The sequence below is a fragment of the Hetaerina americana genome, unplaced genomic scaffold (genome assembly GCF_022747635.1).
Source record: "Hetaerina americana unplaced genomic scaffold, ioHetAmer1.1.p SCAF_4, whole genome shotgun sequence".
In the NCBI taxonomy this organism is placed as follows: domain Eukaryota; kingdom Metazoa; phylum Arthropoda; class Insecta; order Odonata; family Calopterygidae; genus Hetaerina; species Hetaerina americana.
Window position 1 is genome coordinate 29,447,902 of NW_027286985.1, and position 72,089 is coordinate 29,519,990.

Here is a 72,089-nt window from a genome sequence, read left to right on the forward strand (position 1 = left end):
ATTGCTTTGGAGCAAATGTTCTTTTATGAATGAGGAATAATTCCTGAAAAAGTGAAGTACGAGTAATATAGATTTGAGTGTGGTAGTAGAGGAATTTGTACGATAAATCAGATTTTAAACTAAATTTACCAAATAGTTATTGTGTTACTCGATCCATGATTGCCTTTTAGGAATCATATAACGAGTGGATTGGGTCGAGTATGTGCGTGGCAGGTCCGAGAAAAGAAATTTCTATTGTAATTTTCAGACATTTTAATTCTAGTAGGAGGTACTCCGACAACAACTAAGGTAGGGTGCTAACAATGTTTCGAATCAGCAACAGATATAGTAATATATTTCTAAATGATGTCGAATTATTTTAACGCAGCTCTTCTAGGTGATTGTACAACACAATTAGATAAAAACAAAAACCTAAATGGTCACTCGTCTGATTACTTGTCTGTACGCATGCTGGATTACTTGCAGTGAGAGATGTTTAGTCTCTTTTGTTTGGAATAAAAACAGGTATTACTTATACTTTGTAATTAGAATTATAACTTTGCGATGAGTCATTTATTTACTTCTGGAGTTTAATGATAATGCAATTGCATCTTCCTGACTGAGAATCATCTAAAATCAAACTTGGTGTGACTCCTAGATATTACAGGCTGCGAGGCATCTGGTTGCCACCTGAGCTATGAAAATAACTCAGGTGGCACCTACTAAATGTCAATACTAATAATACTTCTAAATGGCAATACTAATAGATAAACTAAATATCAATTACTAAATGAAGACAGAAATTTCGTCCCTAAGAAATGAAATTTTGAAAAAGGAGCCCTTCAACACAATAAAACTCTCTACAGGGAATCAAGAAAAAAACTTAAGTGAAATGATGAATTTTAGTAAACATGTTTGCATGAAAATACCCTCTAAAGTTAAGCATTAAACTTAAGCTAAGCTCACTTTCACTAACTCAGATTCAATTCAATCGTTAGATTCTAACTACATTTGTATTTATAGTCTGCACAAAAAATAAACTATTTCACTGACCTTTAGATAAATGAACTGGCTGCTTGGATAGCTTGGAATCATACTAGTGCCTTTCTATTTATAAACTTCCTTTTTTAACCTAATATGACACTGGAACGAGGTGGCAATGAATGAGATGAATTACACGATATTCTTTAAAGTATTAAATCGAAACTCTTTTTCAGATTTGATTTGGAAGAAAAATTTTTCTTAGGTGCATATTTTATTTAGTTTATAATTTTCTCACAAGTATTTTCTTTGTATTACTTACTCTACCACTCATTATTGAACTATAATTGATGAAAACACGATACTTAATCAATTCTTTCGCTACATGAAAGTCTTCATTTAATAAATTCATTCATGTATACATCTAAAACCTCAAAGCGTTACTAGTCGAGACACCAAGAGCTTATCTTCAAATTGCTTATTCATATTTCAGTACATTTTGTAAAAAAAAGTATTTAAGTACCCGCAAATGTTGGCTAATATAAAACAGGTATAACCATATAAATCAGTCATATCAATTCCATTGATATATTAAAATTAAAACTATTAGCTCTATATCAAGATAAAAAACGATAAGAACGTGGAAATAAGATAACAATAAAAACAATAAAAAAACTTTTTTCCTGAGAGATTTAAAAAAGTAAAAAAAAAATGATTACTGTAGACCCGTGGCAACAGTGTTCTCAAGTTGTCATCGATACTCGGATCCGTGTCTCACAATGTCACGTGGGGAGCATGGATGTGATTATGTGAACGCGGAGATGCGAAGAGGGCAGAGTCACCATGAGAAAGCAAACTCTTTTGTGCAGGCGAGACAATGGGATGAATGAGACGCATTAAAAATGCGCGGCAGTCGGGACATGAAGACAACGAGTGATTGCAACCGCGAGCGCCTGACGGAAGGAACGCGCGACTAGCGCTATGCTGCTCGCCGCGAATTGCTTCTCGCCTTTTCTGTGGCAGATAATTTTTGTGGAAATTTTTCTTGAACAGTTATTTTCCGGTTAAGTGAAAATCGTTACAATTATTTTGATCCATCAAACGTTCCCAGTTAAATTACATTGAATGTTTAAGCGATAAGTTAAACTTGTCGGAAACCCCTTTCATGTTCACTTCAGGACGTGTTCTCAGATCCAGAGTCTCTTTCCCAATAAAAATTAGTCCAAATCCATTTCTTCTACTAACAGATTCCGTACACTTCTGTTTGAATGAGCTAAATTTTACATGGCTGGTCCCATCAAAAAGGTAAATAATGATTCCAGCTGGCGAATAAAAATATATGTGGGAATCATAATGCGATTTTTATATTGATATTTTATTTCTGCATTTCGATTAAAAGATTCTTAGTTGCACATTTTGTCGTTTTATTGTGATTAAATTGTAAAGTTGTATTAATTATTTTTTTAGAAAATTTATGAAGAATGAATTTGAATTAAAGCGAGGCTTCAAACATTTTTACAATTTAAGAACGAGATCTCAACATACGGTTCGACCACACCATCCTATCAAATGAAATTTTACAGATATAAAGTTCAATAGTTAAAAATTATAGTAATATCCCTTCGTCTCAAAGATCAAGATTCTATTACATGTCCACCTGATTTATTCCAAGTAATCGTATAAATTCATTGCTGAAGACATTTGACAAAATTAAATTTTTATCTCTCCTTACTAAATTAGATTTTTGGTTTGGATTGTGATCATACTTCAGTTATATTTAATATCTTCTGTATTTTCGCTTTCCTCATGGCAACTCATAGACTGCACCACTGTTCAGAATCACAGGAACAAGCTTATATAGTATTTATCAAAACTAATGATTCTCGCACAAAAGTCACGAAGAGTATTTTCATGAAATGACTGTTCACATGTTTAGCATAATATTGCTGCCTCTTATGATATTCTAGCTCAATAAATTTATGCACCAATTCTAGTAAGACTAATATTTTTCTAATTGTTTTAAAATAATTTGAAATTAGTCTTCTTTAAATTTATTTCACCTCATCAACTTAAGTTCCTTAAGCATAGCTTTCCAATTAGTTTTGCAGTTTTTCAACAATTACGAGAAAGCAGTAGAAAGCATACGCATACGTAGAAAGCATACGCATGATTCTATTGTATGCATGATAACTTGTTTATTTCTAGTGTAAAATCACTCTTGGGCGTAAAAATTGACCTTTCGATATCTTGAATGTAATTAAAATCGTTGTTGAATTTTAGTTCAGTAATAAGACTTAATTTTAGCGATATATGCGTAAGAAATCATTCATAAGGAAGTATATTAGTTTAAATGTAAACATTTTAAGCAGCCTATGGCCTAGGGTTGATTTACATTAAAAATAAATGATAAATGTATAGATTGAAAATATTAATGACATTGAAAGTGAATTGTAAACCTTTTCGTTTAAAAATTGCTGATTTTGTGGGTGATGTATTAAAAATGAAGTTGTATAAATTTTTGCCATGACGTGAACATGATAAATATTTGAGTTCAAACATTCCTAAGAAACACCCTAGTCACTACTTTGACCTATCAGTTAAATCGCGACACCTTACTAGGAGACTATGATTTAGTCTCTGCTCATATGGAGAAATGGAGGCATGACAACTTGTGGGGGAACTAAAAGTATTGCTGGATGTGAATTAACACGGAGACTCAATCCATTGGCGCGTGTCGCAGTGAGGAGGGGGGTGGTGCAAGGGAACGTCTTGACGGGGCGATGGGAAGGGGGGCAAAGGAATCCATCGATTCGGAGGTCGACAACGGCCTACACAAAAACGTGTGACCACTTCATTATTTCCTTTTTCGGATAAACCCACTCTTTACTCTCTCTCTCTCTCCGTCTTTCCATCACTTTATTCTCTCTCCCACCGTATCATGACCCCCGCCACCCAAGACCCACCCCCCCGTACACCCCACTCTCGCTTTCCTATCCACAGCCCCGTCGTCCCCTCTCAACCCCCCCATCCCCGACCGCCTCCCCCCGTCGTTTTGGAAAACCCTTCAAACCCCCCCACCCCACCACCGGCACCAGGGTGTAAACCTTCTACTTCTTTCCCCAACCCCTTTTCTCACCCCCGCCATTCCCACGAGCACACCCTTCCCCCCCGTCCATCCTCCCTCTCTTTCCATTCCCTCAGCCCACCTTTCCCCAGCCCAAAAAAAATGGGTGCGCTATCGCGACACAAATCTTAACAACGTACCTCGATATCTCGGATCGTCTCCAGCGAAACGGTGGCGATGGTGCGTCCCGTGGCGCGGAGTCCTTTGAGGAAGGCGTCCGGGAGAGGCCGAAGTGGGAAGGGATGTCTCAAAGACACAGGAGGATTCAGCAGTTGGACGCGCCTTCTTCTTCTTACCCCTCCTCTCTTACTCTTCTTTTCCTCGGGGAGGTATGACGGTGGAGTTTGGGGGGAAAAGTATAAGTTCCTTGATTAGCCCCGAGGAGGGGCCCTGGAGATGAGGAGGTTTTTCGCGGGAGTGGATTCGCGGAGGGTATCTGAGGAGACGGTGTGTTCCCTGAGGATCTGTGGTGACACTTAACTCGCGGATTTATTTACTTCTTTCCCCCTTGTCATGGAGGGGTTCAGACACATCACCCTTTGCTCAGATCTCGGCAGTATTTTCCTCGGGGCATGCGAGTGATCGAAGCTCTCGCTTCTCTCCTGAGAGTGGTGGAAGTCACGCCCACGGCTTCATAGCGACTGGTGGTGGTGGGGGAAGTGGGATGGATTTGGAAAGTACTCGTTTTATCTTTCACCGTCGAAATTCACTGGTGTGTCAGTCAATTCTCCTCGTGGGATCCATATGCTTCAAGTGTAGTGTGTGGGAGGGTAAGGGGAGTGGCTTCGAAAAGGAGACACAAAAGACACTCGCAGTCACGCGCTCAGTTCTCTCTTTGCCCTCCGTCACGGGGCACGACGAGGGTGGAGAGTAGGAGTGGGGAATCGTCCCCCAGGCTCTTGCTCTGTCTCAGGTACCGTTTCACTCACCTAGCCACTCCCTCTTCCTCTTGGAGCAATTGGAGTCGTTTTTTTACACCCCCGGAGGAACGAGGGATGACGAGCGGGGCTTCGAGACCGTCCGAGTGCCGCCCGACTACGCCCGCGGCGGCCGATGTCGGAGGCGGCGGGACGACGGGAACCCTAACCACACGACCAGAACGCGGGACCTGGCCGACGAAGCCGCTCCGCCTCGCTCCCGCGCCTCCTGACCCCTCCTCTTGCCCCACTCGCGCACACACAAACACAAACCCACGAACCTTTCTCTCTCTCTCTCTCCTCCGTTAGCGGTTGGTGCCGCTCCCGGCTCCGCCGATCCCCTGCGCCTCTTCCTTTCTCCCGTGCTGGGTGCAGTAGAGATACGCACCGCTTCCACGAAAGCCGCCCGGCCCAAGACCGGTTGGTCCACTGCTTTTTCCACCCTTCGCACGGAGAGGCACGCGCTGCTACTGTTCACCAACACCCACGATAAACCGCCGTCCGCTCCTTTCTTTTCGTCCCTCCTCCTTTCCCTCTCTCTCTCTCTCGTTGCTTTTGACACTTTCTTCCTCCTTTCTTCACAGACTTCGTCTCCCGCGAAGGTCTCGTCCGTTCCGTTCTCTCCCTTTCTCCTTCCTTTCCCCACTTCTCTCCTTCTCTCTCTCTCTCCCCCGTTCTTCCTTCCGCAGCCGCGTCCGGGATAGATTTGATCGCCCCCCCCCAGAGAAGGGAATTAAAACCGGCCCCGGTCTCCTACTATCCTCCTCCACCTCCTCATCCCCCTACCCCTCCTCCGCCCTGCACCTCTTGGAGCGCGCCGCTGGAGGTGGTCGGGAAGGGAGGGGCGGGTAGAGAAGGGGGGGGGGGAGGGAGAGGACGGGCGTCGTGGGATGGGGGAGTGTGTGGAGGAGGAAGTGGGTGGGAGGGGAGAGGGTGAGTCGTGTGGCGTATTGGGCGGGGTGGGCGTCGCGTGTGTAGGTGGGATGTGTGCGAGTGTGGGTGAGGTGGGGTGAATAAGTGGCCTGTAACGTGTGCTGCTCGGGGATGGACGTGGAGGCTTTCGGGAGCGGGGCCGTGTGTGTTTGTCTGTGTGTGTGCGAGAATATAACGATGTGGGAGAGGTCGGAAACAAAGAGTGGAGAAGAAAGCAGGGCGAGGAGGAATATGCGTGAGCAAGGAGAGTGTGTGATCCTCGCTAAAGGATCGTCGACTGTTATCACTTCGTTTTAGTAGTCCCCTTTCGGAAGTGCGTGGACAATGTGATACCGTGTCCTGGTCCAGTATCGACAGACGTGATGAGGGCAATAATAAAGTTAAAATGGTTTTGATAGTAATAAAATGTGAGGGAGGGTAATTCTGACGAGGAAGACTCGATGATATCTTGAAGATCAGGAGGCAACCAGTTCAGAGCGGTTTGGCGATGGAAATTCCCTTTTTTCGACTTGGCGTTTTCCGTCGGTTCATAGGAGTAGGCGTTAATACGTAAACTTGTATAATATTATTACTCGGTAGCCTTCCAGTACGAGGGGGTAGATGCACTTAGGGACTATCACGTAGTGTGGGTGAGAGAACAGGGGGTCACACGCGTGTATATTTTCGACTTTGTTTTCTATCCTAATGGTGGTCGGGTTCCCAACGGGCTCTGTGCCGAAGAGAGGGAATGGAATAGAAAAGGGGTTTTCGGTGGGTGAGCCTTCGTTCGAGGTTGCTGCTGCGTGGGTCTCGTGCCACACCGCGTGCCGGACGGTATGGAGGTCGAGGGTGAGTTTCGAGGTGAGGCCCGCCAGGAGTCACCCCGCGTTCGGAGGTTCGGCTGATCGTTCGGCGGAAATCGCTGGCCAAGTGGTTCATTCCTCTCTCGCCCACGCTCCCCGATTCCCTTCTTCCCCCTCCCGCCGTTCCTCTCCTCCACCCCACTCAGCCCCGACTACGCACCCCACCCCCCCTCCGCCAAGGTCCTCCGATTGGGCAGGGAGCGTGCCATACGAGCCCGCCCCGTATCTCTCTCTCTCTCTCCCATTTCCAGGACCCCCTCCCTTCCTTCTCCGGAACCCTTCCCTCTCCCCTCCAACTCCTCCCTTCTTCCTCCGGCGCGCCTCCCCACGTGCTCACGGTGCTCCTCACGCGGTGCTGGAGGGGCGGGGGGCATTCGAGTTCGCCCCCGCCTCAAAACCTCCCTCTTCATTCCAGCGTGCACCTTGCGGATCCGAGACCTCTTCCCTCCCCCGCGAAGAGACTGTGGGACGTCTTCTGTTCACCACTCCCTTCCCTCCCTCCGCCCTCGCCACTTCCTCGGAAGATGCTCAGAAAATTATTTAGACACCCATTTCTCTTTCGGCTCGTATTCTCACTCGTTTGCTCATTGATATTGTACCGTTCCGTGTGGTTTTTGTAGGAATTAGGAATTTAAAAGGAAGGAAAACAACTGAAGTAAGATAGGAATTGGAGAGGTTTTGATAAAAAAGAATATATCCAGGAGATTACATTGATTTGTGTCGATAGAGATCCAATGATCAAGCCCTAAATAACAGTCGTCCATTTAATATGAACTGATATATCTATACCATATCATGATCATGCGTTACGTACGCTAGGATTCATTTGGATCGGGTCCACGAAGCCCACCTATCAATATCTTCTTCATTCCTTTATAATTTCCAGTGTAGGTCACCTTCAGTAATTTTACTTACACCAGTTGAGCCACATGCTGTGAACTACTTGTAGAGATGGTGGTGTTTTTTTTTTAACTTTTTATTTTCATCTGCGCACGTGCTAATCTCTACATGTGCTAACTACGGACAATTGTGTTCGTCTATTACCTCAAATGCCCCGAAGCGCTGAACTATCAAAATTTCACGCCAAGATAAATTTTCAGGTAAAAAAATGCTTCACACGAATTAATGGAGGATATTGCTAGCTCCGTCTTGGGAGGGCTAGACCGCTAATCTTCTAAGCAGCAAACATAGCGGTCTAGATCATATGTCTTATCCATCCGAAGAGTTAATTGTAACTTTAGGTCTAGTCTATGAGGGCACTAAATCCATATTCGAGGAGAAATTCGAATCAGTAGCCGGTTTACTCAGCAAACACGTTGCCCAGCCTGCTAAACGGCAAGTTGACTTCACTTCAAACCATTTTATTTAGCGAAATTTTTTCCACCATTATAACCGAACGGCCGAGTTTCCGACTTCGAATGCAGAGCAATGTACGCCGTCCTAAAGAGCGATGTACGTACAATGTTCTGCATTCTACCGTACATTTCGGCAAGTATTTGACGTTTCTCAAATCGGTATCCTTGTACATGATGTAAATTAAAATTAATTTTTTATATAATTTTTCCGCGGCCATTAATTTTTACTAATTCCTTTAACGAATTAACTCGTTTTCGTCCTTAATCGATATCCACCCTCGTCGATGTATATTGATCTCATCAATCAATTAAAACTTGTCATTTTTAATTGAATAATTGGGTTTTTATCTCTTTAAATCACACCAGAATGTCTCTTGATTTTTATTGTTATTGCCCACGTGTAAGGCATTATTAAATTTTTGACGTTTTTTTCATGCATCAGAGGGAATATTGCGTTTTTTTTAACGTCGCAGTTTCGGAGTTTTATTCAATGGTTCCCAAGTTCTCATCTGTGGCGCGCATCGCCCGTGCCAAGAATTGAGATTCGGGTAATTGCGCAGCGCTTGTTTGCCCAAAACTAATTGAATTGTATACTTAAAAGAGCTTATAACTGCCTGAATCATGCCAAATTTCCCAACGAGCTTCTTTTCATCTTCCTTAGCAGCCATTATGCAGTGTCCTCTGGCCCCAGTAAATTTTTCGACTTTAAAAAAATCTTCGTTCCAATCCATTTATATGTGTTTAGTAATCGTTAAGGATTAGTCAATGGAGACATTAGTGTCCTATTATTGGATATCGACAGGAATAAGACGATCGGGAATTACATGGTTTTTCCAAAAGATAGTAATAGAACAGCAAAACCCCTCGTGAATTTAAGGTAGATATCAAATTATACTATAATCGCATTCGCTCTTGTAGAAACTAAACACGATTATTACGAAAGGATGAAGCAAATTTTGCAGTGAGGTGTATTCCTAGATTAAATATTGGTAAAAAACTAACGGTTACGAGTGTTAGTAAATCGTAGACAAGTTAAATGTCGGTTTAAAAAAAATCTTCTCCGTATTTAGGTTTATTTTAATGATTACTGTTCTCGGTTATGAATTAACAATTGCTAAACTTTGATTCGAATAAAATTGTTCGTTTCGGACTTTTGACATTACTTTATATCACTTTGTTATTATCAATTCCTGCGAGTTTGCAAAATAAACAGGGGGTCCCATGCTCTGATTAAGTAAAAAAAATACGCTACTTACTAAGAATTTGCAAGTGTTGTGAATTATATTTATAGTTATTAATCCATTATGTAATATTTTAAGAATTGACGAATAGATTATATCAACATAGATATTATGAAAATCATACTCAATCAATATTTGAATCCGTAAAAAAAGTACTGAAAGTTCTGGAAAGTCGTCATGACATGTGAACTTCATTTGAAAGAGTGGCTAACATCGTATCAGGATTTTTAACATTCATAGGGGGAAACTTGAGTTCCATGGTCAATGAGTAGTTATTTAAGAACTCGTAACCTGGCGTAGAGAGACCGAAGGGTGGAGAGTAAATAATTACGTGTCGATCGTGGATTGAGAATTTACAGAAGAAGTGGGAGGGGAAGCTAAGGAAGGATTCCCGAATCAAAAGTGATACTTTGAAAGAGTAGAGGCACAAAAGTTTTTTTTTCCACCCCGAGCCTGGATAAAATGAGTAAGGGGGCTGGAAAGGGGGAGACTCCATCGAGAAGGCTTTTTATATTGTTGCAGTGGACAGGTGGTCCCAGGGCGCAGACGCGGCTTTCGGCAAATGCGCGTAACAATCGCCTGTTGGCTCACCCTAACCACCCACGCCCCCAATACCCGGGCATTGTCATCGCAACCGGCCCTTTAAAAAATGCTGGAGTGGGCATTTAACGTGGGACGTGCCAAGTGAGATTTAACTCTTGTCAAGTACTGCCATGAGCGGTCAAGTAGCCATCGAGGGAAGCCGTCAATCGACCTATTGTCATTCTCTTGTATTCAACTCGATGACGGCTGAGCATACCTCGTGGTTGAGCCCCGGTTCAGATCAATAGAAGGTGCTGTCGATTGTTTTACTCCACTGTTGCTTAAAAATCTAATACCATGGTAAACAATAGGGTGAAAAATTCGAGTGTGCGCGTACAAGATTCGATTATGGTGGTTTCGCGATTCGAAATTGAAATAAAATGCAGACATTTAGAAATGTAGGTATACATGCACTTGCTTTGTTCTTTAGAAGCAAAATCGTGAGTATCCCCTGCGAGGGTTATCAGTCGAGCTCCTTTAATCTGCCTAACGTAACATCTGCCGAGTGCCAGATGCCAACTTACCCCGAAAAGGGTATTTAGACCACTTTCAGTAACTAAAACACCCTGAAGAACGTCGACCATTGCGGCCCTCTCCAGACAAAGATATATAGTATTTCAATGTATTCCTTCTACAATCCCATGTGTAGCCCACTTGGCTCTCAATAGGGGAAAACAAACAAATAATTCGGTTTATTTCAGTTACATGAGACAATGTATAACATCGTATGTTCGAGAGAAGTAATGTATATTTTCGAAATAGTTGGGCCTAACTCATGAATTTTAATAAATAGTACTTCCGGAGGTAAGGAATCCTCTACAATTTTGCCTCTTGTAGTTATTTTCATTCTAAGTCAACCCTAGTGTCTTTCTACAATTTGTATCGCTTTTTGATTAGTTCACTTCAACTTTTACGGCCGTAGTTATTTAGGAAAAGGCGAAAGGATAAAAGAAATCGAACAAATGCTATTCGGAGCCCATCGTGATTTGACTTTTCATGGAAATAATTAACGGTCACTTGAATGGAATCAGTTATTGGCTTGGACGTTTTCAGTTCCATGCAAATTGTTTTAAGCAAGGTTTATTCAAATTTATTAAAACATTTTATATAATATATTACAACGGTCGTGCTGTCAAAACGTCAAAACTACACATGTGACTTTCTTTGTGTTTCTATGTTTTAAAAATCTGCATGTGTTTATACTATATATGTATATATATAAACACAGATGTATATATGTACATATATATGTATATATATGCATATATATGTATATATATATATGTATATATATGCATATATATGTATATATATGTACATGTATGTATATATATATACTCATATATACAGAAACAGAGATATATATATATATATATATATATATATATATATATATATATATATATATATATATATATATATATATATGTATATATATATAACGATTGTACGGAAAAACTCACACGAGCGGCACAATAATGGGCTGACACAATATAACACAAATAGAATAGAATAGCAACATTTAAAAGGACACTCACACGGTAAATTGTTCAAGCTTTCGGCCCTCTCAGAGGCCTTCTTCAAGAGAGTCTCTTGAAGTAAGTTTGATTTTCTTTTTGCATATTTCTGTGTTTGTGATCGCTAGTGGTAACTTGGGGTGCGAGACTTTTACAGTCTCGAATGCAAAATCTCTCACATGGTCAATTTAAAAAAAATTAATTAGTGTTGAATAGGGAAATTATCATCAAAAATAATAGTTTATGCAATTAATTATTTCGAGGAAAGATCACTAATAGCTAAAAATGATGGTCCTACAAATTTACTTCAAATAATAGGAATTCGGAGACAGGATTTGACTTTACTTATGAAAAATGTTTTTTTTATAAAGCAATCAAAACTGCTCCAATTTCATTAGTTTTATAGTGATAAGAGTCCAATTTCGGCTCAATGTCCTTATCTTTTAGTGTTTATATGCTGTCTTACCTTCACGTCTTTCAACATGTGCTTTATGTATTTATTCGTTCTTCTTGTTCTATAATCGAAAATGCATTAATTTCATATTACATAATTAGCATATCAGCATAAAATGGACAATTAGTTAAAGACAAATCAATAAAAATATAATGAATGAAATGATAAATGCAAGTGTAATACACTTGTATAGTATGTAATATACTTTTATGTTATCCTAATTATACTCTTTTCTGGGAATTTTTCAAACAAGAATTAAAAATTGTCTGCCGATGCCTGTCTACCTGGGGTGCCTACCCTCCCCTATGAAGCAAGGAGCTATCTACATATCTTTCAATTACGAGTTGACCGTCTTAAAATCTCTAATTTTACCCGCGTTCTCCTGACACGGATTAAAGATGGGAAAAAACGAAACGATTGGGATCTTGTGTGGCGATGTCACCTCTGTTCATACGTATGTAGTAGGTATGGTTTACTCGATAGATAAAACCAGCTAAATCGATGTTACTGTTAAAATGCCCGGCTTGAAAGTGAATTCAGTTCCGGTCTTAGATACCCAGGAAACCTTTGTCTTCAACCCGAGGGATCTTGCAGCAATCAATCATTGGGTCCCCACAATAAAATACCTGTGTGTCAGTATAACATACGACTTATCATGGGCTTACCACATGTAAAACCTGCGGGGAAGCAAGTTTACAATTGGGATTCATGAGATGCGTTGTTGGCAGGAGTGAATATAAGGTCAAAAAATGTTGCTACTATGCTCTCGTGCAGCTCCATTTAGCACAGGTAAATACGAGTAGTGTATGGAATCCGACGGAGAAAGACCTCAATCGGAAAATTGAGAAGGTTAAACACAGGGTAGCCCGTTTTGTGAAAAAATATTACGGCGAAACAAAAAACTTGACAGAAATGCTTCCGGAGTTGGGCTGGGAATCATTAAAACAAAGATGATCTAATTTTAGGTTGAACTTATTCATTTAATTTAGAGCCGTTTGTTTCAGCGCCGAGTTCTCGTAAATTATTCGCACTCCAACATACTTTGGGCATTTGGATCATCGATGGAAAATTCGAGAAATAGACGCCAGGACTAGTAGACTCAAGGCCTCCTTCTTCCCACGGACAATTAGGGATAGTAACCGGAAGGCTATAGATCCCACAAAAATCCTACTTGCCACCTGCAGCGTCTAGGGAATAATCATTTTTACTTATATGCATGCATTTTACAGTAATTTTGTTTTTTTGCACATTCCTTCCCACTTGACCACATGGAACTGACATGAAATCAACGTAGTGCATGCTGCAATATTTTCTATTATGTTTTGTTGTATTTTCAAGCTCTTCCTTCCATCCCTCGCCCTCTCCGTGGGGGTGATACCTCACACCTTTCGCTACCAACAACGTGGTGTCACACTTTCAAGCTATGACTTAGGAGGTTGCATGGCTATGAAGTAGAACTTCCCCCGTCTTGCTCTCCAGTTCTGCATTAACTCTCTTGGTATGGTCGTAGTCTTTGTATATTATTATCATTAATTTTTATTTTCTCCTTCTTTTGTGAACCAAAGAACCTTAACAGTGGATAAAATCAAACCTCGTTTTGGAACTAAATTCTACCGGCGTGTGTATAGGTTTGCACGTCTTTTCGGATTTTTTAATGACCTTATTTTTCTCTTTTTCTAACCATTTTAACACCGTTCCTCTCCATTATTATGCCTTACCCATTGCAGCCTAGTGTTTGTACCCCTGCCGCTCACCTTTTATATCTATCACTGGGTATTATGTGGATGTAGTTTAGTGCCCAACTCCACCGTTTGGGAACTACGTGAATAGCGAAGTCCCATGCCTTCTTCTTTCCTCCTTCCTTCTCTCCGCCTTTCCCCTAAGACACCCGAGAAGAAAAGACACACGTTTGAAATGTGGCGACGGTAATAAACTCAAATACGATTCTGCAGAAATAATGAAAACGCTGCATGTAATATGGTAGGAAAACGACCCTCCCCTCCTCAGACTATGTGGACAGGGCGAAAGAGGGAAGGGGAGAGGGGAACCGGAGTATGGAAGGAGAGAGAGAGAGAGAGATTAAGGGTGGCGGGCAGATTGAATAAGAGTAGGGGAGGAGGGAGTACTGTGGTTTTGGGATGCTTTGGTGGAGAAAGGGATGTGGATTGGGGGAGGGGGAAGGGGAGAGACGAGGGGAGGGCACAGGCGTGGCAAGGCGCGTCTGCCAACCCGAACGGGGTCCGGGCGGTCACGTGACCTTCGCCCACCCACCCGCCCACCCTCCCCCCCCAGGAACACGCGCGCGGGACATGCGCAATACGTCCTTCGTGATTCTTTTGTCGTGTTCCTCCCCCCCCCTCTCTCGCTCTCTCTCTCTCTATTTCGCATGGCTCATGCGATGGAGGGTAGGAGAATTGACTATTATTCCGAGGGAAGAAGATATCCCAGATGGGGGAAGGGATGTTTTGTGCGCGGAGCAGGAGTAGAGCTGTTGGTGGCATTCTGGTTAACTCGCATTGCGTTCGGGGGGTTTTCAGGGGGATTTGGGATGGGCACGTATGGGTGTTTTATTTTTACACACATATATACATGCGTATAAATAAATACAAAGGCTTCCCCTTTTTTCTTCGGAAATCCTCGCATGGAGGGCGGTGTTTTGATCCAGTCGAGTCAAAAAGGGTTTTCGAGGTGAATGACTTGGTTGGATTTGTTCGACCGGATGAGAGAATTTGTTTATTTTTCTCTCTCTGGAGTGTTTTAACCAGGAAACCTGCAGTATGGAGTGGTAGCCTATTTTGAATGATTCGCTTTTTGATACAATGCTTCATCTTCTCGCATCCCTATGTTAGCTTGCCCTTACGTACATTTTGTATGTTAAATATGTGCTAGAGGGAACAAAAAGACTAATAATATTTTTCTCATTCACAGCATTTCATAATATTCAGTTTTTTTTGCCATGATCTGCTTTGTATTGCACAAAAAATATCAATTTCTTATTTTAACCGAAGATTGCGTGTTATGAAAATGACTATCAGTCTATTTTTCCAAAGATCGTTATGATTTTTTACATATGGAAACGCTGCACATTTTCTTATCATTATAAATATATTACCTATGTAACATCAAAAAATATCCATATTTGCACAGAAAAAAAGGTCTATTTCGAGTTTTCGAAGGACCACCACACATCCGAAAAGTTGGTTTGAAGGTGATTATACTATTCTCTTTCCTTTCTCTATGCGTCTGGTGGTTTTCAGAGAAATCTGGTGCCCTGGAAAAATCACATGGCTAGGTTGAATATATGGGTGCCCAGAGGCTTTTACCGGGAAACGAACCTGAGCTCTCGCGGTTTCGTTTAGACCAGGACACTTTACTCACTCCGCGGAGTGATTAGTGCGTCTCTTCACTTGCGGCTACCTCCGCGAGGTAAAAATAAAAGTTATTATTAGGAATTGAATGATTTTAGGTAAATATTAGCTCGGTGAGTAAAATACTCGTATATATGTATCGCACCAATCAACAATAATTTCACTCGGCTATCTTGATGAACGTCATTCTTCCAATACAAAGGAGTTTTAGGCAGGTTTTCACCCCATCAGGTTTTACCTAAAATTCGTAAATAAATATCCTACCAATTTTCTCCCATTTCATTCTAATAACTCACAAAAAGAAGGAATCAATGGATTTTTGACCTCATGGGGTCAACAGAATTTTTTCGCATAGTTTTAATGATGTCGATAAGCTGACTGATTTCCAAATGCTGCTGTATATCTTAGCAGCATTCTTATGTCCCGAGATGTTCCGAGCGTGGGCTTCCAAAAATCGCGTTGGGAGTTTGAAAACTGCAAATCATTTTTAATTGTTTCTCTTTATTGATTTAAGAGCTATTTTGAAAAAAATATGCCTTAGCTTTTAAGGTAATAAGTTGGTGGCATATATATATATATATATATATATATATATATATATATATATATATAGCCTCACGTCAATACCGTGTTTACTTAGGGTTATACATAGCCACTTTTTTCTGGATTTTGTATTTCTAGAAACTAAACCATATGCTAGATGTAGGATACCAATTCTGGATTCCTGAGTTTAAAGGCAGGGTCCATACACTACGTCCAACCTCCCGTGGTTTTTTTCTTTATAAATATGAAAAAAACTTTTCTCATCCCCTAATATGGATGTTATTCCCTTATATTATTAAATATTGAATAAGTATATTAATAATGTTAATCATAACATTCCTTTTAAAATATTGATATTCCTTTCAAAGGTGAGATCATAGTGGTGCAAAATTAGTAATAAAATATTTTGGTTCTAGACTTATAAAAAGTTATCTATAAGCTTCATATTATTTTTACTCTACAAATTATTAGCTACAGACAGTCATACGTATTCGATTTGTTTTTCGATCAAATAGATACCACATAAATTGAACATAAGACGCTTTAAGCCCTGCGATCCTAGGCCACGTTTAAGTTATGGAAAATGCTTCTATTATATCATCAAAGCCATGAATCAATATGTTTTTATCCCAAAGCGTTAGCAACAAGGGAATTCATGGAAGATAAAAAACTCCCCTCAGATCGGGAAATCGGGATATCTTGCCGGGAGATTTTAGCTAATCCTACGCTCAGTAAAAATATCACCTATTAACTATGCCTGCCAGGCCATCACATAACCCGAATTCATATAAATACCTATTTAAATAAGATGAATGCAATATTACAGAACTTTACATTTACTGCCACTACGAATATTTCATATTTTTCCTCATGCAGCTCTTTACAGGTGCCTATCCTCTTTCACGTTCCTCCCAGACATTGTTATGGGCATATATCCAACAATACCTCTGTTACTCACTTTTTCTTGTATTTTTGTAATTCCCCCCCTTCAATCTATCATCCCCGTTCGTATTTACGTTTCAAATTAAATTTACTCTTCCTTTTTGTCTAAAGCACTTTTTCCAAACTTCCTCTCATTTTATCTAAACTCCTAAAGCATATGTACCTTCGATCAAGGGACCCTGGCTCTGTTGTCGAAGGGCCGTTGTACACTTCTTGCCTTTTCACCTGCGTCAGACTCACGAAGCTCAACATTTAGGTTTTTAATTAATCTTCACCACCTCTTAATTCAGTGACTCGGTCACCTAATCATTCTTTTTCGTGATCCAATTTATTACTTCAAGACTATTGTATTCTTTACCCCTCACGATTCACTCCCTACTGGAATAGTCAATTTGACTATGAAAATGATTCAAAGATATTGGGGTGTTTTCATTTTTTGAATTTGGAACCCCATAATATCTCAAGTATGAGGTGAAAATGTAGGGTACCGGAAATATTTATTGATGGAAAATTCCTTTCGAATTCATTAAGAATTCCGGTTGCTTAAATAGTCGGACGCCTAAGCCATGTTCTTTTGTTAACCAAGTAATCCAAGTCGAGTGCGACGGAATCGAAACACGGCGACCACCGCGAGAGGTGAAAATTCGCCCGGTGAATGCTTAGTAGAGGGTTCGGGGGGAGTGGGTGTGTGTGGGGGGGGGATACCTATTGGGGTGCGGGCGGGAGAGGAGGGGGAGGAAGGAAGTGCGGAAGGAAGGAGGAAAGGATAAGGAAGACGAGAGTAGGTGGAGGATGCAGGCGAGGAGGAGGTGGGGAGGGAAGTGGGGGGCGGGGGAGGACGGAAGGGGGTGAGGAGGGCGAAGGTGGTGAGAGCGATCCCGTGGGGTTCCGTGCGGGAGATTTGGGAAGAGGCACGCGGCGCGGCGTGGCGGGTTGGGGCGGGACCGGGAATTGGAGGAGATGATGGGAGGCTATCCTCCCCTCTCCCCCAGCCTCCTCGCTCCCCCCTCTACACTCCGCGGGGAAAAACGAGGGGATGGGTTCGGGGGAGGGGACGTGGAAAGGGATGAGGGATTCGGGGGAGGGGGTCGATTTAGTGAAGATGGCCGGGAATCACGCACGGCCACCGGGGGGTCGAATAAGGGTGCCCATGTCTCCCACGCGGCATTCTCGCTGTTGCTGTTTTCGGTGTGCCCGCTGTCGTATTAAGGCGAAGGAAAAACAAAATGCCTTCCTTCCTTCCCATCCGTTGTGGAAGTTTGATTGTGGGGGAGAGAAGTCGAGGGGAACGTAGCTTTGTTTTTTTTTATTGCTATCAGGAATTATGTCGCAGTCGCTTAGCTATCCATCTTAACCTTGCACATGCCCCCTGCTTTCACGAGAGAAAAGCTGATTCTAATACCCAGATCTACTATTCAATAACAGACATTGCTGGATATAATATGTCAGTGTTTCCTGAACGTATTTTTTTTTGTTTTCCTCTGTAGGCATTAGAATATAAGTTTGATTGTAGTTATTCTTCTCCGCCAATATATAAGGTCATGCATGCATAAAAACCGTCGGGATAAACCATAAAACAGTCACAGTGAAACTGCATTTTCTTGCATTTCTCCTTTAAAACTGAATATCAAAGGTGGCACTTTTTTTTTGGGATTTCTCTAGCATTATTACTTAAGATGTTGAAATTGTTGCGAAAAGGTTTTTTCTAAGACAAGAAAAAAGTCAATAGTCACAAATTTGAGATGAGCATACCCAACCCAACAGTCACTTACTCTTATTGATTCCAAATTGGACTGAATGATTATCGTAGATAATGTTTATTCGCAATTTTCTAGCTTGCACGTTATTGATAAAAACTTTGATATGGAGCCTAGCTATGTACGGTGCGGGAACGTGGTCATTGAAGCAGGTAGATAGACGTAGACAGGGGGCTTTTGAAATGTGGGTGTGGAGGAGAATGGAGAAGGTGAAATGGACAGAGAAGAAAACAAATGAGGAAATACTTCGTATGGTGGACGAAGAGAGGGGTTTGTTGGGAGAAATCCTGTGGAGGCAGGAAAAGTGGATGATGGGGGTGTTGACCGGCAGTGGGATGTTGAAGACTGTAATAGAGGGGAGAATATTAGACAAACGATGAAAGGGAAGGAACAGGATAGGGATGTTGGACGGGATGAAGGGAGGAAGAAAGTACTTAGAGATGAAGAGGGACCTGATGTAGATGTTTTGGTAGGATCACAAAATATTTATTTAGGAGCTTTGTCCATCCAAAAACCTACCTTAACCGGTAGAATACCTAATAATAGAACGAAAGGATTTTTGTAAGATCGTATACGCCGCGGTGGGTATAGTTTTGCATGTGGTTTTGTTCTTTTTACGGGTGGTGACCTAACACCCCTCGCCACACGCCCTTGCGGCGGCTTGCGGAATATTATGTGGATGTAGATAAATGTTGACGAAGGACAATGAGTTGCTAAGGATTAGACTAACCAGACTTGAGAAAGAGATAATATCTGCGATTACGTCCACGTTAGCAGACTTGTTACTTGTTAACAGGTAGCAGTTTTAGATTACCCACTTAAAATGGTTCGCAAAAAAAAGGTTTCCGATTCGGATATCATATAAAACATGTAAAAATACTTGCAAGGAATTTAAAAACAGCTCGCGAATAGTCTTGGAGAACTGCAAAAAGAATCTGGGATCTTTATGGGTTATAAATCTGGGGACTCATTTGTAGCGCCTCTCCAAACTATCCTTTAATCTGCCAATCTCTTCACTCACTGCTGGTGTATTCTAACACCTGCTCTTGAAATGAATCCTTACTCATCGCTAATTCTTCCCCTCTACGTGTTCTTCAATTAGGTTGTCCATTTAACTACTGTCGCGACTGAGTATGCCCTAGTAGTTTCCTTCTCTTCTTGTATGTGGCCTCCATAGTTTGGGGTAAGTGGAATTTTCGGGTTTATTATCTCTTTACCAATATTCCGAATAATTCACTATTAATACACTACATGGACGCACAATAGTTACCTCCAAATGAACTGACCTCGTTCCCTATGCCTATGCTGTTATCATTTGCCATTATCAGTTATATCTTCTGATAGAAAGCCTTTGTCAGTGCCGTTTCCTCTTTCTTCCCTGTTTCTTTCATTGCTAGCGATCTAGCAGGATTACTGTTACAGTTGTTCCAGCGTATCTGTCAACAGTTTATTCAGATGAATCCCATATCTCTTTTGATTTTAGATAATCACCTTTTGTATTCTTCTTTATCATGTGTTCTAAGTTTTCATCTCCTTCTCCATCAAAAGCCAGCATTCTCGTCAGGTCTTCTTTCATTATCTGCAAGTATGGCTATTTTGTCCACTAATCGCGGCATTGTAATTCTTTCTCTGAGCTGTGTACACAGCCATTAAACTATTTCTTGATCTCGACAATTGTCTTTTTAACATTCACATCAAACTAAACAGAGAAATATCATTGCCATCTTTAAGAAGTATAGGCTTCCCTAAACTATCTCTAAACCCATCTTGCTAGCATGAAAAATGATAGAATTTTTCCCATATCCAAACTTTTCCGTAGCACATTGACTTTAGTGTATGTCCCTTCCCGAATGTAATTTCAGTGAAATTTGCTTCTGTTAAACGTGAAATTTCCAGGAAAAAGTTACGCTTGAACGAAAACTATCAACGCATGCTATAAAAGACAACTATTAATCGGAGAGCCTATCTCGATTTACTGCGCTTTGTAATTTGAATTATTACATGGGCTATGCTAGATGAAAGTAATCCGTCGGTAAATAAATACGCAACTCAATCTTAAATATTGTATACTCCATATTAATTCGAAAGTAATACTCTTTACGGCTGGATATTGAATGCATTGCATGATTTGACAAGGAGTTATTACTAGGTTATTTTCTGAAAAATGGAATGAAAAGAGGGTAATAAAATACATACTACATAACACTGCAAATACAAATTGATTATTCAACTATTTTCGCTGCACTGCAACAATAAATCAGACTAAAGGTCAGTCCTGCAAATGCTACAGTACAGCGAAACTAGTTGAATAGTACATATATTTTACGATAGTTGTAACGCCAAGCCTACATCGCGCTACTTCCCTGCCATCATAATGAAAGTGCATAATGTCTCGCCATCAAATTTCCCTCAAGCTATACATTGAAAACTTGTATCCACTTCGTATATTATTCACCTAATATTGGAAAAATGGTTGAAGAAAAGTCGACTTTTAACTTTACTTAAAGGAAAAGTAAGAACTATAAACTTTAAGGCATTGCCACTCCATAAAGGATGGGATTACATTTATATTCACTTTGGGAATCAGCAAGAATGATGACTTGACGTCAGTATACATCGCATTATATTTAGGGTACGTTTCCAATAAATTTTAACTGTATATAAGTATCTAGATTTACTTCGGTGGTCGTCGCTGAGGTTAAAATAGTACCAGCAAGGAGTTGTGATGCTGATTCATGAAGATTCTTGGATTCCTTTGTGCACTTTCACTCGGGGAAACAAACGGGACCATTGTACAGCGGCTCTGGTCCGTTCTGTCACATTTTTTATGCTTGTCTTTTTTTATAACTCGCGAGTTCTTACACGTGGGGGAGGGGGTGAATATTCATGACCCCGTGTCCAGCCGCGCAAGTCCGGGTCGGTTGCAACGCAAGGGGTGAGGTGACATCTCACCCCAAATTTTTTTCGTCCCCTCATATCGGTGGGAAAGAGTTATCTCATTCGTGCGCCCACCAACCCTTGCTTCGCAGCAACGGCGCGACCCCCCTTTGTTTTCTAACCAGGGAGAGAGAGAGAGAGAACCTCTCACCAGTGGAAGCCATGAACAGGGGGTACAAGAGGAACAAAACGGAAAAACAAAAGCAACGGAGGGAGGCGTCGTCACACACAAACGAACGCGCGCGCTCCGTCGCTGGGGCCTACCTCGGCGAAAACAAAAGCGAGGAGCACCGCGCGACACGCGCGCGCGCGTGCGGTCGAAGCGAGAGGGCGCGCTCCGAGCGTTTATTTATGTATTCATTTAATTAGCAATTTGTGCTTCTTTTTTTTGCTCCCCCCCCTCCTCGGGGGTTTTTTCCTCGACGCGGTGAAACTTTCTCGGGGTAATAATTTAAAACCCTCCAAAAAAGATAACTAGCGTAAAGTATCCGCTCCCTTGAGCCTTTTATTCGTCTACTCTCCGCCTTGTCACGTTCTCCTTCCACTCGTCGACCGAAACGGTAAGGGGCGTGAGTCCGTGAAGAAAGGGGCTGGGTGGATGGACGTGGTGTCTGGTCAGTTGGTCATCGTCTGCCCGGGAAAACGTCCGGGGGACAATAACGCATTCGGGCGTTCTTTTCCCCGTTTTTTTGCCCCGTTTCGTTTTTCGCCTCTCTTCTCCCCGACGCTTTTCTTTCTCTTTACCCCTCCCGTCCTTCAATGGGTACCGTCCCCGGGGGCGTGGCTCGTCTCCCTCTCTCGGTCAAGCGGTGTCGGGGGGCAGGCGGGCTATGCTATGAGTGTACAGGGTGGTGGAGTGCGAGGAGTTAGCCCATGTGACGAGACGTCATTTCCCTGGCTTGAGAGGGCAAAGAGTGTGCGCGTAGGGCCAGAAAGAGAGAAGGGAAGAGGAAATAAAAACAGAAAAAAAGCAGGACTTTGATGCTTTCACACTTGCTTTTAAGGTGTTTTCCAATTCGTCAGCCGTCGAAGAAAGTCGCTAGGGTTTGAATGAAGCTGATGAAGGGCTTTTATCTAAATCATCAGAATATCAATGATCGATGCTGGCATTACCTTAAAGTCTGCTGTAAAACTGTGAGTATATTCTTCATGTGAAACCAAAGTTATATTACAAAATTGTGGGCATGCTAAATTTCGAGTAGGATGATGAGCTCGGTAAACGACTAGGATTGACCAGAAAACCAGGAAAGTGGGAGTGATGATAGTATTATGCATATGAATCGCAAAATTATGAATATCTAAAGAAAAAAATAATATGTTGTAAATGAAGCTTATATCTTGCAAAAGTAATTTAGGTGGTTGTAAAGCTATTTGAAATAATATTCAAAGACCGTATAAAATATTCCTCTAATCGGTGGACGATGATACAACATGGTATACGGAAACTCATGTATGAATATCCATTTTGTGGTAGTGAAACTTGTCTAGGTCTGCGAACAATATTTGTAAAAAAAAGCCTTGGAAAGAACATCTGGTCGTGGAATTCACTTTGACTAGAAAACTTTGGAAGTTTTATGTGGGTTGCACAATTCTTTTTGCTTCTTTTCTTCCGCACTATAAAGTACTGCTCTTGCTCAAAAGTACCTAACCCGGTTGCAGGCAAACTCGGCTGTTTCACAACGCCGATAAGTTAGGGAAAAGGTCTACGATTTCCCTAACTATCGCTTTATAGATTACAGATATTAACGGTTTCCTATATTACATTATTCTTTATTATTATTTGGAGCAATGTACCGACCAGAAAAGTGTTTTTGATTAACTCCTGAAAATTGCTACACAGTGTCGTGGCCGCTTAGGGAAAAAACAAGAGCTCTTTCCTAAGGCCTACCTAATATTGCACTCAACTTCCTAATAGTCTACGTTAAACTTAACTATTTTCGGTTCTAAATGATTTCTACATTCCTTTATGCAGTTCATCAACACTAATATTTCACTTATTCTGCCTGGCTTACTCAACGTTCTCCCTTCTGTGTCACAGTACAGTTACTTGTATTCAGAGTACATCGTCTATCTCTTGCAACCGCTTACCCTGCCTTCTTAGAATGTTTTCCAATAGTTTTCTCGCTCTCTTCTTTCTCACCATGGTTAGTGCTTCTTTGTTTGTTTCCTTTCGGTCCATTTGATGTTCTCCCCACTCACATCTCAAAAGCCTGCTATGCACGCTTTTCCTCTCTCCTCAACGGGCAAGTTTCTGAATTATACAGCTCTGCACTTCAATTAAATAATTTGACTAATTTATTCCCAATTTATTTACCTATTCATCAAAATTAAAACCAACCACATTATTTGGTATCCACTACCTTGCCCATTTTCGTCCAAAATACTTGCTGAAGAAATGATTTTTTTCTCTAATCTGTTTTATGCCATCCTCAACATTTAAGAATTTAATGGCTTTAGTTAGAAGTTGGTATTATTTGCAAAGATTTTTCACGTTTCAAGAGGGTGAAAATTTAATCGGAGAGCAAGGAAACTATTGAGCAGTGACGATCGCCGATGACTGGGCAGATGCTTTCCGAGGATTCGTTGGCAGCGTCAGGTGTGCTGGTTGAGCCCCCCGCCGACTTCGAAGTGGAACTGTTAGCAGCTGCCTCGGCATAACCTCAAAAGGATACTAATTGATTGGATTGATGAGGCATCAACGCTTTACTTTTGTGGTGAATTTTGCTCAGCTGAGAGAGGGGCAGAGGTTTTTACAGCGGGAGGGGGGGCACGGGACGTTAGTCACGCAATGGCTAATGAACTGTCATGTTCGACACCTAGTATTTTCATATTTTCATTGCCTTTTCGGGGTAAAATATATTTTCATGGAACCTTAATCTTCGTGAATAGGTTGTTTTATTTTTCAGTGAATTTTTATTCAGGCACTACGGTTTTTCTAACGGCTTACATCGCCGGCTTTAATTTTCTTGGATCAATTATGCCATATTCTGACACTTTTTTTGTCTATCAGGCATTGAGGGAGAAAGAGGTGAAAATAATGAAAACCATCAATTATATAATCGAATTATTCTTCCAAACTTATTCCTCGTATGTGCACACTTCATTTGCTAAATTTGAAATACCAAACCCCCTCCACAGTAGTAATGAAGAAATATGTTTGATCATTTCCGTTATCCCACGTGTTTCGGGTGAATGTGACTTTTCCGATCAATATGGCGGGCACGAAACGATTTAAGTGGACACTTTTTTTTCCTAAGTGTCGGCTCTCCGTGACGTCACACGCGGACTAATATGAATTGAAAAATAACAGAGACAATTTGCATACAAAAGGCATATGGTTTACGTGTTCCGCTCGTCTTAGACATAACGGCGGAGATGGGGGTGAGGATAGCGGCAATCGGCAGGAAATCTTTAAGTGCCTTATCTCGTTTGGGGGATCTCCCCACCGCTTTATGGTAAGTGGATGAAACAGATGAAGTAGAATGGTCGTTACGCGAGTGTGCCGGATAATGGAGGGAAGGACAGGAGAGGTAGATAACGGGGAGGGAGAGAGAGGGTGAAAGAGAGAGACGGAGAGAGAGACTCTGGGAACACACACTCAACAAACACACACACACAGGTGGGGGCGCGTGTGTGATTTGGATTTCCTTACGAAATTCGTCACGGCCCTCTAACTTATCGATAGTGCGGTCAAGTTTGGTCTCGTCTTCTCGTTTTTGCCTCGAGCAATAGTGCTGGGGAAAGCAGTGGAGAGAGGGGATAAGGGGTGAGAAGTGCTCCTCTCTTTAATGTAAATTAACCCTAGGAGGGGGATTGTTAACACCTGCTAGGCCGTGTGTCCCTCATTACTACCGCCACCGTCCCTTCCCCATCATCCGCCAGCAGTTTTTCCCCTCCGTGTCCGTCTATCGTTTTTTTTCCGCCGCTCGGAGTTAAAAATGGTGGAGTTTTATGGTTACCTTTTGCACACTTTGCTAGTACAACATTTTTATCGTCTGCACTCGGCCAGAAGAAATTTCTCCTTTCTCTTTCTTCTAAATCTGTGAAATTTGATGATTAGGATTTGAGATGGAGGATAGTGGTAAAGTAAAAAAAAAACGTTTTTTGGATTGATCGGGGTTTCGTACATAAATCACGGTCGGTTATCGCGAACAAATATGTGTACGGTTTATTATACATATAAGTATGTCTACCAACAATTAATAAAACTATTTTAAGTGCGTTGTTGTTGCACCACAAATATTATTTTTTAAATTAATATGTGACTTAGGTTCAGAGAATATTGTGTAGTGGTTTTTTATTTTACACTTTTATTAAATAGAATGGAGTGGAGTCTATTCTGAGGGATTAAGAAACGGTGACGAAATTAGAAATATGTCAAGAAAGACAAATTAAAGAATCTTAGTGGGTGAATACTTTTAAAACTGAATTGTGGAGTGAATGTTTAATATCAAAATTGGATTATTGTTTTTAATATTTTAATTTAAAGAATGCAACAATGAGAGAATCACTGAGACAATTTCAAATCGTTGGTCGGTCGTAAAAATTGTTTATACTCCACTCTACTGGCATTTTAGTGTGCTCATGAACTTTGATTACATGAAAATAAGCATTTCATGTGTTTTTATCAGGTGAATTCGTCATCTAGAAGAATTTTGAAGGAAGTAAGATCCTTAGACTCAACGGTCAATGAAGAGTTTAGTAGACCGACCGGATGGGTATAGCAAATAACGTACATATCTACGCCAATCGGTAGTGAAATCGAATCCTACCTCAGGAAAGTGTTTTGTAATTTTTATAGTATGGTTATCATTAAATTCGTTTATCAACTAATAGTTCGCTATACAGATTGAATGGAATGATGAAGATCATATAAAGTTTTACTAGCTGTCAAATTGATTTGTCAATGTTGGCCTTTCTCCTGGCCAAAAAGTACGGTCCTTTTGGTGTTGGTAGTTATTCATTTATCGAAGAAACTATGTAATAAACTTTACTATTCCAAAGAAACTGCGGGAGATGCCGCAACAGTAACTTTTAACGGAGTCATCCGCTAATGTTGCATTGAAACTTTACTATCTTGGTGGCGAAATTGTTGCATTGAAACTTTACTATCTTGGTGGCCTTCCAATATTTACTAAAATGCGATGATGTCCGAATATTTATCGAGTTGGGTGATATTTTTTAAGAGCACAGGGAGAGCAATGGAATGGACAACAACATTTTATCGAGAAGAATTGTTAACTAAGGGTTGGTAGCTAAAATATATTTTTATGTCATGCTGAGTATGACTGATTGTACTCACTTGATTATGACATTTAACTATATTTTAGTAGGTTGCAATCACTTCTCCATATAACTTACTTACTTTTATCTGCAACATATTTTCCCCTAAACTGCACTATTCCTTTGATACCCACCAAAAGTACGTCTGCTTGATTTCTCTTTCTTAGAGCGCAGAGGATCCGATAAAGCATCCACATATTTCTGCACATGAATCTAGTCACGAAGAATCGAGGGAATAAACGTGGTATTTAAAGGTTAACGAAGAGAATCACTCGCACGGCGGGAGTAACATTCATATTCGCCTTGGAGAAGGCAATTCTGAAAACATAAACGCTCCGAGAGTCCTCAATTTCATTTGCATAAGTGGTTCCCTTTCTTTCTAGCTCCATAACCTCTTCCCATGAGCCGCACTCTCTCCTGGCTCTCCGACCATATCAGACCTCTCCTCAATGTGGAGGTCACATTCAAGGGGGAAAAATCTCGGGAACCATTTGGCGCAACAAACGGAAAAAATACATGATCGCCCCAAAAATTTACATAACTATCCAGGCCAATCGTAATCACTCTTGGGGGGCGTTGGCGGTGAGTTGGGGAGAAGAAAATAAGTTTTTGGTGGATGGAGAATCATAAGAGAAGTGATCGGGTGATCAAAGAGTTGAGGACCAAAAGTTGGATTCCCAACTTGTAACTTCTTTGTTCGTCTCCTTGTTATTTCCATGATTCGTCTTCTTCCTGGAGCTCTTCGGGGTACAACATTAACTATTAATATAGTATTTTTAGGAAGGACCCAACTATTTAAAGTGCGGTTAAATGGTCAAGCTAGAGTGATTGTGCAGCTTCAGAGCAAAACTTAGCTAATATCAGTTAAAGAATTGAACAATTCTGATTTATTTTGCAATTTTGGACTTCTGTCGTTCTCCGTAACTCCCTGGGATATAAGCCATTCTAAACTTGACGTCAGGTTTCTCAAGATGCCAAATCACCAGAGTTTACGCGACACCGTTACCCAGAAACAAGATTTATTTTGCCTGTAAAACATACATGTACAGCAGTCGATTAGTTGTTTGTTTTAATTCTTTATTCAAGTCTAAAAGCTATAAATAATTACTTCATTTATTGTTGATACGCTTCCTCAAACAATATTCTAACTAATGCTATTATATGCATTGTATTTTCTCTTGATTTTTTAAATCTATGAGCGCTAGAGTTTCAGTTATAGTATATATGAAAACATGTAACACGTAATTAAATCAGTCTCGTAACCCAGGTAGAAATGATATAAATGCTGTGAGCGCGGATGAATAGTTCAGGCTCGTCATTGGCTCTAACTTAGAACAATGTTCTACTTGGCCCTTGCTATTCATATACCGCATGCTTTTATGTGCTGCAATTAGCCATTTTAAATTATATATATATATATATATAGTATATATATATATTTATATATATATATATATATTATATATATTATATATATATGCTATGGTCGCGGTAGTCCAGGGGGTAGAGCGTTGGACTGCTGACCGGAGGGTCCCGGGTTCGATTCCCGGGCTAGCTCTGGGCACCTGCAGCTCCACCCAAGCTATGTTATTTTTCGGGTACCAGGTCTTCCTGGAAAACCATAACCGGCACAAGGAAAGGAACTGGCCCCCCTACCCTGATGTGTGAATTTCACACGCCGTCGGGCTTAGTACTGGGTGATCTCTACCATCACCTACCAAACCGACCTTCGGGTTGATTACTGTGTTTATGGTTTTATATCCTGTATATATATATATATATATATATATATATATATATATATATATATATATATATATGACCGGAGGGTCCCGGGTATATATATAGGATATATATATATACAGGATAGATGGATATATACCTGTATATATCCATTTGAAATGTATGCGCTAATCCCTCCATCTATGTAATGTAGCATATAGAATAAAAATTTATTTAATATGTATTGAATAGAAAAAAACTCAATTCCATAGTAATTCTGTTTAATTTGATAAAATACTAACTTTGTGCAGATGGCGAACAATCTGAGAGGTTTTTGGAGCAATTAGAACTAAGTACAGGGAGTTTAGGGTGTAGAGTGTTCGAATGCTGACTGGCCTCCCGATGAATCTGAAAACTCTCAACTTGATCCAAACTGTGGGATTTTTCGGGTTCTAATCTGGATGAATCGGTATTCTGTCAACTTCATCCAGCCTATGGGCAATTTAGGGTACCAGAACTTTCTGGGAAACCGCAAGAGGAAGAAGGAAAGGGAAATTCCCCTTACACTGGTATGAGAATTTCATGTAGCGTTGTGGGTTTATACGAGGTGACCGCCACCTAAATTTCCTTTGGGGTAATTTTTAATATTTTTATATCAGAGTAATGCTAATCTTAGCTAATAAGTCTTATGAAGATGTAAGTTAGCGCCTAAATTTATCGTATTCTTTGAAAACAAGACTTTTTTAATTATTTCATCAAATGAAAGTGTTGAAAACGTATTATTACCCCCATCGTACTACGGTAGGCGGGATCATTACAATAAAATTAGAGAGATTAAGTGTAGAACAGAAAGATTGAAGAAATAATTTTTTCCACGAACGATAAGGGGGGTAGTCTTGTCCGACCGCGGTATGGGTCATATTCTGGTCGAAATTAGTCTGGTGTGTATTCACCCCCTGCCACATACCCTTATGGCGGCTTGCAGGGTATTAACATATCTAAATGACCTAAGAAATAACGTATTTTTCCACAGAATTTATATGGCATGGGGTAACGCGTTACCTGATGTTGCCGCATAATGGCGAATGGCTTTTTTGCGCTTAACTTGTTCACCCGCGCATATTGAATAAACCAGTTGGTCTTATCAGTCACGTCTCAACCGCTGGCCATATGGATTCCTAAGGTTTTTATCCATATCAGATTTGCCCCTTAATGAGTTCACTGTTAATTATTTCATATTTTCAAGATTCACTGCATAAGAGAAAGGAGATGCTCCAAATCGTTCTTTTTTTTTCCTCGTGTGGCATACGTACCATTAACAATGCTGGATCCGCATGTCTTCGTAAGTCAGTCTAATGTGCCCCGAAACTCCGTCATAACTTCCAATCCTAAATTACTCTAAGCACCTTCTCTTATCATCTGTTTATCCCGCGACCCTCCGCCACTTCCAAAAACGAGGGATTTCCCTCCCCTCCAAACATCATCAACGACCCCTTCTCTCAAATCCTCGGCCCTGGTCTCTAAAACGGGGACTTCCATGAATATTAAAATGGAAGGTCAGATTAATCGCCGCTGATAGGGTGAGCTATGGACGAGGTGGCTGGAAGGGAGGGCCAGGATCTCTTTGCAACTCTGTCTTTACTTCATAGGCCACGCGCTCAAAGCTCCTCAGCGCTCCCCGCCCGTGGTCAGATCGTTACCACTCCCGCTGCATGCCCGTTTTTTCGGTTTTTTCTCCACTTCCGGGGTCATTGCTAACCATGCGGGGAGGAATTAAATTATCCTGATTGTCAGAGTGATGCCTTAGGGGTAATTTAATCGTGTACCATCAACGTGAGCGAAGTTAAATTCACAATTCGTATTTTCGAATGGAAAGCCAGCATCCGTTTGGGGGCTGCGTGGATAATACTTTTATTAGGATTTTATATCTTGAGGAAAAGATGTTGAAAATCAAATAAAAATGTTTATTTCTATTCTTGGTGGAAGGTTTCTATTGCAAAATAAATTGCAAATTTGAAATTTTCCATGGCATACCTGATGACGTACTGACCGTAATAGATTCAACATGTAAAGATCATTGAAACTTTCATGTTTTAAGCCATGAAAATAACAGCTATTCAAAACCTCTGGAAAATTACAATACAAAATATTAAGTTTCATGTTTAAATTTACTTTAACAATGGTACTCTTTGTTTCTTTCATTGAGATTGCATTGGCTACATCTGTCACCAAAAACTGTGACACTCAACCTCCATACGATCCGTTTCTCCTTATTACGTTGAAACGCATTTGTCCTTTTCGATGGCAATCCGTTATTTGCTATACAAAAATTCAATTTTATTTAGGTATTTAATATTAACTTCGCTAGACAAGACATTAAATGCATGATTATGGAAAAATTTGACGATTGTCAAATTAAGTGAATGCAGGATGTTCGACAGTGTCCAGGGAATACGTTATTGAGTTGTGAAATGGGTTGAGCTTTGGGGCATGAATGACTTTCAATGCTAAGGGCACAAATTGAATTAATTGCCGCCCATAATAAGTGTAAAGCTACAATTATGAAGGCACTAACTGCGGTATTTTTCCATATATGTATTTCCATACACAGTTTCCTGAAATTTAACATAATTTGGTCAAATTCTCCAACCATAATTTTGGAATATGTGGCGTAGTTTTAAAATTTCTTTTTCAAGCAAGAGTATTTAATGTCTTTTTTTAATTTGTGATGGCCTCTTTATGGTTAACTGTTGATTATCTTGCATCGAAGGTCTACTACTCGCATTACTACTTGAAACGAATCTTCACTACCGTCCCAAAATAAAGAAGAAACTAATCGTTACATAAAATTACCCTTTTACTCTCAAGTAACGCGGGGGTCTTGAGAGAATATACTCTTAGAAGTCAACATTTAGATTAACACCAATAATTGTTACCCGAAAATTAACAACAAATTTATCCATTTACTCGGATATACGATTTTAATCTCAATAGGTAGGTGTTCATTTTTTATTAATAGGAAATATGTTTATTTCCAATAACTTACCCATTGTTTAATACGTAAACATTTATATATTTTTATGCAAATCTAAAATTTCGATAAATATATTTTTGGAGTAGTCTTTGTATGATCATGTCATACCAGCTCGCTGCCTCGCTACCTTTATTTCTAACCCTCTTTTTGAGTGCTGTTTATAAAAAGTTAATAAATGCTCTTGACAAAACGGTTTAGTCTCCAATATGATTGTGCTTAAGTGTGAATATGCTATTTACAGAAGAAATGGACACCCATACTTGCGTGACTGCTTAAGTGAAAAGAAAAATCCAAAAAGGAAGACATTTGTGGGACTCTTTAGGCATGAGTAGAAAAAAATACACAGAAGGCTGCCAGCGCGGTCTCGTAACTCGAAATTGTGCGACTATAGTAAGTGAGTTTAGATCATTTGCTCAATATTGATTTTAATCAATTTAAATAGCTAAAATTTCCATCAAAATCGGTGCTGAACAAACTTACGACTGTGGGTCTTCCTCCCTCTTTTTTTTAATTGATGAAATCGTAAGGTAGATCGTCTTTCAGTTGAAGCAGTTAAATGTGAATTTCTTACCTATTTTTTCATAATTTCAGGAGATATTTTATTAATCTTTTTTTAATCTTACAAATTACCTGTTTAAGGTATCATTCCTTGGAAGCATTCTTGTATCTCTCTCTATAGCTGGAATTCCACAATTTTTTCTGGAATTTATGTTCTTTCATAATACAAGTATGAGCAGCTACCTTGTCCTTTAACATTTTCATCTTTCTTCTGTCCTCCTTCTCTCACTATTTTTTTCGCATAACTTCTTTGATAGACTCTCAATCCGTTCATACAAGAATCTTCATCCTCTGATTGAGTAATTTCTTTATTACTCGTACTTTTCTCCCACCCTTAGTATCATCTATTACTTGCGTCGACAAAAATTTAAGTTCATTTCTCACGAAAATCTTGATGATCTGATCGATTCTTAACATGCATCGCCATCAAGTCTTGTGGCTGGGGTAGTCGGTCAACCAGCCTTTAGTGTAATTAGGGATATTGCTACTCTTTCATATAAGCATATAAGGTTTTTACATTAATATTCGGGTGATTCGTATTTTATTACGTGATTTTTTACACTATTGTGATCGCAAGATGAGTGAGGGACGATGGTAACTTGCATTGGTGTATTCAGCTGAGAATTTCCCTTAACTTTAGTCACCATGTGACATAATATTGGCGATTTGGGACATGAATCGCTTAGATTCCAAATCACGTAGAATTGTGTTTATACGGTACATGTTTGTATAAAAAGTATCGGGAAAAGTTTCAGAAATTAGATTTATTTTAAATCTTTCTACAATGCTTCAACATTCTTCCAATTAGATCCCTTGAGCGTCGACACACTTTTTCCAGAGTCTTTTTTCATGACTCTAAGCCTCCCTGGTAGGCGGATTCCGGAAGGTCCTTAAGGGTACGCGTGTAAGCTTCTTTGACGGCACTTATGGGCTCCATGGTGATGTTCTATGAGGAAGGATTTCACTTTTGGGAATCGGAAATAGTCTGCTTGTGTCAAGCCGGAACTGTAAAGTGGTTAGGGAATTGCGATGCCATTGCAGAAGGTCTTCGTAAGCTGATACTCGACTCTGCTCTTGGTCGTCCGTCTAGACCAAGCTCTTCAGGTAGTTGGTTACCTTGGAGCAGGTGTGGTTGGGTGTCTGGGTGGGTGAGTGAGGCTGACCTTTCACATTGTCAAATGTTCAGTGATAATGGTATGCACTGTCTTCTTATCAATACCATTACCGTCTGCGATCATGCGTACACTTAACCGACGGTCTGCATTCAGCACTTCACCCACATGCCGGGAAAAAATGGATACCAATACTTTTTATACAAACCTTGCATGTGTTTACATTTGAGTTGGTCGATCATGTTATTCTGATTCATTCAGTGGTGCCCATCCATGAATTACCAGTAATAAATTGGAACTTTGGTCAATTTGACCACACGATTAATTTATATTTGTTAAAATGTTTTTTAGCGATAAAGGCAGATTTTCTGCGAACATTTAAAATGAGATCTTTCCGGCCAGAGTGTGAAACGCTGGTTTATATGATTAGGTTTTGCCAACGTAACCCTAACTTGTCATTTCGGAAATTCTCGGATATTTGTTTGATGAAGCTCAGGTACTCGAAATACAACTACGCCTGTATTTCTAATGTGTTTCTTCCCAGTTACATTCGATATTATTTTCTCAAGTATTTTACTTGTCCCACTATACTTACTCTCGTATTTCCAATCCTCTAATTTGAATGGATTTGAATTCCCAGAAAGTCATCCCCTCGATATTGTTTCGGGTTCAGATAGAGACCCCGCCATATACACAAATCAGGAATATTATTAAGTTTGTTCTTAAATTAATTAAAAATAGCAATTTTCCACAAAAGTAAAGTTTGATGCGACCGGTTTCAATGTTACTACAGGTTTTGTGGAAAATTACTCTCTTTTCTTTGTTCGTCTCTTTTTATTTGAAAAACGTCTCTTTTTATTTGTTCTTAAAGTTTAGTTGACTCCGAGTCAAAATACTTGATCGAATGCCAACAGTTCTTTGGAAAATATCTGACTTTTATATGTTCTTCTTTTTGAGAATATATACCTTCTACAAATGCATTTGCAGTTTGCCCTTGTATTATAACACGCAGGTTAGCTTATAACATTAAAATTCTAGTCCACTCCCCTGTAGTTTCATTTAATCTCAAATAATATAATCGAATCTTGAGATATTATTTGTGGGAAACCCAAGTAGGTACTCTTTCCATATTTCACTCTTCAATTTGAATTCTACTCTTCTCATTCCGTTTTTTATTTAGCCATGAATTTTATTTCCCTAATTAATGTCCCACTACCAATAAGCCACTTCACGAGACAGTTTTTCATCTCCTGACATCATTCCTTCATTTATTCCTCCATGACTTCTTTTCATGCCATCACTAAAATGTAATTTCTAGTTATTGTTTAATGTCTATTTTTCGATTCAGCTCTTGATTTACTGTATTTTCCTCTCTCCTTTGGTATCAACACCATAATTTTTATAAATAGCACTAAAACAAAGGCATCCTCTAGATAATTCTTTTTCTCTGTAAGCATGCTTCCCGCCATTTTTAACTTCTGTTCCCTTATCATCATTTTTAACCTTATTGGTTTGATGAACTCTTTGAAGAGTTTTTTTTTGTGGTCGAGTTTCTTTAAATTTTTTTCCTTACAGAGCCTGTGGCTTTGAAACTGTAGCTGCAGTTCGCAAAGTCTTCTCTGCTCACTTCTCAAATTGATATTAAAATGTTCAGTCCTCAGTAGTCCTAAACTATCAAGTATAAAATACATCAAGTGCGAAGTATTCGTCACTTGACAGCATTTCAGTATTTAATTTTCAGTATTCAATTTCGGTGGGAATAGTTTAGCATGTATGTGTTGATTTTGCATGTGATTTGTTTACTTTTTACGGGTGGTGACCAAACACCCCCGCCACATGACCTTGCCACAGCTTGCGAGGTATTATGTAGGTGTAGATATCCATCGAAAAATGCCCCCCTGAAATATTATTGGTGTCCAATGCATGCAAAAATTGGCGATACGAATTTAAATTCGGAATGTATAGCGCGAAATAGCTCCATCATTCATGTTCTCAAACCGATATAAATAAAAGAATAGCACCAATATTACTGTTTATCAATATTATTATCTGGTGGTTTCCCTTTGCCTTAACCATACTATATCAGCTGTTGAAGTAATTTTTACCGCGCTTGAAATGAAGCGTTTTGCCTTTGAGGTCATCAACTTCAACCATAAGAGGGTCAAATATTGTCATCTTCTCATGTTATTGGTGAGATACATTTTCCACGTCACGAAATCGGCATTATATTCTGTTTAAATTTAAGGCCATTTAACTCAAAGATGGACCCCGAAACGTTTTGCATGCCGAAATTTCTCTTACACAAATGCTTTATTCATGAAATTTATTCGCTTATTTTGCATAAAAAACTATGATTTCGTGCGTGAATTGCTTATGTATTCATGCATTATTGTGTGATTTCGTGTTCTACTATTTGTGTTCCCAAAGTAAACTCTCTCTCTCAGCCGGGAGCATCTCATCGTCGAAAGAATCTGCGTGGAGGGATGATGGGGGGAAGGAAAGGGACAGGGATGGAGCACCTGAGCACCACTCTGATTCGTGGGAAGGGAGGAGAAAAAAGTTTCCCTCCACATCTTTACTTCCCTTGCCGAGGAGCAAACGAGGAAGTTCGGATCCCAGCGCTGGCTTTTGAAATCCAGCACCGGGGGATGGGGGAGGGAGATGTAAAGGAGGAGGGGATGAAGTCGAGATCTCCCCGACTTCCTTTTTATCTTATGTCCTTTCCTCCTCCTCCCCTCCAAATTCCCCGCCTCTTCTTCTATTTAGTTCCACACCCCACCCCTCCCTTCCCGACCATTCCGACTCCCTGTCCCTTTGTCACGAGTACATTGCTGCCAGGCCGAGCCCCTCTTCACCTCCCCCTGCCCACTTTACAGTTTTTCAAGAAAAATACCTACTCCTTCTCTTTCTAGTTTCGCATTAAATCCTCTTTTGTTTGCTCGCCTGCCTTCCCCTGCGTCGTGGACCGTTGGTGAAGGAGGAGGAGGCTAGAGGGCGTGTTTTAAGGTTACTTCTCCCTTCTTCTGTCTCTTTCTGTCGAGTCAAAAGACGCGCCATAACAATGGGCAACCATCTTGTTGAATGTTCAGGCTCGTGTGAGTAGAAGTGGGGGGGGGGGAGAGGCGGAATGCGACGGGAGTTGAAAGGAGAAGATGGAAAAAGACGCAGCGCCACCTTTTTTTCGCCCTGCAAGGCGCTAAACTTTTGTTTCCTTCACGGTTTACGAAGAGCCTTTGTTCCAGCAAAGCGTCTCTTCTGAAGAGGAGAAGGAAGAAGGAGATGAGAGAAAGGGGAGACATTGTTTGTTTGCTCAAAAGGGCGTGGGTGTGGAGGAAGGTAGGAAGTTGTGTGTGCTTGGTATGAGGAAGGCTGGAGAAAGGAAAGGCATAGGTTGAGGGCGTGGGAGAATTATTTGATGAGCGCAAGATTCGCGGGTGGAAACCGAGGTTTTTGTGAAGCATACAGTAGATCTTGAAGAGTTGAAAAATTGTTTGTATGAATCTTTTTCTCGAGTAATGAAGGGATAGTCACAATAGACTCCTTGAAGATCAAAGGTTTAAGTAAAAACTTTCGAGTTGACAGTGAAATATTTTTATCTTAGAAAAAAGATAACCAGTATTCCCTTGGTTAATGGTTGTACACTGTTATTTTTATTAATGCCATACAGTTTTAGTCATGCGCGCAATTTTCGATTTTCAGGAATCAATTATAAAAACATAGAAGTATGAGCACTGGATAGAATCGAGAAAAACTCGGAGCTGGCCGTTTGTTTCCCCTTACGAAAGCAAATTGAGAGACTACGTACAACAAAACACAACACTGGTAGGTTTAAACTCTAGTCTTTCTTTAATATAGATCGAGTTAGAAAAACAAACCCACCAACGAGGTAGGTATTCATAGGCTTGAAGAAAAATATAAATGCTCTCTGAAAACTAGTCTCTTCTCAATATTAGGAGCATCACCATAGCCAAATGTCCGATAATTAATTTACGAAATCGAATATATTTGTCATCAGAATATGGTTTTACTTCAAAATACCACATATGTGAATACGGTTCTGGTATACTAATAGATGAAGAAATCATGAAAGCAGTGATGTCGCTAACCGAGGAAGAACAGCCGTAGTAATGGGAGGATAAAGTTTTGACTCGAGCTTTTATGTAATAACGGAATGTTGTTCGAATCGGACCGCATATAAATTATTTTATCCCCTTTTTATCTCATTTGAAATATCTTCCCACGAATTTTTTTCCTGAATGTCATTTTCATACCATTATATAATATTTCTCCTAAAATTTCTTATATTTTTTCTTCAGTCTTCGTTTTTTTGCGGTCAACAAAGTAGTCTTTGCCGACTTTCTTCCTTATTTACCTACTTTACGCATCCAATTAATTATCATCAATATTTATGCAAATTTTTCTTATGCTTTGTTTCTCTCCATGTCCCATTTCTTTGAAAAGAATACTAATTATGAATATATTGCGAGCTTTCTCATTTCTTTTCTTTACCTTTGTCATTAAGATAGATAGTACTCTATGTTAACCAAACCTGAGTGAGATAATTTGTGCAATTAGCCACAGTAATGCAGTTTATTTGCAATGACAATTTCTTGCCGCATTCTGACTTTTGCGTGTATTTTCCGCTGAGTTGATTTTGGAATAATTTCTCGTTAATGTTTTTGGAAAGGGTATGTTTATGAAGCTCAGCAATAAATGGAGTTTTTATCTCTGTGCTTTGACTATTCATTCTTTTGAAGTTCTTCATTGTGATCCAAATATATCTTCGAGATTGTGGCACTTAAGTGTCTATAAGGGAAAGTTCAACTTCTTAAATGGGTGACATATAAAACTATCATAAAAGTTTTGATGCTCAGCCGTTAGATAAAATTTTATTGCTCGGCATCCTGGATAATTTGGGGAGATCGGAAATAAAGTGCGCACAATAGAATCTTATACTTACAAGAGTCTCTTTTTAAATCAGTTTTGCTAAGATTACTGGATTCAGCGTCTTACTTTTTAACGAAAACATGATCAAAAGCTCGTTTTATTTATGCTTTAAGAATTTATTGGAAACAAGAATAAAGGAATAAAACAAGGTTGTCCATTTTACCCTGTCATAGTCAATGGTGATATAGATAACACAGTAAAATAACCCGAAGAAAATGCTTTAATCCACGGAGGAAAATCAAGGATACAGAAATAGTGACGAGGGTAAAATCAGAAGGGGTAACTTGTGAGTCTGGAGAAAGTGATGAAAATGCTCTTTCATAGAAATTGTTTGACCCATTAGATGTATATTTTGGTCTGTCCTTGATTTGATTAATTCTATTATTCTAATTACGAATGAATTTTACAGTTCAAATGTGCACCGAGTAAGTACTATTTTGATAAATTTCCAAAATTTTGTATGAAGACCGTATGCCATTTAACATCAGTTGGGGGATCGTGATGTTGAGATGATTAACGTACAGGCCTCCCAGCGAGAGGGCCCGGGTTTAAATCCTGGAGACAACGAATAACTTTCAGCAGTATCCCGATCCCTATATGACGTGCTTTGTGGAGCAATTTGAGCGCGTACGACGTCCTTCGGATGGGACGTTAAACTGCGGACCCATTGGCGCCTTTCGAAAGGAGTAGGCTAATGACGACGCCGGGTTTCTTTCCACCCTTCCTTTCCCATCCATCCCAAATGGCGTAAATGACCTTAGATGTTGGTCGCTTCCCATAAAAAACTAAACTAACAGCAGGTGTAATATATAAAAGTCTAAATATAAAGTCAAATCTCAACATTCTGTTTTATTCGTTCCAGGACGAAATTCAGCTTTTAGCGTATAATTTCAATTTAGATCATGTTAAAGCTTTAGAAATGCCATTACACATTTTTTTTACCTCTGTTTTCTCCTGTTTTTCAAGCTAATTGTGCTCTTTTACCTTTCGATGGCCTGTGGACGTTTTTTCAAATTCAAGGTTGGATTTTATCATTTTCGAGGATATACCACCGTCGATATATCGTACATACAGCCGTTGAGATTCTGGTTGTCAATTGCAATTTTTGACTTGATTCTATTGTTTCATTGGCCTTGATCCATTAAATTATGTATGTATCTCTTCTTTAATGTTTTACATCTCATATGTTAATTTTTAAGAACCTTTGTTGAAACTTTTGGTAATGGTAAGATAGTGATGGATGCAGAATTTAAGTAGGCATTTCTTTTGATTCGGCTTATCAGCTAGTTCCAACAGATTGTTCATATTTGACTAACGTATTCCACTATCTCCTCATTCATGTCTCCTCATCTTCCTGGTTGGATATTCCGAATCACTCAGCTGTACTTCTCCCTGGAAATCCTCCACTTCGTCATCTGGTTTATCCGATATAAGAATCCTTACTTTTTCTTCGACAAAACATTCAACTGCTTTTGCGTGTAATGAGAATTGGTTACTCTACCTTGCTCTGGAGCCACTGCACCTCCTCGGTGGAGAATGACTCATCCGCTTGTAACAGCAGGAGATACTTCAGTCCAAAATGGAAGCACATGCCTTCGTTATGTTCGTTGAGAAGTAAAGGGGAAGAAAGCGCGGCCAGCTCTAGAACCTCCGTTCCCGCTCACACAATCGTTAAGGCTGTGGTGGAGGGCTTTATCCGGCGGACAAATTATACTTCCTGTCATAACTGAGGGTATCGATTGTACTCCCCTTTCCACCCTCAAGCTCCCCCCGAGCCAGATTATAATACTATTAACATTATACGTATGAAAACGAGAAAAGAGAGTGGGGGGAGAGATAGATAGGCTGACATAGGAGTAGGATTGCGTGTCACTCCGCTGTATATATAGTGCATAGCGGAGGAGAATAAATTCAAGTTTGAATCGGACGGCACCAACGCTGGAGGAGTTGCGGGAGGATTTAGGGGGAGTGTAACTCAGGTGTATGAGGGAGGGGGTTGGAGTTTTGGAAGGGAAGGGGTGAGTTGCTTAGGGGAAGAGTGGGGAGGAGAGGGCGTGGTCGGGTGGTGGTCGTGGCGGCGGCGGCGAGTGGTGTTGGTGCTGGAGAGACGAGCTCGAATTGAAGAGGTTTTGGGGAACGGGATGGGGTGGAGGTGGTGGGGCGAAAGGAGCGGGGATTGGAGGGGTCAGATGGAGGATCAGGGCTACGGGAGGAGAGGGCTATTAAGGAGATTGTGACGAAGAAAGAGAGAAAAGGGAGAGAAAAGGGCCACTGACTGTCCCTATTTATTTACACCAAGATTTAACTTTTTTCCTCCGCTTATTTTCGCAAGTAAGGGGTTTTATTTCTATCTCAACCCTCAAACAATTGGTGCTCGGGACCTTCCCTTGCGGGAAGAAGGGGGACGCATGGGGAGGGTGGTCAAAATCGAAGACGTAAAATAAAGCGGAAGAGTTTTCTTCGGACTGGAATAATGCCGACCATTGGTGCTTTTAAGAATAGGTTCGTAGCAGTGCAGCTGTTTTTATTCGTAATAACACTGAGTGTACTACAGGAAGGAAAGGCTAATATAAATTATAATTTCAAATTTATTGCCATAATATTTTTAAAATAGTATAATATGTGTAGTTGAATATATACATTAGGTTATACATGCATGGACAGCACTAGTCACAAAAATCATTTAGGAGAGTAAGGAAAAAAAGAAAGATATCGCATCCCAAATAGAACTCAATAACCATAGCGAGAATTCCGTCGAATTATCCGGGTAAGACCCGTAATTGCATAAATGGGTATTTTCCCCGTAATTAACGTCCTGTGCAGAAGTAGACTTTGGATGACCTGAATTCTGGCGGCCGCTCATGACCTCTGCTGTCCAAACATGACCTGAACTGCCAGTTTTCGTGACCAAGCATTATTATGATATCCGGTACTACGATTTGATTGTTTATAGTGTAGCTTTATTTTCTTCTCCTTTTGTATACATATTTATCTCCCGAAAATTGTCTCAGTTCTCAATTTATTTATCATAGGAGTTCATTTGGTTTTTTAAGTTTTTTTCATAATCACTAATGTTTAATAAGTATTTACTCTTCCACTGGGAAGAGTAAACACTCGAACTAAACTGACCTTGTGTGAAGATGATATTATTCGGCGATTGGCATAGTGATTTCTGGTAACCAGATTTTTATCGAGAAAAACAAACCACAATTATATTACCACAAGGTTTTCTGTACAACTGATTCCAATACGGGAAGCGCTGCGCGAAGGGTATCAGCTGCACTGTTCTCATGAAGATCCTATTGCCGCCTAACCTAATATTCGGAAAATGTTGCCCTCTTTACATTTAGCCTTAAGCTCGCTGGGAGTATCATAATTGGAGAACATATTTTATTAACCATGAGACTGTAGCCTATGATTGATATCAATAGTTAAAAATGACCGCTACAGTTCTACTCAGTCTTTGAAGGTCTTTTTAGATATTGCTACACGTGTTACTGTACTATGAACGAATAATTAAATGTATTACTACGACGACCGGCCACACAAAGCGAAAAAATCACTCAAAAAACGTGTTTGGTCTCATATCTTTTAAATATTGAGGAAGGGATGATAACAAGTTTTTAAGTGAAACGCTTGATTCCAATTTAGCCGCCGTCTGCATTGTGTTAGGGAGTTTTTCAACCATAAATGGGAGCTAGAAAATGTCTTACATCAAAATGACCTCAACGTTAAGCGGTGATCATCGTCACGGGTGATCAATCTGAGGATTGGTTTGTAGTAGATCTGGATATCAGCGGCAATGTACCTCGTAAAATATATCTATATGCTAGATTTTTATTTCCCCATACATTAAATTACAGCAAAGAATCCTATCTATTCCTTTGCAATTTGAACTATCTGTAACCACTAAAAACCTAATTACATTTCACGCAACGAAGACATTTAAATCACCTCTAAAATAAATTCTGATCGGGGGGGGGTCAAATGCTTATTTATTTATTTTATTTATTTATTTATCGACTTAATTGTGCGAGGTTGAGACTTATCCCTTCTTCCAACTAACCCTTACATTACAGACATGACATTGATGAAAATCACATACACACAAGCCCTACATGGAGGAAAATCCACCTAGGCGATAATCGAACCCGCGACCTCTGGGTTGGTATGTTAGGACGTTACCCCGCCGCCACCGGGGCCGGCAATTACTTATGGTAGAGGGTGCGAGGGAAAAATGATCTCTGAAAGTAAATAGAAGTTGAAAAACAAAAATTCCATTAAGCGACACAAAGCTTGGTCTTATTCAGGATTTATATAGTAAACCATCTTCATAACCAATATTTAAATTAAATGAATTGAACTAAAGGATAGATAATATAGTCACTGAAAACCATGTGGAAAAAAGAAACAATTACTCATCTCAGCTCTATTTTAAATATGAATGTTTCTCCACAATGCACAGGGGTCGCAAATAATAATTTTTAATGGAAGCATGTCTTAAAATTTTCCCTGCCAAAAATTCGCTAGACATCAGCAAGAATATTTTCTTCATGGTACTGGTTTCGATCAAGTTCTTTCGTGACGCTGGGATCTTCTAATACTGAGGGTGAAATTTTCTAATGATTCGCAATTCTTTTTCAAACCCAATGAATTTAATCGAATGCTTACATCACAAAAGATGTATTCTAACAAAAACTATAATCCTTATTGGTAGAAAATCTCTCTTATTGTACTTGAGAGATTTTATACAAATTGTTTTTCTGCTGCAGTTACAAGTGTGAAAGCTGTTAATCAAGGAATTTTAAACTGATTACTGAAATGCTTCTATCCAAATAATATTATTTAAGATATTTTCGTTTGAACGGTGTTTTATATCTAATACAATATTCTAAAAAATATGGAATTTTTATGTAAAGTAGCTTTATATAGCATCCTCCTGAAGTATTACAAGATATACAGTTTTTACGTCATTGCATATTGACTGGCATATCTGATTGATAAATACGCAACGATTATTCCAACTAACGTGGTTTATCTGTTATAACTAGGTTTCCGTATATTTAAAGTACTTAGCGAGCTTAAGTCCGGAGTATTTTATGTCTTGTGAAACACAATTAATATTTTATCTTACATCAAGATATGATTGAAATCAACTTTATACAAGTAAAAATATTAATCCTAAAATATCTACATAGTGATGTAAACTTCGATGATATTTACAACACTCAAAGGTATTCTCACCGCCATTCCTATTAATATCCTGGTATACTCGTATAATTACAGGGTTCGTCCGGAAAATAAGTGTACTGAGCTCAGGGAAAAAAATTTATTACACTTTTACATATCTTAAGCTAATATTCCTCAAAATAGGACCCTTGTGAGTCGATACACTTGTTCCAGCGGCGTTCCCATTCCTGGAACGCTCCCGCGAAGGCATCATCGGGAACCTCTCGAAGACACGTCGTCACGGCCTCTTTGACGGCGTCCAAAGTCCCGTATCGCGTTCCTTTCAAACTCCTCTTTATCTTCGGGAACAGAGAGAAGTCCGGTGGTGCCAAGTCCGGGCTGTAGGGCGGGTGCGGCAGCGTTGCCACGCCGTGCTTGGCCAAGAAGTCCGACACGACAAGCGCGGTGTGAGACGGCGCATTGTCGTGATGCAGCCTCCAGATGTTTTTGATCGCTGGCCGGACGCGGGCGACTCGTTTTCGAAGCCTGTCGAGCACTTGGACGTAAAATGCAGCATTTACAGTTTGTCGTTCAGGCACAAATTCGTAGTGGACGACTCCCCTTTTGTCAAAAAAGACAATGAGCATCGCCTTGATCCGAGATTTGCTCATGTGAGCTTTCTTTTGACGGGGTGATGATGGGGTGTGCCACTCCGCACTTTGTCTCTTCGACTCCGGGTCGTACTCAAAGATCCACGTCTCGTCACCCGAAACAACGTTCTCTAAAAAATGTGGATCATTTTTGCAGTGATCCGCAAGTTGTGTCGCGATTTCCAAACGATTGAGTCTTTGATCATCACTGAGCACTTTCGGCACCAACTTTGCACAAATTTTTCGCATCTGTAATTGCTCCCTAATAATCTCGTGCACTATTGTTTTTGGCACATTACACTGCTCTGCTATCATCCGAACACTAAGACGATGATTAGAGTTCAGTACATCGCGAACTTTTCGCACATTTTCGTTGGTGAGTGTCGTTGATGGGCGTCCAGGCCGTGGTTCGTCGTCGACCTCTTCTCTGCCCTCCACGAACATCTTGTGCCACCGAAAGATCATGTTTCTGGACATGGCTGACTCCCCGTAAGCCTGGTTAATCATACCGACAGTTTCGGTAGACGATTTCCCAAGCTTTACCGCAAATTTGATGGAATAACGCTGCTCCAAAAACATCGGCATCGCGTTCCGTGACGTGGGTCGAGCGTGGAGGTTCGCGTTAACAGAGCTCCTCACTACACCACAGCTCAGAGCCGACTGCCTTTTTCAGCGTCGCTTGCCAACATACCCCCCTCCAATCGCAGCCCGTCAGAGCGGTGCTGGGCGCGCCTGGAGCGGCGGGAAAAAATCAGTACACTTATTTTCCGGACGAACCCTGTATGTTACGAATTTATTATCTTTTAATACGAGTGAAAGGTTATTTTACGTGAGTAGACCAGTTTCTAGAAGTTAGAGTGTGATTTTATGGACTATTCTCCAAAATTACTCATCTAATAAATGCAATTATTCGTATTCTAAGAAAAATAGAAACTTAAAATCCCACTGGGGTGAGCTAGTTGATTAAAGATTGGAAATTAGTTGCTGTTTCTGCGGAATTAATACATGTTCGATTTATTCTAATCAGAGGAGTTGAAATTTGATTTACTGAATTAATTTGTGCTGTCTGACTTTTCATTCATAGTTCATTAGAAAGTTAGATCTATAAATCAAAATAATGGGATGGATAACAGTACGCCGCGTGCTATTTGGGCGGGGATTTTGGTAATAAATTCTAATTTAAATTTAGCATATTGATAAGTCTTGTTAGATAACTACAACTGACACGTATCTCAGTGCGTCATCTCTTTTAGGGGGCTACTGGAATATTTTAGCAGACTCTAAGATGTATGGCTTATCAGTTAAGGACTCCTGTTTAACCAACCTTGAAAATATATTCCTCTTAGATATGATTTTAATGATTAAAGTGGCCTTTTAGAGGCAAAGACAACTTAGGCGAGTTACGTATTAACTGCGCAGTGGGGTACTAAATACCAGCATTATTCTCTTCTACAAAATATCAGCTTTGAAATTTCTTTCATTTGCATTGTTTAATTACTTAATAAGGTCTTAAGAGTCTTCATGAGGTGGAAATGTAAAAAAAGTGCAGTTCTACATTAGCTAGTTCTAGTTAAGCATTAATCAATTTTGTAATAGTTATAGAACTCGAAATAATTTTACGTGATTCAAAATGTATACCCCTAAACAAAATTACCCTACACAAAACTACATGCATGCGACACTAAGCGCGGCACTTGGATTGAATTTGCCTTAAGGGAATCATAAATAAACAGCGACCCTTGATTTCACTTGCGATAACGCTACACATGCCTGATATGACTGAATACGTCCTCTGACAAAATCGCCGAACTTTCCTTGTGTCTAGCTCTGGCAAATAAGACAATGTGATCGACGTATTCACTTATACAGCTGGTTAAAGCAAAAATATTCGAATTTTATCGGCCACACGTTGGAAATTCTTTCGTATTATTTTTGTCAGTTTCCCTCCAAGGTAATATTAGAATCAATGACATACTCCAAAATTCCACAAAACTCCTAATCAAAGCAATTCATTGTATAGGATCTTCTTTACGTATGCAATTCATTGTAGACTGCTTCTATACATATAAAGATAAACGTATGTAGACATCATTTATCCATAACTTACCTGTAATCCGTTTGACTAATCACAAATATTGTATTTTTCTATGCAACTTAATGTTTTATGCAACACTTAGTTCGTAGTCCAACTTCGTCTCTTTCACTCACATGAATGTACCTGAAACGTTTTTTCAAAGTTCATATATGTATCAATTGTTACAATATTCTTGACATTCTTCTTAGCTTTCGTGTCAACCAGGCGCGATGTTATTTAAACGAGGAAAATTGATCACGCGACGGTACAGAAGATATCCCAACAATCCTTGGGAATATACATTTAAACATAAATTTATGCATCGTTGATGGATAAAATTGCCAATTCCAAAGAATTTATTTTTACGTCAACAGTTTGAAGATATCTCGTATTTTCTCACGGGCGCCAATATGTGAGTTAACATTCTGTTTAATGAAGTGAATCCGTAAATAGATGGCACATAGACAAATTCATGAAAAAGTTGAAGAAACCATGAAGAGAGTAAGACATATTAATTGTTCGCAAAAGTGAACTATATTAGTTAATGTCATATAGCAGGGACTTAATAGAATGCGAAAATGTTTATAAATGTCTTAAATAATTTGAGATATGTATTACGCACATTTAAGTTCATATTCGAATGGAGTCGCCCAGAAAATGTAAACAACTGAAAGAAGGTAAACGATGCTTTAGCTTTGTGAGGATTTATTTATTCATTTATTCATAAGCTTAAAATTAAAACCTAAATTAATGATGGTGCATTTAAATATCCACCCGGATGATTAATGCGCTGCCTCCCCTATTCAAATACGCGCTTTCCAATTTATATTTATCAAGCTTTAGAGAAAAGTTGGGAGGCCGATGCGAATCTCGAATTTTCAACTTTATTTTCTCTCGTATTTATTAACTTTATTATTCATGAATTGGAACTCGTTCCAGCTAGCAGTGCCATCTTTTTGAAAATTACTCGGTAAAAAATTAAAAACGTATAAATAAAACGCGTCGTGAGACGAAACGAGAGAAAAGAAAGGCCACGAAATATTCGAATCCAGCAAATAAAAAAAAAATTCATGAAACATTATGCACCACAAAGGACCACGACAAATCACTCCGATAAAAAAAGGGCAGGCATAACTGCGGAACGACTCCACGCGTAAAAAGGAAACAACTTCATTTTTTCGGGGAAAGAGAGCAATAGAGGGAAAGAGAGAGAGATATATATATATAGAGAGAGAGATAGAAGGGAATTAAATTTGAGAAAAAATATGCGGAAAATGAGATGCCGAGATATTGGGAGATTGCGATGAAAAGTTTTGTGGGGGAGGGTTAGAGGGAGGGGGCGAGGGCGGATGGAACGTAAGAGTAGGGAGAATGGGCATTGTGAGGATCCGGGTAGTTGAAGGTGGTAGGAGTGGGGATGGTCGTAAAAAAATTTGGGAAGGGGGTGAGGCATCAGCTTTTCAGGTCGGGAAAGAGGGTGGGGGGGGGAGAGTTAAGGTAATATTTTCGTAGATACGGAGGAGAAAATAGCCCAACAATGCTAGGATAAATAAAAGAAATGGCCACAGTATAATGGGGCTAAGAGTGAGTATGAATGAAGAAGAGGACCGACTCTTATCATCATCATTATTATTAGGCTCATGTCCTCTTCCTATCGACTCCTCCCTCCCTCCTCATCCCCTTCCTCTTGTATATGAAGAAGAGAGCAAGAGAGACAGACAGAGATTGTCGAGTCTCGGAAATAATTTACAAGGCCGATAATATCAATCGAGATAATTTTTTGGCAGTTTACAAGTCTCCTGTCCTCATTTTTTTATCTCTCTTTCTCTCATTATCGAGGAACCAATCACTCCGGCCCTAAAAGTCGTCCAGAAATCCTTGCTTCCCACCCTCATCCCTTCTTTTGAACTGAGTCCTTCCTTACGTTACCTTGCCGTTTTCATTTCCCATTCCCGAAACTACCAACCCTCCCTCGAGTGATGTAATGCTAGCCAACTGAAGTGAGGGGGTAATTCCGAAGGCTACCCACTCTCCCTATGGGGAGTAACGGGGGGAAGCAATGGTTCTCTCGTTTTGGAAGATGGGGAGGGGGGTCTTAGTTAAAGGGGAGGCAGTTAGGGGAGGTGAACTTCCTCCTCGGAGTTGAAAATAGTATCAAAAGGTGGAATAGTTAAGGGATAATGGATCGCCTCCATAAATCGGAGCTAATACCCCAAGCCGAAACAAGGATTCCCCGTTTCCGCTCCTGTTCGTAGGCGAAGCTGTTTTTCATTTGGGTAGTTAAGTGTTATGTCACTACTCTGAGGGAATATTTAAGATCGACCGATAGACAGCCATGTTAAATCAGGTCTAGTTTCCCCCTGGTTGCAATCAAGGAATACGTTTCCTTAAGTACATAATTTATGTAAATATTTCATTGAATGTGGAAATTATAATTCTTCTAATTATTGTAAAGCTATTTTATTAATCGGGGTAAACGTCCCTGGATATTCAGCTGAATTTTCTAAAATACATCTTCTGGAGGATCACGGAAAATATAGATGCAGAGTTTCATTAGGTAATCTACCGGTTAAGGTAGGTTTTTTGGATGGACATAGCTACTAATTAAATTATTTGTGACTCCTAGCAAAACACAATATCCTACTCTACATCAGGTCCTTCTTCATCTCTGAGTACTTTCTTCCTTCCTTCATCCCGTCCAACATCCCTATCCTGTTCCTTCCCTTTCATCGTTTGCCTAACATTCTCTCCTCAATTACAGTCTTCAACATCCCACTGCCGGTCAATACCCCCTTCAGCCACTTTTCCTGCCTCCATAGGATTGCTCCCAACAAACCCGTCTCTTCGCCCACCATATCCAGAGTAATGAATAGAAATTGTTGTCATTGTGTTAAAGATTTTTGTAATCCAAAAACAACAGATATGTTTGAGAGAGAAAACTGATCTTTTGAATCTTTTTTCGAAAAGTTCTACGAGACGCCATTTCTCTTAGATAATCATGATAAAGCGAAGATGCATCCTACAAACACTCTAACACGCGTCGGCATGAAATTGCAGTATTATTGTCTAAGATTAACCACGTTCAATGAACTGCAGTTCAAACAATAACTTGGGCGTTTATTGCATATTTGTTTCGCCTCGATATACTTTTGAATTCTAAATTTAGTTAAAGTTACCTACGTGAATTTTCCACGAAAAGTCAAATATTCACTATTAATGTGTATTTAATTTTGGGTACTTGGTAGGTACTTTATATTCAACCTTTCGCTGATACATGGAACCCTATTATCTTAATTTATTCATGATTGTTTCATCCGTGATTGAATATCATAGGAAAAGTGTAATGAGGTGTCTAAAGCGCAAATTCCTCATATAACTTAATTGTTCATTACCATGGTTTCGTCGCAAAGTAGCATCTTCAGGTGATTAGTTATCATAGTCGGAAACAAGTCTTAACTGGTGAGTTAATAATAAATGACACTAATAAAATGTACTATTAGAATTTAAACGAAAATTTTTATTTCTAAGCATTTTTCAGTGTCTTTTCTACCCAAAGCAATGAAGAAATGGATTATTGCGTATCACACCGGTCTCTGACCAGAGTACTTACTCTTTCATAAAATTTTATGCACTGTCAAGGCACCAATTAGGTATCTTACTTCAGCAGTATGAATAATAATTTAAAACAAAGTCTGAAAATAATCTGATCAAATGAGTGTGAATCTTGTTAAAGGAAAGCAACTGTTGGTGACTTTTGTTTTCTGTTGGTCGTAATTTATTTGCACGAGAGGGAGGAAACCATAGGCCTCTTCGATATACAGAAGGAGTTCTGTGCATTAGACGCTAAAGTTATGCGAAGCTTGAAGCTTGTCGTGATTTTCTTCCTCCAATAATAGCGTCAACCAAACCCTTCAATCCTATGTGAAATCAAGGAACGTATTTAGATATGGTCATCAGTCGTCTCCAAAACATTGCCATGATTCTCGATTTGTCTTCAAAATGTGTTTCTTACCAACATATTCTCTCAAGTGATTTTTAATACAATATCCCTAGTATTTTAACATCAAATAGTAGTCAAATTATGTCTTATTCATCCAATGGTGTAAGAGATCTCCATCCTTTTGCCAATAATTATATCGAATATTTGCTGAACGTCTCAATGAGAGTTTTGGGTATACGATACGTCTTGGGGAATATAATACGTCTTTAGCACGTTTCATACAGGGACCAAGATACGTTTGGGTATAAGATACGTATTTCAAACCTAGCAGTCCCCAATTCCTTCTCGTATGTGGCTTGTATAAAGGACAGCACGCCTGTTTATTTATATCTTGAAAATAAAAGTGAACCAATGAAACCGTGATTGTCATTAAATTTTAATTGTAAAAAATACTAATAATTAGCTCATTTTGCTTTATAAAATATTTCCCCCAATTTAATATTGGATCGATTCCGAATTTTCATAACTCATAGACTAATGAAAACAAGAATAAATCGTCCAACAATAGATCTTGCAATTGGTTTCGGCTTAACGACTTTTCTGTGGGATATGAGATTTCCCCAAATGCTAATTAGCCATTTTCGCTTTAGTTAAACAACCAAAAAGGTAATTTTGGCATATTTGAATAATTAGTAGGCACCTCGAGTATGGAAAATTGTTTTACAGATTTTTACTTTTGACCAAAGAATTTTTTGTCTGGTTTAACAAAGGACTGCTGAATTTTTGTGCGTCAGTTAAATAATTTTATTTCCTAATATTTCTCCAGATAAGTTATTACGATTTCATAATAGAAAAAATTGAACTCTTAAATTCAAATAAAAATAGTATTATATTATTTTGAAAACGAATTGTCCTCCCCCTTTCACATTCGCCAACAAATCAGTAAAGTAACTCAGATTATTTAGTTGGCGAATAGGTGGTAAAACTGTCCTATTTAGGGTAAGTTACTTTCAATCGGTTACACCTAAACCTTAACTGCCTGGATACATGTAATAGAGCTATGAGGGACGAAACTTTGACTGAGTTTTCACGAATTGATTCTTTCAATTAATTTTTTTTATGAGGTTGAGAGCAACCCCGCATCCAAAAGGCCAGAGCGAGCTTTTGGGGTATTTTCCTGCAGAATTTCTTAATCTCGGGGCAAAATGGCAGACCAGCGGATTCCAACGCTCTTGGCACGTATTGCGAAAGCACTTCACTTACAGGAGACACCGCTTAACTCACACACACACAAACACGCACACATACATGCATACCCCTGCTCTCCCTCTCTCTCCCTCTCCACCATCCCCACTCCTCCTTATGAGATTTTACGAACCCTTATAGTCCCTACCCCGACGATTTCATTCCACGTCAAGTCATTCCGTCTCCCGCTCCCAGTTTTACACCCTTTTCTCGGAATATTTATCTCTCACTCTCTCTTCACCCTTTCCCTCCAGCCACCAACCCTCCCCCTATTCCCACCCCCCTCACCCACCTCTCCTTCTCTCCTGCTTTCCTCCCTTCGCAATATATCTACGAATCTCCCGCACTATGTCTTATCCACCTCATTCCACTCCACTTCCTTCCTTCTCCACCTTTCCCCCCCCCCTATCCTTAGCCAAACACCACGCCCACTCCCTCCTTTCTCCGCCGCCTCTCCCTTCCTCTCCCCTCTCCTCGTCCCCTCGCAAAACGACTTGCGCCAACACCGCATAAGATTTAACTCCTTTTCCACCTCCTCCTTCCGCACGCGTAAGTAATGCAAGTGTATACTCCACCGTGTGCCACCCCACACCCTCGCATTTGAGCAAGTCCCTTTTGGACTCTCTTTTGCTCTCTCGCTCTCTCTTCTATTTCTCTTCCATTAATACCCTATCTCCCTTGGATGGTTTCAACGGTATCATTCAAGAAAAATACTTTGCTCGTTAGCATAGCTGCTTCGCATTGAGTTGCATTTATCTTGAATATGGTTTTCTTTTATATCCTCTTGGCATTTGACTTGAATTATATATATTTTTTTCTTATTATTACACTGTGTGGAGCTATTTGCGTATGAAATAGTTTTAAATCGTTTAACTAGTGTTAACTATGGATAACTAATGTTGTCTTCCACCTTCTGATCCTTGAATGTGCACATGATATGATTTCTTCCACCTATAATCTCAATTTCTTACTCCTTCTAATTATATTAACATTATTTTCGTCCAATAAATTCATAATATATCGGTATTTTTTATTTACTTTTTTGCTGATTATAATTTGCATTCCAAGTTTTTTAGATGCTCTCCTTTTCAATTTTTGTTTCACCGACGTAGGGATGAATAGAAAGGGAATTAAAATAATTCTTTGAAATGAAAACCCATGAGACCATTATGATTCGTGATTTGGTAAGCGTAGATACTTTGTATTAATTAAAAAATAATTATTCGAATCGGAAGATATTTGATGGAAACTTTAATGTAGAAAGAGGAGAGTAAAGACGGTAATAGTACATTTAAATGGATGGATAATCTGTTGCCGGATGGGTGACATTAAATTTTTTTCACAGTTGATTAATACGAGATAAAATATATTATAATGAAGCAGATTTGAATTTAAAGGTCATGCAATGCTCACATGTATTGAAAATTGCTTCAATCAGTTTTCAGAATGCATGCTTGATGAATTTGCTGTTTGTCTCTGCACATCTGAGAATTTTGGCAGGTTTTTGTCCTACGGGTCGACATAAAATTCATTGCATCACGACACTTCTTCTCCTCATACTTCTAAATTTTCACTTCTGTCCCTTTTTCACTCCCACTATTAGGCTACAACGATTCAAGATTTTAGTTCGCAACATCCTCCATCACTCTCCTTTTAGTCGTGTAATTACCACCATTAAACAGTGCTAATTATAAATGTTGTCATATCAGTTTGAATTTGTCCTCTTAGACTAAAATTGATCGAATTTAGCATTGTAACTGCAAATCGAGTTATTTGGCATTATTCAAAAAGTATTAAAGTGAATTTGATTCGCAACGGCAACCAATTGAAATTCGAAAATTTAAGTTATCGTGGAAGAATTTCGGTGTTAGTTTACACGTTACTACTCAGTACACCATTGAGATCAGTTTGATATGTTTCTCTCTCTCTCTGAAAATTTTAGCAGGTACATTTAAAAGAGTTTCATTAGATGTAATGATCCAGCGTATTAATCTATGGCTCGATAATATTGACATCATCAAGAGATTCGAATATTTGTCATATGACAGAAATGTTCAAAGTATTATGTCAGTTAGAAGTTATAAAAATAATAATTGAATAATTAAACGCGATTGGTTAATAAATTGAACGAAACCCGACGTTAGTCGAAGAGAAAAGATGTTAGGATCCGTAATAGTTTATTTTAAATGAGTATGAAAATTATAAATTGACTTGAAGGATCTTGCGTGTGAGTCAGTTCCCTTTCGTGGTAATATGTACTTTTATTTGTTATTTTGTAGAATCTTCTAAATAAATTGATGAAGAAATGCATGAATCAGATGATTAACGAATCCAAATCGACGGACATTCTATTGTGGAACAGTTTATTGAAAATAAGGTTCTATTATTTTGAAGGATTAAAATTCTCGATATTATTAGAGTATAAAGCGGGAGAATTCCGCACAAGTAATTTCGTGAGTTTTTTTCGGCGAGGAGAGCAAAGACAAGGATTGTAATTTAATCAGAAAGCTGCATAACACAAGTATTAGCGTATTTTCTCTGGGGTCGTTATCGCTTAGAAAAACTTGTAGAGACCGAGGAATCATTTACGGCGCCAAGTTACCTTCCTCACTTAGGTCATGAAAACGTGCACTCAATACTTGAAATTAGATAATTATATTTATTTATTGTGCTCATTGAGTGAATGGCACTCGACAGCAAGTTTCCTTTCCTGTAATTTATGTAGTTTTTCCTCTAATTTGCTATGAGACCTAAGTTATCATCAAAAGTTTTCAACCCGCCGCTATATTAATCCATAGCATCGAATGATTTTTTATTATTAATCATGATACTAAAGTTATCTTTATTAATTATTAGCTTAAGATGCTCACGATGTGATCATTGCTAGATATGTTTCGTAAAACATCAGTAAGGGTCAGTAATTTGTTATTCCATTTCTGTAAGTGCTATCAGAAAATAACGGTTATTAGTTAAGTAAACGTACCACAAAGATTCTGACTGAATAAAGTAGCCTGCATTTTATTAATATTCTACTAAATTTTAACGGAAATATCCTAAAATTATGGCAGAATAAGGGTTTTGTGCCAAATTATGTTTGAAATGAAGGGAATGGAACCAGCGCAACCTAGAGAAGGGAGCGAATTGAGGAATTGAAATATTATTGCCAGCAAAATACCTGGGCTTGGCCACGCCACTACGTGAAATTGGTAGACACTCCAACAGCCCTCTCAAGACGGAAAATGGGCCTTTCTTTTTTTTTTTACACCCGCTTACTTTTCTCTCTTTCGTTTCCTCGGCTAAACATTTCCCTCTTCTCGTTGTGCCTTTCCTTCCTTTTCCTTCCTTCACCACTTCCGGCTTTCCTCCCAACATATCTCCCGTCTCGCTGTAAGGATCACCCTCTCTCTCCCTCTCCATCTTTCTCTCTCTCTCTCTCCATTTCTCCCTTTATAGGAGAATTATGCCAATAAGGAGTGCTCAGGATATCCTAGATTGTCGCCACTATCCGACGCCCGGATAATCTTCCTCTCCGCTTGCACCCTCGTTGATTTTTTTACCCCTCCCACCCCTTCCTTTCTCCTCACGTCACTTACTCTTCTATATATGTATCTTCCACGTCCTTCTCCGTGCCTTGCTCTCCCGGCGGACAAAGATCCCAACGCCATCGCGAACCCTTCGTCCCTGGACTTTCGTATACACTAGTGCATATGCACACGCCCATCCCTTCGCGAAACCTTCCCCATTTCTCGTTCGGAAAAGGGAGATGGGTGGGAGGGAGAGACATGGAGAATCATTTTATCCCAGAATGGTCGTTGAAAAGACGAACGGTTGTGGGTGACGTCGTAGCCAGGATTTCATCTCAGAGGGGGTGGATGGTGTCCGTAGTGGTCGGAAGGGTAGGGATGTGAGGATGGATGCAATCTTCTGTTACGCTCCGGGTGCATTTTTATGGCGGTTTAGGTGAAGAACGGGCTTGTGAATGATCCCCACCCTGTCCCCCTCTGGTTACCTGCCCTGGTTTCAGTATTGCGGATTGACATATTTAAGCTCCTCTCCATCCTTTTAAACGATTGTTGTGGATTTACCAGTTTAAATATGTTGTGCATTGATCCCTGATCTCATTGCGTCGCCTTCTCAGTATATTAGTATTAATAGTTAATAATAATAGTTAATAATAAAAAAGTTAATAATAATAGTTAATTAGTAATAATTAGTACTTCTTAGTATATTAGTATAAGTATATTAAACTTTGCCGTGTATGCCATTCGTTTAAATGAATTTTTTTCTTTCTTCCTGTCAAGATGGAAAATGATCTCGGAGACATCTGGAGTACGGTTGTTCAAAATTGTAAAAATCCGCTTAATTAATTGACAAAACGTAATAACTATCAAAAATCATCATCAAAATCTGTTCTTCGGTCCTTGGGTTTTCCCCTTCGAGTACAGAATGTGAAGTTATTATCAAAGGTTAATGGTCAAAGGTCAAAGTCCGTCAAAGACTTTTTGCCCCACAATTTACTAAGGAAATTAATTTATCACACAACTAGTCCCGTGCATAGCACTACGCGTAAAATGCCAACTTCTGGAGAGAGAAAATTGATGCAATGGTAACCAATTTTGTTGAAGAAGGGATTTCATTTTAAGTACACACAGAACAATGAATAAATGACCCAAGTATTTTATAAATTTAAGTGCAAGAGGGAATTGACATGTTGTTTTTCAATAAGTTAGGTTCCGAACAGGAAAACATTGTAATTCTCTTTTTTCATATAGTGATAAATGGAAGAGACGAAATTTATCTGATTTGTGTGTATAACGGGGTATGCAATACTTATCGTCAAACTATGCTTGAGATTTGGGAGGGAAAAATATCAATGCAATAGTTTTGATGAGAATGTATATGTTTATACCTAAATTATTAACATCGAGTATTTCATCTCCAATGTCGTCATTTAAATGGTAATTACCCAGGTTTTTAATGCGTTAAAGTCATAAACACCGTTGTAATAATGAAACTTAGGTGACTGTAAATGTAGGGTTAATCACGTGAGATCATCCCTCCAGTCGCCATCAATAAGACATCTGGACTATTGTTCTTGACGCGGCGACGAGTGATTAATTGACTGAACGCGACGAACTGGGGGAAGGGTCTGGACCTAAAGCAGGTGTCCTGATATCATTTAACTGTGTATAAGGGGCCGTAGAAGGGGGAGTGGGGAGAATCTAATTCATACCACTCTGACCCGGGGAAGCATGAATGCCTTTGATTTGCGGTTGAAGGGACGGCAGGTGTTGGAGTCAGGAACCCCAATGAATCTGAGCGGTACACTGTACACAATGACCCCTTCCCTACATTTGACAGCCACGGATGACGAAACAAATGAAAAACACTATTAATTGTTGGGCATACGCCATAAATGCTATTATTTTTTCACTAATGACGGTGTTATTTTTATTCCCGTGTTGCCAGATTGCTAGAGATCGTTTCATCAGTCTCCCACCGTTGTTCGAAATATTTAAAATATATGAGACAAACTTCACTAAAGTTAGGTATCGACTCTATTTTTGAACTTCAGTTTTAGAAGTAGTTGAATTAGTAAATTAGTAGTAGACTTTAGTAGTAGAATTAGTAAATTACTTTAAAAAAATACACTGATGGCAGCATAAAACCTATTCAAATTAATCTAAACTTTGGCGCACATTACATAAGATACATTATTCGTCACGTCCATCATTTGATGTGATGATTGGAGCAGACTTTTCAATATCTTTTTTTATAATTTTACTAAGATGTAAATCATGCAGGTACTGAAGGTACAATTTGGTATTTGCCTAAAAAATGTAAATCGCAAGCCCGCAGAATTTTTATTTGCTCATAAAATTCCTCTCCATTCTTACAAAATGTATTATTGTTACTATTTGAATAAAAAATATAGTCATATGGTGTATCAAAGTAATATTCTACCTGAATTATAATATATATATTTTTTAAATGAAGGTTGTTTGGTAAAATACCTCTACTATTATGGGGCTGGAAAGTGCTATATAATTGAGGGTAGATAATTTTTAAATTAAAAACGGTAAATGTGGAATATATGAAAGGATCTCAGATCTTAGATCTCCACAAATTTTATGAAAGATTTATGTACTCCGAGAGTCAGAAAAGTAATTTCTGTTCCAATATGAGGGAATAAATCCAAAATTGTCACAGCCATACATGAGGAATGGCTACGAAGAACAGTATTATGGGCATAAAACACGTCTTTAATTGCGAATGCTCGATTGCGACTTAATTGTGAAGTATTTGATTAGCGTTCCTTTTACTTACTTCTCAAAGTAAATGAGAAGTAAATAAGTCATCCGAGTAGTAATATTCCACTTGTCTTCATCATCATCAGTATTGTAATCATGATTTTGGTTTACTTCAGCCCATCATTCTTTTATATTATTCTCTACTCGTATTATAAAATTTTATCGGCTGGAAGGCGTGTGATTATCACTGGTAATGTTCTCCATTAACTAGAAAATACAATGTAATTAACGATTGTTCCACAGTTCTAACCTATTTGGTAATACCAGTATTCAACGGAATAATGAATAATTTGGAACCTGATCCCGGTCATCACCGCTCAAAAAAAATGATAGTTCTTATAAGTTTTTTTATAGAATTTATCAGAGTATAAATTAATAAATTTTATAAATATATAATTAGTTTAATATAATAAATAAATATTATTTAATGAGTTATATAAGATAGCAAAGAATAAAGTAATTTTAACCATCGTGCTTACGGTGAATACCATTAAAGACCATTTTATTGACGTGTTTGAATACATATCTGAGATCTGTCAGTAGGATATTTTTAAAACATCTCATTCATCAAGTTTTTCAAATCTGTAGAGGAAATCAGGACCATTAAAGCCTGAAGCATATGCAACAAACTTGGATTTCATAAAGCCTCTGCTCATAGCACGTTTTACCTTATTTTATTGATTAGATTTATTCCACGTGATAGCCAAACAAGTACATACGTCGTTTTCGAGCATTTGGAACGGAGCGTTTGGCCATTGACTAAGTTATATGGCAGTTGCAACTTGGGTATAGGACTTCGGTTCACGCTGACAGTGGAGTTTCTTTTCTTAAACTGGGGGTCAGAGGAGATTTGTTGGCTATTACAGAGAGCCGTGGTGATATTTGTCCTGCCGCAAAACTGCTTTCAAAATGAAGTAAATGGAGAGAGGGCACCCTGCAGAGAAGTATAAATGGCCTTGCGGGCTTGAAGCCCTTGACGGCAAAATAATATTCCATTTTCGGCGGTCTTATTTATAAAACCTAAACACGAGGCATTTAAATGAAATATCTCGAGGGTGTTTCCACACGATAAATTCCCAGGGCGGCCGCTGGGGCGCTGGAGTTGAAGGGCCCTCCCGAGAAACGGCGAACGAGGGAAAAAGATTCCCCGGAGGGTCAGCGGGTTGGAAGGGAAAGGGATTATGGATGTACTCGGAGGGAGGTGAGAAGGAAGGGCGAAAGGGATTCACGCAATGTCGCCTCCCGCCGCCGCATCCTTGGGTCTTTGCGCTGAGGTTTAACCCTGGTGATATTCAGGAGCCGATCCGCTCCAAGTACTTAATAATTTTCCCGTCTTCATACTGAGGATTCCCAAGGCATGAATCGTGTAAGAATGACGAATCAGACAGATGGAATTTATATTAGTGAATTGCGTTATATATTTGAATTTCTGTGTGAAAGGATAGTGTTTCATTTGGCGTTACCTCAGTTTTCACAATAAAAATAATGCCAATATAATTATGTAAAAACAAATTAGTATTTATAAATTAACAGAATCTCATGAAAAAAATGGTCACTTTTCCTCAAGCTTATTAGTGACTTGCTACGCGTTTCAGTTCACAGAACCATCATCCGGTACAAGACAAGTCAGTCTTGTACCTGATGATGATTTTGAGAACCAAAAGCGTAGTACGTTACTAATATACTTCAGAAAAAGTGCAAATTTGTTTATTTATAATGATAAACTTCCTCTACATATCGCGTGAATCTGTTGAATCTAACAAAATCTTATTAAATAGTTCAGAATTTGAAATGTGGTTACTGTGGTCCTTTATATTATTTTTAGTTATGTATCCACGAAACGAGAATCCCTTTGTGTGGAGTCACTTTCACTTTTTCTTTCTTGCGTTTCCTGCGTCTTGAATAAATGCTCTAACCACAGCATCACCTCACACGACGTGAGGCCTCTTTTATAATTGCTGGTAATAGAGGAAACGCACGATGATGGCTTATCGAGATACGCACAAATATGATTTTCATTTAAATTTTCAATAATTAAGACGCTATTCTATAATATTATAAGAAAGTATACTCCAGCATGGATAACAAACGAATCTGCACTAGGGTAAGTGAGTATTGCTGCAGACACATTGTGGGTAGGGACTTACCTTCACATCCTTGATACGCTGCGGCATGTGACTCTTAAATTGTGTCGAATACAGAGTGATCTTTTCCTCACATTGCGGGTGTTCAAACTGCCCGACCCCACCGCAATAAACCAATATCATGCACCGATATAAAACTCGAGGATGTCAACGGCGAGACGGATGACACATGACAAGGGAGTTGATGCGAGCATGTGTTGGTGGAGAATGAGGGGCGCGAGCGCAGTTTATGAAAGTATTGGGGAGGGCGGTGAGAATGTCAGAGGGAGAACGGGGAGGTGATCGCTCTTGATGGCTGCCACCATCAGTCACCTCCCAGCGAAAGACTCCTCCTCCTATTCTCATTTTCCACCGCCTCCCACGAGATAAAACAAAAATGATAAATTCATCGAGAGCCGATCTACCAATTCCACCAAGGTGTGGTGAAAAAAAATTCGGTCACTGACGAGCCTCACGGCATCATACATTCACGTGATTGATTAGGTTCAGATGCTTCAGGTAAAGTACGATCAGCGAATCAAATGGGGGCCATTCTAAAAATCCAGAAAATCTTCATCTTCTGTTTTCTTCCGCTATTTTGTTGTTTATGTGAGTAATTTAACTACCTCGAAGGAATTTTGTTGCATATAGGTGCTGAGTATGAATGTGAGGAAAATTTCATAATGAAAACGTTGGAATTAATTTTCTTGCGAGCTGTTATGCAGTGAATGACTCATTCACCTGCATAAATGGCTCATGTAATGTTCAGTGCGAAGATATGTTCTTCACGATGGGATTGTTTGCAGCGCAACACCCTTTTACTTCTTTTGTTTTTTGTTTCTGCTTATTTAGTCGTGGTCTATCTTTGTTTTCTGCTGATGTATCCTGGTTGCTACTATATATACACACGTCGGATAAGTTAATCGTGTTGACAGATGCCTCCATTCATGGAAGCGATATTAGCTTCGAAGTATACCTCTCTTAGATCCTCAAGCTCTCCAACTGTTTCACGCGCCCATTTTTCACCTAATCTTGAAAACATTGCGATGCACCCATCAGCATATATTTAACGATACGAACAGAGATATTAACAATATTAACGTATATAATATCGTCCGAAATGCTGCATTCGGCTCAAATTAAAAAAAAATAATGCTTGCATGCTTTACTGTTCACATATGAGAACCTATTTTCTTATTTCAGTACATGACGCATACGTTTCCTGAAAATATTAACTATTATTTTCTACACAATAGTTTTCTTATTTTTTTAGCTAAACTAGCGCACTTTATGGATGTTCCATAACTTATATTTTCCATAACTTATATTTTTTTGTCCTGTCAGTCCTTACTAAATAGGTGTATTGCTTATTCTCTCCGCATTCTCCGAGAAACCTTCTTGATATACCTACATATATTGCATATACTTGAATTAATGTATTTCATCTCGTGTTTATATATATTTATGGATATATTTATATACATATATATATATACATATATATATATATATATATATATATATATATATATATGTATTATATATATAAACACAGATGTAGATTTTTAGACTATAGAGACACCAAGAAAGGACACTCTTCCTGGGAAACCATAACCGGCACAGGGAAAGGAACTGGCCCCCCTGTCCTGATGTGTAAATTTCACACGTCGTATAGGGCTTAGTACTGGGTGAACTCTACCATCACCTACTAAACCGACCTTCAGGTTGATTACTGTGTTTATGGTTTACTGTATTTTTGTATATATATATATATATGTGTATATATATATATATATATATATATATATATATTCATTCTTGTCATCCTCCAAGTGAAATGACTTATAAGTACTTGTTCCTCAAAATATATCGTTTGTTTTAACTCTTCTAAATGTCATTCTAAATAATTTACTTTTTCTGTAGAACTTTGCGTTTAGTTGACACTTAAACTTTGGTTTTATCGTTCTTATTGAGAATTATGTTCCAACTGCCTTTAATTTTTATAGTAAATTTGAGTTGTATTGCTGCAGCGGAAGCGGAAAACTATTTTTATTTATGTATGACATGCATTTACCATTTCAAATTAATTTGTTTTAGCTTCATGGACTTCGAGTTCAAGCTTTTAGACTCACCACAGCCAAAACTGAATGATTCTTTCCCTGTAATTATTCATAGTATAGGGTAGTCGTATCCCTAATCGCTTCTGAATATTTCCAAGTATGTGGTTTCCTTATTTTATGCATTCATTTCAGGGAGATTTGACGTAATGTGGCCCTATTTTTGGATATTTTGGAGATTGTATCGACCTTTCCCGTTCCCTGCGCGATACTTGGAACAAAATTGCAGGAAGAAACGCATATATATATATCGGGGAGAGCCCGTAGAACGATTAAGAAGCGATAGAATTTCCTTTTGGCTTGTCTAGACTTCATGGAGGTTTCCGTGACTTCCTGAGTAAATTCCAAAAGAATGACTCTTCAACGATCCGTAGCCAAGCTAACCAATGCGAGATTAAAGTCAAAAGTGGTTCAGTCCCATCGGAGTGATGACCTAGATATCTCAAAAATAATGACACTCGATTCACAGGGTTAAAAAAAAAACGCGTTTATCTGGTTAGCCCATATTTTGAAACCAACTATTTCGTTATTTGCTGAGTTGTGAAACTGCATCCTCGTGTATCCCCATTTTTCAACACTCTCCAACTTAACTCTACTTGAAGTACTTCTACTTGCCACGACTTATTTAGTTAAATAAATAATTAGAAACTTTCTGATTAATGGCCTATTGAAATACTAAATACCTCCAATTGTCGCCAAGCGTGTGCACTAACGCATAGCAATAGTGCATTCTCCGGAGGCATAGTGCTAATGGTTGACGCTCTTTAAGAATTTTAAACTACCTTCGAATACTGTATATCGTCCATTAGCTTCAGTTTCTGTGTGCCTGTATGATCGGCATCACACTTAAAAAATCAATTAATCAATGCGTTTAAATACTTTTGAGACCTGCTTAAAAATATGCCTATTTCCAGCCTTTGGTAGCACTTTTTTCGTTTTAAAATAATCCAGTGATCTCATATTTTCCTCCTTTATCAAGGACTAGCTATGCATTCGAATTCAGTTCACTGGTATTTCCAAGAATTGTATTTTTATTATTCCTTGCCTCTAAGTATTATATTGTCGAAATTAGGTAGGCTGCGTTTGGTACTAGAGTCAACTGTGTATTGAATATGTAGTTAAACATGTCATTAGATGTAATCTTCGACTAGTACGATGTATATTACGTTGGCTAACTATGAGCCTTTAACTGTAGGTAATACTTGTACTTGTATCTATCTACATGTCTGTGTTGTAAGTGAGCATTAAGGACAATTTTATATTGTATTTTTTTGGGTCGCGGCAGTCCAGGGGTTAGAGCGTTGGGCTGCTGACCAATGCCAGTTCCCAATTCAGGGGAAAGCTATTTTCATATTTCTTCACGGAAATTATTTTCCCTGCTTTATAATACTAATTTACATATTATCACTTTGATTAAATTCACTTTAATGAAACCATTTTATTTCTACCTAATGTCTTTCAAGTTTTACCACTAGGACAATCGTATTATTTCTATGAGAGACGTATCTAGGATTCATTTAAATCACACAATTTTATAGCTATGTTATTTGGCAAGATTGTGAGTGAAGTTTGGGACTTTCAAGATAGTGGTTAAGAAAAAAACCGAATTGGCAGAAAACGACGTAGTTTTAAATGCTGTAAGGGAAGAGAGGAAGTTTCTGGCCGGAATTCAAAGACGGCAGAACAATTGGGTGAAGAAGATATTGAGAAGTTATGATATTCAAAAGGCTGTAATAGAAGGGAGAAGGATAGGCAAGCAAAGATGAGGAAAGAAGAGAATTTTTGGAACTCATAAATGTTGGATCAAAATATGAAGACTTCAAGAAAAAATATTTTTTTAGGGAGAAGAGCAGTTAATAATTGTGGAAGCTTGGCATCATCGCCTTTACCTTTCTTCCCTCTTATGTCATAAATGACGACAGATTATCGTCTGTCATTTCGAGGTTAAAATGGTAGGCAGAGTGTGAATATTGTATTCAATCTGCATCTTCGAAGTTCCTGTGCATATTTTTTACCTCATAATCTGATAACCTCCTTTACCTTTTCCTTAATCTTCGTACCTGCCTTATTTCGCTTCTTCTGTTCTCCCCCTTACCGTTAGATGAATTTTCTATGTTTCCTTCACCTTAGGCCTACCGTATTTTGTATCAGGACTATATCAGTTCAAAAATATACGATTAAAAAAACATTAATGATTATTAATGCAAAAGAACGTGGCTAACTACTGCTTTCGCGTTTAAAATGTGATGCCTCTGATAAATTTGAGTGATTAAACACAAGGGCGTTAAAAATAAACCGACAATTGAATTCATATGTTTGTATGAGTGAATTGAAATGCAGTAATAATTTATATAAACCTTTAGTTATTTAATTTATTTTTTATATTTTACTCTGGTAAAATGGTACCTACATTTATGCAATTAACAATCCGCATATTTATTCCAATATTTGAAAAGACCTTGTGTGCATAAAATATATCTATAAAAGGAAATCTATCGTCTTTCTATGTCTAATTAATATATTTGAAATATGCTGTGGTCGCTAAAATCTGCAAATTTCTCTCATAACATCATTTTCTAGGCTCCGGAAAAGAATTTCCCGTCTTTTAGTTATTCTCTTTATATCCGAGGTATGGAGGACGTTTCCCTATATATTAGAGTGATATGTTCTTTTCTTTATCCAAGTATCTTTATTCATTTACTTCACATTCACTATATTCCATTTACTTGTTTCGTGAACTTACGGCTTTGGTTTATTCGATGGTTTATGCCCTATTAACAACTCGGCTGTATAATAACGATGTAGCCCGGATATTTGAATTCCTTAGATATTTTGACAATGTTCGCTCTAATGATCAAATCTTCTCCTATAGTCATTACAGCTCAATGTTATTTGTACAAACTTACCTCTACATCCTGGTTACTGGTGACGAGATGGGTTTTTGAGTAGGACCCATGTATAACTCCTTTGAATACCATTTTCGACCACTGCATAATGTCAAAGAGGCCATGATGAGATGCCTGGACGAGGGTCCTGTTGATGCCTTACAGGAAGCATACCACAACTAGTGGAGGCACTAGAATTGGTGTGTCGAAACATAAGGGTGCTCTTATGAAGAATTTCAGCAATTTGCACTTTGATTTGCAATAATGTTTCCCCAGATTTATTCTACTGATTTTTGGGACAGACCTTGTATTTCACGATGATAATTATTATTCAGCACAGGAGTGCGGGAAATGTTACTTAAGTAATGAATTAATATACATAGAGTCCAGTTTCTCGTAATAAATTTTTTATGCTTTCATGAGTAACACAATTGTGTTGCTATATTTATTTTCGCTTAAATTCCTTGTGCAGTGAGAATTACTGCTATTTGTTTGCACTAACATTACATTTTATGCGTCCATCATAAAGTTCATAATTAATAAAAAATATTTGAAGTAGTCCAGACTTGTAATAATGTAGTAGAAAACTGATTTTTTCATATTAACGCCGTCGAGTATCGCTCTCAATGAATTTCTCTATTTCGACCGCATTCAGTAAAAAAGTATCAGTAAATACAGCAAGATTCATCCTGCACCCAGCAAGATCCACGGTTTTGTCCATTTCTTTACACTCTGTGGTAGAAACTCTTAGCACCTTCTTTTCACACTTATTATTCTACACCTATGAGAGAAATACATATATTATTGAGTGTGATTCTATTATTTTATTTCATGTTATTCCTCATTCTCTCCTCACTTATGTTCCCTGGCTTTACGTTCTTTTCAAGGAGAAGATGGAACCATTGGTTTTCTACTCCTGAGTATACGTCATTGGCAAGGAAGAGTGCGGTGGACCCCCTGCGTTATGACACGACGCCTCAGAACGTTTTCCAGATCCATGGCAACGTGCCGTTCCTTCGTCCAACAGTGTCATGGAGGGAACAGTTGTAGAGTGGTAAGTTCACCTTCGTCAGTGCATGCCCTATTCACCTTTAACGGCAAATTCACCGATTCGAAGTTACCACTTGAAAGTACTTTAACTCCAGCATGTTGATATAAGCTGATTTAAACTTACGAAGAAAACCGCCGCCTCTACACCATTTCCATTATATCATTATCCATTCGGGTGCTAATTGAGCAATAGTGGGATGTTTCTTGGGACGTTACTTAAAAGATGGCGTGGGTCTAAGACGGTTTACCCACGATTAACCTCAATGGATATTTGAGGTTAATGCAAATCTGTTTCAGTTCGAAAGCCGCGTTTCTGAGCCACGTCCGCCCACGCGAACGTAATATCCATGGCTGCGAAGGGGAACAAGCGGGCTTCTTGCTTGCTCCTCTGGGAGGTGGCCTCAAAGAGCCCTGCCTCCTCCCCTCCTCGGGCCCTCGGGATCGGAAACGTCTTGCCAAGCCAAGCGTGCCATTGCTGCACGGATCCGTGGTCCTCTTTTAAAATATCGAGTTCTGTCGTTGCAAAGGGTGCGACCCCTCCTCAGCCCATTGCGAGCAATTAGCCCTGCCCTCTCTCTCTCTCCTGACGGATTAATCGCGGTTGGTGCCTAATGGCGGCTCGTACACCCCGCCCTGCATCACGCCAGAAAGCACCCGTGACAATGAGGGAGAGGAGAAGACGCCATTGATAATTGATGATGGGGCGGGAGCGAGGTGCGACATTCTGCTTCAGTCAGAAGTGGAAGTCATATCTAGCAGCTTGGTGAGTCATTGCTCGCGCGCAGAGCGTAGTATTTTTAAAACCAGGGTTTCTGCTATTATAGAGGAGTTCTTCAAACTAGGCATGTATAACAGTGAGAGATTAGCCAATTAAAACGATTGTATACTCCATAGAGATGTAAAATCTTACGTGATACATCAATGGTTTCTTTAAAATTCAATCATCGAGGGTGGCAACGGAATAACTCCAATGGTTCATGTAATGACGTAACATAATATTTTATTTTTAAAACGTGAACAAAATTTCATTGCCCTCATCATAGATCGTGGAGGTTAGCAGCAATGTTGACTTGTGACTGCGTATGGAGTGTTTTTCGGCTTACTCTCGAGTTTTGATTGGATATTCCGCCGCCTTGCAACATTCAACCTACCAATCGGGTCCTCAGCAAACGTTGTTCTTGAATGCTCTCATTTATTTATTTATTTTAATATTTTAGGCAAGAGCGGAATATATAAATGTACGAAAAATGTGATCCATTAGATTTGCCTAAGTTTTCCGTCGTCATGTTATTACTCATAGAATTTTTCTCATGACCATGCGATTGATTGTTTAGTCAAATTATTTTTCCTTATCTTGAAAGCTAAAACATTGATTGATAGGTATCTCATACGTGCATGACCGATACTTGGCATTCTTGGTACTAGCTTTGCGCATACTGGGTCGGCATACTAATAATGCAAGCCCCGCATTGCATTGAAAAACGGGATTACGGTGATAAATTGAGACAAAATGACTGTCAAAACGCCTGGCATTAGGAATTGTTTTTCACACCTGATTCGTGACAATACTATTACATAAATTAAGAATAACCATTAAAGCGAGCATTAAATGAAATATAAACTAGCCATCACCATCATATCACAAATTTCCTTCGAGCTGGTGACCAAACAACCCCTGAAATGCTCCTCTGTAGGACTTATGAATATAATTAATAGAAGTAGGTCACCGTAATCGAACATAAAAAGTTGCATAGGCACTTATTTTCATGCAGCATGTAATTACGTTGGCCCCTTTGACGCCAATAATGATAGTTCTTAAAAGTGAAATTCGTAATCAATCGTATTTCAGGGCATATATATTTAAAACATTAGTATTTATGCAATCTATTTTATTATAAAAGGCAATACAATATACTTCGTTTTTATTTCAGTTCTATTCTTGTCTCGTTGAAAACCATTACTTTAAAAAACCAGTTTATCTTTGCGCAAGATTTAACGCTTCCGTTTCATATTGTATTCTGAATCGTCAAGAGTCACAAGGTCGAGTACTTGTCAAGTGAAAAAACTTACACAAAAATTTCCGAATATTATGTAAAAAACTTCTTTTAAGTATTCGATTGAAACAAATACATTCTTTGGCGCTTAATATGATGTTACTTGATGTAATCAATTGTATTTTGAGGCCATGCAGTCACTCACTCATTTTACATGCATTCTCTTTCATGTATGATATCACTTGACTTAGTGTAAGAGCATCGTGGAATTCCAGATAAAAGGATCCCGTTTAGTTTTGGCATTTTTCCCGCGAAATTGTTTACTGAGGTCAATTTTCTAAAATGTTTGGACAAACAACTGTCAATTCCATTAACTCGCACTACGTGCAACCAGATTACTTTTCTTTCCTTATGTATTGTAAATAATTTAGGTTGAAAAAAGTAGGGTAATATCATATTTATATATTAATATATGAAATTCAATAAAAATAATTTTTTATCACCCGACGGAGGAGAAGACAGGAAAACGTAAAAATTATAAGCACGGGTCATGAAATGAATGAATCAATTTGCACGTCGTCCAAGTTTAGCAACACAGTGAAAAGCCGACATCCCGTGGCCAGAAAAAGGCGAGACTTGCACTGGATGGGTTGAGACAAAGAGGCATTCACGAGGAGAGAGAGGAAGATTTGCACGAGTGTTTCGCATGAGGGAGAAAAGTGCGCGGAAATTGAGTTAAGTGGGTGGGAAGCGGGCGAAGCGGTGTGATCGAGTGCCTGGACCATGGGGTGCCCCTTAAGACCCCAAGTGTCCCCCACAAAATTTCAATCGCTCAAACCCAACCCCACTTTCAAACTCGACAACAAGCCGCCGTCATCCTCTCTCATTGAAACGCAGGGTCGTTTGCGGTCGGCGACGACTTGGATAATGACCCCGATTTCGTAGGTACGTCTGTGGCCTTTTGCCTTTGAAGGGCGAAAAAAAATGAATAAATAAATGCTCTAGTCGATCGACGGGTGTAAAGGGGTGCCGGTATTCTCGAGGGCGTGTGCGTTGGGGAACTATTTGGCCCCCCAATTGTTTCCCCTTGAGTGGTCTATTGGGCCTGGCTTAGGGTTTTCAATTGAGGGATTCGAGTGGAAAATTGCTCCCCTTCACCCTTCTCACCCATTCCACCATTGATCGAAAACTTCAAACTGATATTGCACACGTCACTGATTCTTCCTATTAACTGATATTAAAGTGAGTGAGATGTAAAAAGGATACTCTAGTTCATCCACTCCGACGTGACGGTCCAACTTTTTCTTCTGACTTCTCGGTTGCTCTAACTCGGCAAACGGATGAGTAGCAATGCGTACACGAAGGACTCTAGAGGAACAAGATTAAAGAGTCACTTGCCATCAAAATATGCTGAGAGTAAGGCACAAAATGATATAAGTGATATTCTTTCAGAGTAGTATACATATTTTCTGGGTAAGTAAGGCGAAACCATAAACAATCTAAGAGAGTTCAGTAAATGTTATTTAGAAGAACCAGCAGGAGGCTAAGTTCCGAAGTATGATAGGAGAGAGGTGATGAAAGTGTTGAAGAAAAATGTTATCTTTCACTCGTTTTGCCTCATTTTGAATATGCTGCTAGTATGCTCGTAAATGGGATCCTCATGAAGTTGGATTCACCGCCGAATCGAATCGCGAGCAGTGTAAAAGAGCTGGATTTGTGAAACGCTGTCATAATAAACTGAGCAACTTATCAAAGTTATAAGAAGTTCAAGGTTGGGAATCAATCACGGAGTGAAGGCTAAATTACATATTTGATTTCTACCATACATTGTAACAATGTCCTTAGCAATAATGTTTAAAATGTGTTATTTCCCCATCACCCTACGTGAAAGGAGATCATGGAAATACAATTAGAGAGACAAATTGTAGAATGGATAGATTTAAGATGCCATTTTTCCCACGAACGATAAGGAATCAGACTAACGTTGTCGGACCGCGCTAGGAGTGAAAAGTATTTTGGGTCAAGAGTAATGTGGTTGCACAATTGCCCCACATCCTTGGCATGGATTTCAGGGTACTATGCTAGTAAAAATAATTAAAAAATTCCAAATTTGACAGTAATTTTTTATAAACATAATGGGCGTGTTTAGTTGTAATCCCTGAAAAGTTTGTAAAATTTGGAATGCCTTGATTTTTATACTCTTAGGTCTATCAACTGTATGATAATATTTCGTCAAAACTATTCCTTTTCGCATGATGTTTAATTGTCTCTAACTCCTTATTAAAACTATCCTTTGCCATAGAAAATTAATTGATGGACGAATTAGAAATATAAAGGTAACTGAATTTTGACCATAATAAAGATTTTGATCATTCGAGATAATAATACCAGTGATTGTTGGTATTCTATATGTTGAAAATTCATTCATCCATTTTCTATACAAATATTCTAATGCAACAATTTCAGAGTGTTTAAAGAGGACACCTCAATAGGTTAAGTGGCTAAAGCACTCGACTGGATATTGAGGGATCTGGGTTCGTATCCCAGTCAAGGCGAATGATTTTTACACTCTGAAATTGTTGCATTGGAATGCACATTAGCGGATGACTCCGTTAAAAGTTACTGTTGCGGCATCTGCCGCAGTTTCGTTGGAATTTGACAAATGTTCTAATCTAGAATATTGATAGTTTTGCTACCTATTTCTATGATAAAAGGATTGGTTTCATGAAATAAATTAAAAATGGACGAAAAAGTTCTAACTGGACGGAAAGTGCCGGTCCATAAACAAAAAAAAACACACCATTTCATAAAAAAGTACTTTGGCGTCAAACATAATTGCAACAAATTCTTTAATTCAGTGATAATTTGGCCATTTTTACCTGTTAAATTAAAAACATCAACTGCAAGAACCGTAGTGTAAAACCCCTGCCCTTAAATGACACTAATTTGGCATTTGCTGGAACATTTTTTCACCAATTTGGAAAATTTATCATGGCTGGTATTACTACTCTTAGTTTCCCAGCCCTACTAGGAAATGTAAAACCCTTGCGCTTAGCAAAAAAAGGTGATGCTGGGTTTTTTATTCGCGTCGTTCTCGATTCATACAGCTGTGAAATTATCCACTTTCACCGTTCATGTCTATCTAGGGGGAATATTTGCTATTTTGTCGTCGCGGGAAATTTATGAAATGTTGACATTCAGTATCAAAAAACGTTGTTCTCGAGGAATAAATTAGCGTTCGATTAACCGTTAACGAATGGCACACCTCTCCCTATCCGGGTTTCGAGCAGCTTGGTAGAGAAAATGGTCGAAGCGCGAGAAACGAAAGGCGGGAAGGGTAAAAAGGGCAAAAATGGCTTTTTTGCATCCCTCTCACTTCCGCCATCTCTATGCTCTCTGTCGGTGAGTGTGGATGACTGCATTATTTTCGGCAAGCAATTTTCTGCCACGGAGCGCATCGACGGAGTCGAATCGCCAAAAAATCTTCCGCAGATACTCAAGCGGATGGCGCAAAGCGATCTAGTTGAGCACAAACTTGAGGGCTTCTGTCGCATGTAGACATGTACTCTACGGGAGATTACAGGGGTGAGGCAGTGGGAGGGGGGAGGATGAGTGGTGGAGGAAGGAAGAATGATGATGTGCGCGCTCGGGGGTGAGAAGGTCGACGGAGAAAGAGACCTACCGGGGTAGGGGAAGGGGGGGAGAGGCGCAGGGTCGCAAGAGGGGCGTGGAAGCTATGAGGGGCCGTCGCCCTCTTTGAAAAAATAAAAGAAGGATGCGTATCCCCTGATCCATGCGAAGCCATTTGCCCCTCGGGCCGCGACAAGAAAAGTGCTAATTACGCCCTCTCAGTCCCTCTTTTGACATTGCTAATTATATCTCCCCTCTTTCCCTCCGTCTTTATTCTCCCGCCCACGAAACGAAAAAAAAATGAAATCCTTTTAAAAACACGCTCGCACCCTCCCCTCTCTCTCTCTCTTAAGTCTTTAATACACCCATTCTCGCCGACCCTCTTTCTTCTTCTTCCTCTCTCTCTATCTCTCTCACATACACAAACACATTCAAAGGGAGGGGATGAAAATATATGTATATATATATATATATATATATATATATATATATTCCTCAAAAATATCTTCATCTTTTTCTCTTCACTATTCTACCTATCCCATCCCCACCACTCTTCCCCACTTCACCAACACGCAAAGGGGTCTTTGTTAAGCCCTTTCCCCAACCCCCTTCTCCCACGAAAAACCGCCATCTCTTTCTCTCCTCTCGTCTTCTGCCCCCTCAACCTTTTTCCTACCCCCGCCTCCCTCCCCTTCCCAACAGCCACGCTGTCGCTTTGGAGGGAGAAGAATGTTCCCCTGCGCCCCGACCGTGCAAAGTGCGGAGGAGGAAAC